Source organism: Patella vulgata, chromosome 9, assembly GCF_932274485.2.
Source record: "Patella vulgata chromosome 9, xgPatVulg1.2, whole genome shotgun sequence".
NCBI classification, from domain to species: domain Eukaryota; kingdom Metazoa; phylum Mollusca; class Gastropoda; family Patellidae; genus Patella; species Patella vulgata.
The window spans coordinates 112,675-184,763 of record NC_065887.2 but is presented as its reverse complement, the minus strand read 5'-3'; the positions used below and the strand labels follow the sequence as shown (position 1 = coordinate 184,763).

The 72,089-nt window shown below is 37.8% G+C and overlaps 3 protein-coding genes across 3 annotated transcripts; 1 reads left to right on the top strand and 2 right to left on the bottom strand.

The window, feature by feature from the left end:
• Positions 1-1,968: 1,968 nt before the first annotated feature.
• On the bottom strand, positions 1,969-4,296 carry LOC126832148 (adhesion G-protein coupled receptor G6-like). Its single transcript, XM_056103454.1, has 4 exons — positions 4,040-4,296; positions 3,634-3,703; positions 2,930-3,117; positions 1,969-2,210 (listed from the first exon to the last, which is right to left on the bottom strand). The coding sequence occupies exons 1-4, from the start codon at positions 4,269-4,271 to the stop codon at positions 1,993-1,995; spliced, it is 708 nt and encodes a 235-aa protein (XP_055959429.1). The 5' UTR covers positions 4,272-4,296; the 3' UTR covers positions 1,969-1,992.
• Positions 4,297-16,078: 11,782 nt separating this feature from the next.
• LOC126832446 (neurotrypsin) lies at positions 16,079-30,014 on the bottom strand. The gene is made up of 6 exons (XM_056103220.1): positions 30,006-30,014; positions 28,392-28,537; positions 26,462-26,628; positions 24,987-25,116; positions 23,607-23,635; positions 16,079-16,089 (listed from the first exon to the last, which is right to left on the bottom strand). Exons 1-6 carry the CDS (start codon positions 30,012-30,014, stop codon positions 16,079-16,081), a joined length of 492 nt encoding a protein of 163 aa, XP_055959195.1.
• Positions 30,015-40,765: 10,751 nt separating this feature from the next.
• Positions 40,766-71,848, top strand: LOC130014232 (uncharacterized; the record flags this gene model as incomplete). The annotated part of the gene is made up of 3 exons (XM_056103126.1): positions 40,766-40,938; positions 41,515-41,576; positions 71,844-71,848. Coding segments are annotated over 3 exons (240 nt in total), but the record flags the coding sequence as incomplete, so codon positions are not given.
• Between the last annotated feature and the right edge of the window lie 241 nt (positions 71,849-72,089).

The following is a 72,089-nucleotide window of genomic DNA, read 5'->3' as shown; positions in this document are numbered from 1 at the left end:
CTATATTCAGGTTATGGACCCCTCTCCAATCTGCTGAGTAAGCAACAATATATGACGTGCAGAATAATGTATTGATACCTGTTACAGACGAATTGGTAAAGCGATTTTGAGTGATAAAGTGTCCGTGATAATCTTCCGTCACGTATCCTCCCATTTTCTTTCATTCATTCAACTTCTTACACAAATAAAGAATCCAGTGTGTAAGTGAGTTATCGACCTTGACCTCGGGGTCAAGTTAGATGAACACCCGAGCTCGTGCAATTGAACACTTCGAACGCTGCGCGTTCTCAGTGTACAACTCTGCACGAGCTCGGGTGTTCATCTAACTTAAACCCCTCTGTCTCAGTCGATAACCCTTACTTGTATTGGTGTATCTACGATAGCCTACTGTTGGATTGTAATGATACATATATTGTATTCGTGTATCTAAGATAACCTACTGCTGGATAGCAGGGGCGAATTGGGCCATCGGCCCGAAGGACCGGTCGGACAAAAAATGAAAAAAATAATTTTGTCCAATTCGTCTAAAAAAACCTTTTTTTGCTGAACATTATATGGCGGGGGGGGGGATTGGACCGGCCATGGAACGATGGTGATCATGTCGTTTGTGGCCGGTGGCTTTAACGGGCCGCCACGCCATCACTGGAGTCTGGAATGGGCTGGTATAATAGACTTTCTGGGCCGGGTGTGCTGGGTGTAGGCCGGAATTCGGAATCCTGCAATGGGGATTCCGAATTTCATCCGAAAATATCATCGGATTCACCCGACACTGTCGCCCGCAAATTTACTAATTATTAAGTCACCTGCACCCAGTTTGTGGGGATACGCCAGAAACGTCTGCCGATGGTTCGTAACTCCCCACAAAAAATATTCAATTTTAAGGCCTCGGCAAAATGTGATGATAGCTGGTCTGCTGGCTGAATATGAGTTCGAGACGATTTCCTGAGGCTGGTGTTAAAACATTCCTTGACATCACAGGTTGATGGTTGTAAATTACTTGCTGGTCAGGGTTTAGGCCTAAATTAATCGATTTATGAGATATATTATTTGACAGAGATTATAATCAGATATGCCACCAAATCGCATATTTGGGGTTCATTTTTCAAAATTGTCCAGGGGGAGAGCCACCAGACACACCCCCACCCCGTCCAGGCTCCACGGTCTTTAAAAGGGGCCGCTCCGACACGGGACCCCTGGCCGGTTCCAGGCCCCAATCCGTCCCGGTTGGATAGTGATTATATTTACATTGTATTCGTGTATCTACTGTCGCCAATACTTAAGAATTGTGATGATACATAATATTGAATGCTTGGATCTACGATGAATGTGATATGAATTTATGGATTGTGATGATATATATCCATTTAATGAATTTATGGATTGTGATGATAAATTATATTGCATCCAAGGATCGAAAGAATTTATGGATTCATTAAAGGAGCTAAATAACTGATATTTGGGACCTAGAAATTGACACAAATCGGTCGCAACGCATATAATACTGTAGTATGAATGTATATAAACTGATTTACATTCAGACGTCTCTATCGAACGGAAATCTCTACACCGATAGTATCTATTACGTATGCTCTCCAGATAAGAATATGTCGTCACCGTTTGACATAACTTGTTGAATATATCTAGCCTCATTCTTCAAGTTCCTTGTTACAAATGGCGCTGAAACGCATTATGGTACACGATTCATGTTCCAATGGTAAATGGTTTATTTTGTTTTCAATTTTGGATATTAGAGGCCCATCTTTTCCCCATAAGATCGCAACATCAATGTTGATTTAAATAGACAAATAATACGTGTTTTCATTGTGAATGACTTTGGATGATATTGAATTAGAGGCTTAACTACTTTAATATTTCACATAACCTTTTGATTAATTTTATTGGATTTAATTTCTTTATATTTTTATCTGTTAAATATCGCTATTTTGGCAATTGACGACATTTGTCTGATATCAGTTAAATTGAAAATCACCCTTATAAAGAAGTGGTGGTGTTTGAAGGATTTGGTGCTCTTCTCCTGCAGGTTTTGTAGGAACAGCAACGTTGTTTCCAGTAATCTCTGACTTTCTTATCTCTGGCAGTGAATAGTATAAATATCAGAAAGCCTTGTAGAGAGTTGAGTACTGTGAAGATGTACTGAAACGCCAGACGAGCATCTGATATTGCCAAAAATCCAAAAACCCAGGTTAATCCTAAAATATAAAAGAAAGATATGAATATAGATCCTGATCTGAAATATCAACCTCGGTGATGTCCATCCTCGGTATCCCCAGCTGTCCCATTCCGTTCAAATTATCTGCCCGTGGTGATTGTGCTATTTTTATCGACCATTACGCTTGATAATGACTTGTCACTGACATCTTGTTCTAGGACACCATTTTGTGTGCACGTCACTTCTTTTATATAAATTTTCGTGATAACTTTATAATAATCGAGCGAACAAGCCGCCATATTGTTATAAACGTAAACAATGAGGCTAGGACTGGTTTATAATTGGTTCGTAGAATCAAGCTACGATCAAAAGCGGATAATTTGTATACGTGAATACTGTATTGGTGAATCCAGGGTATAGTGGAGTAGAACGAGGGTGGGTGAAGGTGGACATCAAACCCATCGAACGAACGGGAGAATTTGTAATAGTTGACAATGTTTGTCAATGGAAGTAGTTTGAATGCAACGCGCTTTAAAAAACACCCGATATGGTCAAATGTGTCTTCATGTAAGCATTCTACTTTTGTGAGATATTCTATTTACCCAAGGTACAATAAAATTCATTAATTCCCCCAAGGGCATCTGTTTTTGACATCATCCAAATAACATTAAAATGTGGATTTGTTTTTTGATAGTATCCAAATAACATTTGGCTTTGTTTTTGTTTCTGTCAAGTATAGATTTCAAAATTTCAACTCACCTAAATAAATGAAACAGCAGAACGAAGCTCTGGTGTTGGCAACTGAGTGTTGTAGGTCTGTGGTGTTGAGATTTTTTCTGCTACAGATACTGCGCGTGACCATGATATAGATGATAATATTAGCCAATATAATCAAACCAAGAGGTAGAGCAAAACCATAATACAATCCCTGTAGTCCCATCCAACAACTGGAATATAAGGGGAGGTAATTTACATATATATATTATTTCAAGACCCAAGTTGTTTCGGATGGCAGGAAAAACCGAGGTCCAGTGTAAACGTCACGTAAAATAACCCTCGGAAGTTGGAATTCGATATAAGAGTAGGCCGAAGCGCCGCTGTCCGGGTAAAATTATCATCATAGCACACTACACGACGCATGTCCCCTTCATTAGTCCAGTCGGGCCAGGACAGTGGAACGTTAAACCCCATTTCATTTAATTTCATTTACAAAACAAAATAGATTTAACGTATCATCAACACTATGTCCAAACAATGGAAATTCACTTTGTGTAAGAGCATCCCAAACTTAGGCTGCCTGTCTACAGCTAGCTCCGCCTGAGAACATTATCTCGAAGTATGACGTAGATGGATCCCTGCGTGTAGTTTAGTGTAAGAGTTGATACTGATCATTAAATATACATCTAGCTGGGAAAAACACCTGAATTATGTTATCATCGTTCTACATCATTATAAATACTTACTATGTTTCACCACCGTTATACAATTCTACATCAATAGATAACATGATCACAACTGGTAGAACTGGTAAACCTGTCATATATAAATATTGTTAGATTTCTACAAAAATTATTTATAATGTTAAAATACTAAAGGTATCTTTAGCTTGCTTCACAGATAATTTATAATGTTAGAATATTGAAGATATCTTGCTACACTAGTTTATCTTGTCGGTTTTGTTTTGTTTGTAGTGCGGTCCTCCTGCACTTACTATGTCGTTCCCTACACAAATTGTGTTGGATTACTGGTACATGTCAAGGTATGAAACTTCGATACTTTTTCTCCCATAATCCAAGTTTTTTAAATTCCATATTCAATTTGTGTCACCAAAGATAGATATAATGTAGTTGATTGGTTATATTTTCTTACCCCAGGCTAGAATTGTTGCCTTAAGCATAAACTTTCTTACATAAGTTCCTAGAACTTTTACAAACAGAAAATATTGTAATATGCCTTCCACTAACATCCACATGAAGGACGCCATTATGAAATAATGTAACAAGACCGCTACAACAATACAACCCACGTGATTACCAGTCTGCTTCATTCCCGTCAAAAATACGATCCACGAAAACAACAGGGCTAATGCTAAATTAAACATGACTTGATGTGGTTGACTTTCTCGTAGTGTTCTGGAAAATAAATTGAATAGCCACGATAGTATATTCCCAAACCTTGTATCAATATTGGGCCAGAAAATAACCCCTCCCCAAATTCAGCAACAATTATTCAAACAGGGTTTGATTAATAAAACCTCCCCGCGTCAAACTGGTTCACCTTGGGTTGTTTTATTATAAAGATACTGTAGTCTATTGGATTTCTTTTATAAACATGAACTATTTATAGATCTTGTGACCAATTATTATAGAACACCAATGTTGTTGATTGTGTCAGTGTCTAGAAATCAACATATCAATCAACATAGAATTTGTATATCACAAACAATCCTTTATGCCTTTAAAGTTTGTCTGGTTATGTTGTTATTTATTTTGGTCAAATAGAATTGATTTTTTGATGTCTAAGAGTAGAAAAGTCTAGAGAAAAGATGCTGCAAAGTGTAAAGATCATTTCGTCTGTTGCCGTATGGCAGCACAAATCACTAAAATAATGACTTGTTCTGCGATCTTAAGCTCTCGTTGGATTTGTATGGAGTGGGCAGATCTTGAATATATTATGGTGCTTCATTATTGAGTGCCCTTAAAGTCAGTATACATAATTTTAAATATGTTCTATGTTAGAAAAAATAAAATTTAATGTGACATATTTTACTGCAATTTGTTTTATGTATTTCTAATTCGATACACGAAAGATTAAAATAAACATACTTATAGACCAGAAAGGTTAAAACTGTTAATCCTAATCCAATGATAGAAAGGCTTAATCCAATACGGGTGATAATAGTTAGAGCATGCTGATGACTTGCTTGTACCAAATGATCTTGACCATAATAATCCTGAAAGAAAGTTAAATAAGATGTAACTCCTCGCCATCTTAGAATTGTAACGTCATATGAAAACAGAACGAATACCAAGTTACATGTCGTCCGCACTACAATTCGCTAAGCCTTTGACTTTTGTCGAACAGCGTCGACCCATTTCTTGATCAGATATATTTGTTATCATATCAGGCGAAGTACAATTTACAATTTTAACAATACCAATATCGTACACCATTATGTAGTAAGTAATAATTATACGAAAGCTAACGTGATACAACTGCATGTGGTTAAATATCAACGACCGTAACACTGGTTGACGATCTGTAAGACATTGGGTTAAATCAGATTATTAGAAAACCTAAAGTGAATCTTTGAATTATTATAATGTAGCGGCTATATTAATATTCAGGAACCAATAACTTATATAAATAAATCCTACCACTGACATGATTTATAATTATATTGTATAAACAACAGCAAATGGAAAATCATCCTCGTCTGCATAAACAGATGATTACAAATAACTAAGGTAAACACCCTCCGACCCCCCCCCCCACACACACACACAACCCCCCTCCCCACCACCCATCTTGGAATCTGCATCTTAGTAACGTGTTCACCTCTAAACTGGATATACACAGAGAATGTAAGTTCGCCATATTTATTACGAAAATGTTTTGATATAAATGTAGAACACAATGTATATTATCGGTATATTGTATATTTGAAAAGAAAAACATAATGAAACTAATAAAAATCCTTTTATAATTCTAATTATAAGCAATATTATATCAAAGTATCCTTGTATTAAATGTAATCACAGTTCAGGGTATCCATTTGCTGTACCGTCAAGTATTGCATCCAACGCATTCAAACACAAATGGCCTAGTTAGAATTGTTATCATTAAACGTTAGGAGATTGCGTGCTGGACAGATGTCTAGTAGTTCGGATGGTACCAAAAACCGAGGTACGGTGTATACATTGACGTGCACGTAAAAGATCCTTGCCAGTTGGAATTCGATATAAGCGTAAGCCATAGTGCCGCTGCCCGGGCAAAATTTCCCTCATAGCACACTGTATGGCGTATGCCTGTCTTCATTGGCCCAGTGGGAGCAGCACAGGAGGACGTCAAACCCCATTTCATTTCATCTGATAAAACGTCATATATTGCGTTTTCGAAGTAATAAATATCCTTCATATTTCTCAAAAGGGAGGTAATAAAACACACTGTTTAAAAGTTTCTTACCAAAAGAACAGCAAAGTTTGTTAAATGATCACAAACACAGACGTCTCGCTCTTTTGTTGTGTTCACATAATGACAACCGTCATTCGACCAACCACCACGCGAATTATTTAAACTAAAATCCCAAAATACACAACGACTGTATTTCTCTCGATATTTATCTGGTAAAACCTGGAATAAAAAACAAGAAACAGGATCGTGTATAGGCTACAATAGATTATGAGTTTCATCAAGATAATATAAATATCACAATCCATAAACATTAAACTAATTGGATCAAATTACCAGACACTGCTCTACATACAGTAGGACATTTAGCAATAGAGCCTGATTAACGTCCATCTAAATATCTCAGATTTATTTTAAAATCACATGAGTGCAACGGAGGGAGGTAATTCCTTAATGTCCGGCGAGTATTAACTACTTTTGACGACGTTGTATCGTCTAATTAATATTAGGTAGATAATCAAGCCATGTTGAACAAACCTAGTAGTCTGTATATACAGAATCCCGGTGTCTTGTGTCATGTAGGCATAATCTGTTTCGCAGAACTCACACACAAGTCAAATCACATAAAAGCAAACGTCATTTATTGACTGTTAATTTGAAACTGTTAATCCTCTAAGAAAACACTTAAGTGTCGTAACACAAACGTATAACATGATACCCCTTAAATTTCTTATTGCTAGCTTAGGAGATAGTTTTAACTTGGAGTTTAGGAAGTGTTATTACGTGTTCTAGAAAAAATTAAGCTACCCATTGTACTGTAATGATATTCTAAACCTGGGTTTTAAATACTAGTGGTAACCTCAGGACAACAACCAGAAATTACCCAATATATAATAAATTAAAACTTACTTTTTGTGGAAAGAAAACTGTGGTGACAAATGAACCATTTAAAGTTACAACACGTGTTTTATCTATAGTTAATGTAGCTGATATAACTTTACTATTAACTGTACCATTATTATCAGTGATAAAAAGATTACTGGAATTGAATACATGCATAGATAGTCGTATATCACTTCTATTCTTCTCTGGAATAAATAAAACAAGACTAAAAATAGCAATGTGAATAAACCCAATTAATCAATAAACAAATCTAGTACTAAATGATCAAGACTTAACACCAGATATCCAGTTTGATAAAACTCATCTATAAACTCTACCTTCTATTATACTTCTAACAAACTGTTTATTTAACATAATCCCAACAGTCCTTGTTTTGTAAATGGGTTGAATTTCTTTGTACAGTGACGATTGGGTACTGTTTTCAAATATATCTACTGGATCAGAATCCCCACCATTTACCGACAGACCAATTACAGGGTTTCTCTTTAGTTTGGTCAGATTCCAAACTTCTACTACTGTTTTATTGGTTACTAATCTAAAATGGCTATCATCCTCATCTATGGGAATTCTCAGTTCGAGTTCATCTAAGCTAGCAATCAGTCTGAAATATAGAGAAACAAAAGTAATAGTTTTTCTATACATACACTACTGTTTGATGTGTGACAATATTTGGCATCGATTGTTTATTATCGAAATTACAGTACTGGTTATTAGAGACTTAGCCTCGCTTCTCCGTTTGTAAATTAAATCATTAAAATGTCGAAGTTTTCTAATGTACTTAAAATCTGAGCCACCGAATGACCTAGAGAGTTGATTATTATAGGCTTGTCATGTTAATAACTGCTTCAGTAATAGTTTATATAACATTTGAAGCCAAAATATCGACCTGCAAAAGGTAGCCTTAGCTTTTATATAATACCTCTTTAATATATACTCATTTACTTGTTTGAAATGTTGACTTTCTCATTTGCTTCTGTGACAACTTGTTCTTTAGAATTTTGTATATTGTTGATAATGTTGATAAAATTAATGGCTCCCTGGAAGAAAATATACAGTAAAATCTGTTTTAACGTTACATCCAATAATGATATTTGGTCCACTCTAGATTTTACTTGCAGAACATATACAAGTATTTCTTATACCCAGTGCCCACAGATAAAATTAACAGTTTTAAAGCATAAGAAAAGGTTCTTCGACATCTGTGTTTCAAGAGAAGATTCGTATCAACAACTTGGCTAATATAACAATCGTCAAATTAATGAATGGAATATTATTTCAATGTATTAATCATTTTATTATGTTTAAATCATACCAGTCTACACTAATTCTAAATGCATCATAGTAGTACTATGTAACCACCTACTAATTTACACGCAGGATTCAGGTTTTAACACGCAGGATTCAGGTTTTAACACGCAGGATTCAGGTTTTAACACGCAGGATTCAGGTTTTAATACAATGCAAAAAGGAGAAAGCATTGATTCGTTTAATATCATTTGAATAAAAGTTAGAACTATGGCGTTGCAACATCAGTCAGTTATAAAACAACAAAATGGTTGTTTTTGCACAAAATAAGGACACACAATAGAAACATTGCAAGTAATTATTATAATAATAGAAAGATGTGAACTCACCTGTTGTGTAATATTATCTGATTTAGAAATACCATCTAATACAGTCGCAGTATAAATAACATCCAGTGGCGTCAATTCATCAGGCACAGAGGTTAAGTCTTGGACTTTTTCTAGATTTATCTCGACATTTTGTGTTAAGTTACTCTGAAATTTATAAAATATAAAAATAAACTCCTACAGACTAACATCATATTATCATTGTATCCTACATAAGTGAGAGGTGGCGTTATTAAAAGTGATATAAGATGAAATTGTTAAGTATCAATCTTATTGAGGGTGGACTCGACGTTAAGAAATACAATGTTATTGTGGGTGGACTCGACGTTAAGAAATACAATGTTATTGAGGGTGGACTCGACGTTAAGAAATACAATGATATTGTGGGTGGACTCGACGTTAAGAAATACAATGTTATTGAGGGTGGACTCGACGTTAAGAAATACAATGTTATTGAGGGTGGACTCGACGTTAAGAAATACAATGATATTGTGGGTGGACTCGACGTTAAGAAATACAATGTTATTGAGGGTGGACTCGACGTTAAGAAATACAATGTTATTGTGGGTGGACTCGACGTTAAGAAATACAATGATATTGTGGGTGGACTCGACGTTAAGAAATACAATGTTATTGTGGGTGGACTCGACGTTAAGAAATACAATGTTATTGTGGGTGGACTCGACGTTAAGAAATACAATGATATTGTTGGTGGACTCGACGTTAAGAAATGCAATTTTATTGTGGGTGCAACAACCTTATTGTGGGTGGGCTCGACGTTAAGAAATACAATGATATTGTGGGTGTACTTGACATTAAGAAATACATTTATTTTATATCAATTCGCATAATATTAAAGGTATTGCAGACAATGGCGATTTGGTTTAAAACATGACTCTGTGACTTTAATCTCTTACTTTATAATCGAGGGACAACGATCCAAAAAAACACATTCTACAGTAGATATCGCTTGTGGGATAGCCGTCATATTCTACTGAGCGTATCGCTTTACATAAATTTGATTTATATCCAAAGAATATATTTATTTATTTGTTCGTGTAAGAAAAGTTTGGGTGATAAATAAAATCTCCTAATCGTCTTTTTTCGATATCAAAAATATCAACACTCGCCGATAAAGTAAAATGCAACTCGGCAAAGCGGTTCATTTTTACATATCGACATATTCTGATAGTTTTTGATATAAAAAAAAGACTCGTAGGAGATTCGTTATATGTTATATTTTCTCAATCTAAGTACAAACAAAATATGATACTTTACCTGGGCTATTACGGACAGATTTGTAGTAACCCTTGACATGAACGATTCTTGTAAATTACAATTTTCATTAAAGGTCATCTTACTCCACGAGGCGTTAAAACATTTTATTACACCTATAGGAGAGTCATCTGAAAACAAAAACATACATTGCCTTAAACTCTAAGCTAGTGTTATCAATATATAATCGATCATATTTTGTGACAAAACATACACTAAACTTGTTTTTCTTATTGTCATGATGGCACAATGGCGCGATGATGGGCTTGGTTCCTGGTACATATTTAACTATCGTAGGTGGTTATACCTGTATTTGATTAGATGTGATTCACGTCCTTGATTTGACGCATCCACCTGATATTACATATAATAAATTATTAAGTGTTTTATGGTAAACAAGATGCCGAAGTCGGTCCATATTTCCATTAAGACCATATATCTGTACCCCAGTTAGCCTGTGAATGAACCACTAGTACAAAGAATAAACAAATCAAAGTTGGCCAAATATCTGACCCGAATAATCACGCTTTCCTTATTCACTGCCCAGAATGTATTAAACATAGAATGGGTCTGAAGTTATCTTTTGTTACTTAGCAACAACACAAAGTTCATCCGTTTCAAATGTCTGTCCATGAATTGTTTCTGGTATTCTATATTCCACGTTGACACCAGTATAATTACTGATGATAGTCTCCTCTGGACAATTAGCTAACAATAAACAGAGTATACTTATTTAAATACGTCTGACAACAATGCTAAATATAGCCAACTTCATTATTTAAGGATATTATCAACTAGTCAAGGACCAATGACAAAGGGAAACCGCGTGAGGAAATCCCAGGGGTACTTTCTCGGCCAACCCTGGAAGGAGGGCAAACATCCCTGTGGAGTGCAATCCAACAAACTAGTCAGCTCCCTACTCGCTTGAGAAGCTGCCGTCTCCGTGCTAGTCGGCCACCCGACGTTCACTTACCCCTAGGGTCGGAGGTAGCGAGGAAATGGTCAGATGGAAGGTAGGCCGGTCTGTTTATGTGGCGAATCCCGCATAACGTGCTGGCTCGTTATTCGTTATTAGTTATATGCGAATCCCAAATAACGAGTTGGCTCGTTATTCGATATTCGAATCCCGAATAACGCGCCCTCTTCACGTTGCCACCCATAATGGTAGATTTAGATTTACAAACACCACGTAAATTTACAGTGAGTGTAAAATAACTTTGAGGTAAATTTTACAGTGAGTGTAAGATAACTTTGAGGTAAGTTTACAACCACAGTGTAAATTTACTGTGAGCGTGAATTTAACTCACTTTCTATTTACAAGAACGAGTTATTTTACACTCACTGTAGTTTTACATGCTGTTTGTAAATCAAAAACTACCACTTAGGTGTAAATTTACAAGTCAGTGTTAAAATACAGTCGATTTACTGGCAACTTCCTGCCAGTCAATTTACGGTAAAAATACACAAATATTATTTACAGTGTATATAGAAAGCGACCACGAGTATGAAAAAACTGAAAACAAGAAAAGTACGTCATTCAGCAAAAGTGACGGATGCTGCCTGAAGACAGACGATAATTGAAATAAAATTTGATTGATTAAAGTTTCATGAGCTTAATATTATTTCGCTTATATGGCGACGTTGCCAAGATTATTAGGGTGGGGTGGGGTAACCGTGATCGATGCCCGGAAAAAAGCCCCCGACCTCACGTTAGTTTCTGGTGACCATCCCACCTAAGGCCGGTCGAGAAAATTTCGGTCGATTTTACGCCCTCATAAATTAAAGGAAGGATATATCTTGGATTGAAGCGGAGATCCCGAGGTGAAAAGGTTATACCCCCGTCAGACCCGGGTGGCGTCCTTACTGCGCTGCTACGGCGATGGAAATTGGTTTTAGAGCGCGTCAAGATCGCCATAAGCGTAGTAGAAACGCCAGCTATCGTTCTGTCGTCTCCATGGTCACCAATGATCGCAGTCACAACGTTTGTTTTGAGTATGGTTCTGCGATCTGAACTAGAAAGCTATGAGAATGCGACTTTTTTCAAGTTTGTAATTTTGGGTACATTTTCTTGTGTTGTGTTCAAGTTTGCCGGCGACCTTGTGCATTTTCTGATCGCCGTACGGTCGCAGCAGCGCGGTAAGGACGCCACCCGGGTCTGACGGGGGTATTATCACCTAGGTGACAACTAAAACCACAAACCTAAAACTACAAAATATCTATAAGTCGTATATAGGCCACCGTAATGGGCAGATTTTCCACAATACATGGTAGGATGTAAATTGTTTTGAATTACGTTTTCGAATAGAAAGGCTGGAAACAATAATACACCATAGTCATATATACTTAGTCCCGTGGAAAGTGAGAGAGAGAGAGAGAGAGAGAGAGAGACAGAGAGAGTGAGTGAGAGAGGGTTTAACGTCCACTCGACAGAAACTAGGTCATTTCGGGACTATCACATCGTTCAATTATATTTCAATACTTTGCTTGCGCGTAGGAGTCTTTATCAGTGGGAGGAAACCGGGGGACCCAGTGAAACCCCACGAGGTTGGACAGGCGACCCTAATCCTTGTCACGCAAAACCCGGGAATCGAAACCCCGCCAGCTGACTCAATGACAGACCTTATGATACAGCGCGCACATGCTAACCATTCGACGATCCAACCCCCCTCAACTGCAATCAACTCGGTCGCGGGGACGGTTAATCAGCCGAAAATAATAGTCCACCATTGTTAGCAACTCTTTTCCGGGAACGGTTAATCCGCCACAAATAATATTATATTCCTTGTTTTCATATGGAAATATTTTATACCAGTCGCGAGTTGATTTATTATTTTGCTTCAGTTTATCTGTGATTTGGTGATGTTTGGCCAAACCCCGTGGTTACCAATTGAGCTTCGTCATGTGAGTGACATTGACCCAGTAGCTGTGCACTTGCGGTTTTGGAGTCATACTACATCTAATTTAGGGTTAGGTTAGAGTTTGGGTTAGCGCGGCTAAAATTTGGGGACTGACATATTTTATTTTTAAAATGTGAACTTTCTGAAACCATCAAACTTACAGCCACATGATAACCCTATTCTACAGAATGAGACATTGTCCCTGTTAAACATAACATCATTGGATGTATCACCATATGTCGGACATGTAAATCTATAATCCCCTCCTTTAACACCATATGGTGCCGATCCTGATAAACAGCAGCTGGGTCACCCGTGTAGTCCTTGTAGAGGTGGTTGTTCTACAGTTAACAAGAAATTTTATGTCTTGAAATATTGTCGGAAATTCTTAAAATTCGATATGCAGCGACTTCTATATAATGTAATATGACGCAATAGGAGGAAACACCCACAACGCAAACAAGGGTAACACTAACGCTGCATGATCCGTTCACGTTCCTGCTTTTGTGATATGGTTATTACTAAGGGTTTTATAATGGCTGCCTTCTAGTAGAAAGTGGGCTTCATTTTCTACTTATACATCAAAATATCTAACTCTGTAACTAATTTTATCAGGGATCATCTTTAGTATCCAATAAACATTTCATGCTTCTGTCATATTTTCTTGGGAAAAAATAGTAGTGTACAATCAGAATGGGTAATATATTTTGGGCCCACCCTGTATATGAGATATATTTGGCAGATGTTCTAGACAATGTGAGAAGAAGAACCTGCTTCGTTGGTTAACTGAAACAATACTTTAGACATAAATCAAAATCAAATAACTACATTCATATCTCCACAATACTTTTAATATAATCTTACCTTGACATATTACAGATACGTCTTTATTATGATAACACGGGTAACCAAATCCATAATTATAATATCCACAGTCCCTAATATACTTTTCAGTTCCATTACATTTTACTTGGGCTACTATTTCTCCACGCTCCACTCCAAAGTAGGCTTGGTCTTTACTTACTGCTCCTGTCCTAAAAATATTATTATACACAGACATAACCGCTTATTACCCAGGTCAACGTTCAGTTAATATGGTGTATGTTATATTCAAACATAGATAAACAATTTGTACAAATAAAAACATTTATGACAATAACGTATCAGTTATTATATGTAAGACAACACAGTTAAAAATATTAAGGTAGTTTCCACCCGAATTGGTGTAAACTACCTTAATATTTTTAACTGGTACCTGACAAGAGGGTTGGTGTTTTAAGTTCATTTTTTTAATTTAGAGGGGCGTTATTGTCCAATAGACAGTGTCTAATCGACCAATTAAAACGCAAGATTCGCCCTTAAACATTCTCACTTCATTTTTTTAAAAGTATTTTTTTTTAAAATAAACTTTATGTATTTGTAATAGATTATTGTAGCTGGTACCTGACAAGAGGGTTGGTGTTTTAAGTTCATGTTCGGACATACCTCCAAATTGATTGTCTCCATTGTGGTTATCTCCATTAAAGTAGTACGCATAATATTAATACGCAGTGATTTTTTTTAATTTAGAGGGGCGTTATTGTCCAATAGACAGTGTCTAATCGACCAATTAAAACGCAAGATTCGCCCTTAAACATGTTACAATCCCCAATAATAGTTACACATTTTGATGTAAATGCAGTATAACACTGATAGTGGTGTGGCGTATCCAAAACATCCCACAATTGCACCTATTCAGGTGTTCAGTAGTCATGAATATCGGTTACACTTGTTAGGTGTAGTTCTTTTAGTTGCTTACCTTTGGAAAGGTATTACATTTAGAAAACGCTAGCTGTGGTGTAAAGTTCACACCCATTTTTTACAGTGTAGATAGATAAATTAATATTAATTAACTACTTCCAGTTAATATGTTATAGTCAAATACACATAAATAATTTATATATAAAAAACATTTATAGACTAGATAGATAGATGTATTCCATGTTGTATATTTACCCACTATATACTAGTTGTTTACAAACCACCGATGCCGGTCTGTAGTCCAACACAGAACAAACTGTTCTCCATTCTCTTTTATCAAATACCTCCAATCGTCCTTCATGTGGCCCAGATCCTCCAACTAGTCGCAGTGGAAAAACTGGAATAACCCATAGACCGACCATCAAACATATATCGCCACAATCTAACTCAAAATGTGGGCTGAACACTATAGAAAAACTTAATTGGAAATGAGAGATTTTAATATTAATTTTTACTTGAACATGATTTATTTCAAAACGTTTTACATACTGTTATAATACATTGTAGCAACAGACCAGTTAACTTTATTATTTCCTTTTGAAAATAAGTCTGAAAGTTAATATCTTTCAGCATTTACAAATCTGACTCAACCACTGTCTGGACATAAACTAGGAATCAAAACTGCACCACTTGACTCAATGACAGACCTTATCATTTAACTCGCACTCGTTATACCATTCGCGTCCTACACACATATATAACCGAGGTGTGTGACTACTGATTGAAAACTGCAATTTTTATCATGATTTCCTTGTGTTTTCATCTCATCCACACAGATTCATTAGCATTTAGCATTACTGGCTATTATTAAATTTTCTCGCCCGTTTATTTTTAGGAACAAGGTCATAGATGTCATGTTTATTTGGTGATCAACACCCGTTTTGGTAAGAATAATTTTCCCACAAGTTTTTTTTTATATTTTTAGATTACATTAAAGGACGGGCATACAGACAGATTGTGAAAACTATATAATAACTTAGATTTCCTGTTCTGTTGTTATAGACTTACATTTACAAACGACCGACGCATCAGATGTACCACTGCATTCTCCGGGTTTAAATTCTGGATCCTTGCAATCTGTTAGTAACGACTCAGTTCCGTTACAATTAATATTAGATACCAGAAAAGGACCTGAACCTTTACCAAAATCAACATTAACATCAGGATCACCGCCATCGCTATTAAATAGAAAGTGATGAAATGGATTAAAACATGTATACAAAAGACAACATAAAAGATGTAATTGAACAGTTAAGGATTAATATCCTTCATCAAGTAAAAACTGAAATTCAAAATGATATAAGAGCCTTGGTTGAAGAATTCAATGACCTAAAAGAAAAATATTCAAAACAAAAACTATAAATAATGAAATTATTGCTGAAAATAAAAGTTTATAACGAGAAATAGCTGGAATAAAACAAGATCAAAATGGTCTCAAACTGAAAAATAATGAAGCGATAAGTATGGCAAATTACAACGAACAATACTCCAGAAAACTGAATGTGAAGGTTTATGGGATAAGAGAATAAACCGATGAAAACATTAGACTAAAATTCGTCAAAGGATATTACAGGTGTTAGTTTATCGCCAGATAATTTATTGGCTATACACAGATTGCCTTTAAAATATAGTGACAAACTTAAACCAATTTTAGTCAAATTTGTAAATAGTGAATCAAAGTCTAGTGTGATGCTTAAACGAAAATAACTTTTAAAAATAGAGTATTAATAAATAGGCTGAAATCATGAGATGGAGTTTCGCCCTGCTATAATAAATGCAATTTTTACGCGAAGCTGGAAGGAAGAGGCCCCAAAAAGTCTGAATAAATTGAACAATGCTTCTCCGGAAATAGCGATATAAATAGACGAATTCATGACAGACATACGTGATGCGACCACTGTGTGAAAAAAAACGCAACTCTATAAAACTAACCAAGTAAATTAATTGTATATAATTGTTATTTTCGAGGATTCAAACTGTATAGTTATTTTTACACATTTAAAATGAACTCTGGTGAAGATCTACATAACTATAGTAAAATATCTGCGACTGAAAAAAAAATTACGGACACTCTGTAATAGTGAATAACAAATTGGTTTATTTAGACGCCACTGTGTTATTGCTACCTGAAAGACAAATAAGAGCAAAGTTAGCCAATGGATGTAATCAATGAATTTAATAGGTTGTATTTAATTGAAAGTGGTATAAATCATTTATATAGAATTGGAATACTTTACAGATTCATACCTGTTAAATCCTAGATGACGACAAACTACTTGAGCTTCATCCTGTCCAAAACCATCACTACAAACTCTTCTAAATGAGCCGTTGTGCCATACCATCACTCGTCCTTCCGTCGTACTCTTTCCGCCAACTAATTCGATAACTGCGGACAAAATAGAATTTAATGGCTAATGACTTGTGTCGATTTCCTACGGATTTCTCGTGCTTATAAATGAAATGGGGTTTAGCGTCCAACTTTTCTGCAACGACAGACATATGTCATATACAGTGTGCCATGAGGCAAATTGTGTCCGGGCTATTGTGCTACTGCCTACTGTTATTTAAATTTCCAATTGTCACAGGCTCTTTTACATACACGTCCCATCCGAACAACTAGATACTGCCCTTGACAGGTCCTTTGTCCTGCATCACTGACAAAGAGAAACCACGCCGGACAATCCCAAGAAACTTTCTCGACCAACACCGGTAGCCAACCCGATATCCCGGTTAGCGAGCCAGCTTCTTACTCACTCAGCCACCCACCCTGTGCTTAGAAATATTTAAGTCATATAAATGTATTAATTATACAGTATTATCTGTATTAACCCTTGTGTGTATACAAGGGATATTTCGGGACCCCACGACCATATCCTTAACGTTTGTGAGGAACTGGTTCATACTTATCTAGCAAGAATTTTATACATTGTCAGCTACGTAATGTTGAGTATAATGTTGCAAATAGAACGGACATTTGGCAGTGGCAAAATTTATCATTTGACAAGAAACTACAAGTATTACATTATCGGACACAAGGGTTCTTGTGGACCCCTCTCCACCATTTTCCTTTTAACATTTTGCTGGTTACAAGTGTCTTATCTGTTCTGCGCTGGGTGCTAGCTCTGTATTTGGAATCTTTCGTAATAATGATATTGTTTTGGTCATTCTAGTAATCTAGATCTGAAAACAAATCTAGGTACTCTACCAACCCCATCAAACGACGGATTCTACATGGAAATGTCAATTAAATTATTTGTAGATTTGTATGGTTACAAAAACCTATTTATGTCTGGGGTCTTAGATTACCCCTTGTTGCCGACAGCGTTTTTCGTCCGACGTGACCGCACAAGGGTTAAAGTGATAGTTGCATTTGCTTAAGTGTAAAATAAAACCTTAAAACACATAATCTATACACAGTTAAAGAATAATCTTATAATTCACTATTCCAGACAGATAATTATGCTATTATTTCGGGTGTTATGATTATTTTTAGTGCTAGAATGGTTCTTATGATTATATAATAGTGATATGACAACTTAAAATAAAATAGGTATGGTGTTAAATGATTGAAGTAGAGACAAAGCTAAGGAAGTGTATCGAGATTGTGGCAGTGATCTCACACTTGTTGCTAAGATTTCATCTTATTTCACAAATAACCAAAATTCTTGAGGAACAAAAAGTGACTACCGTTATATCTGATTTCCATTTCAAAATCGTAAAAGAATGTGAAATAAGTTTCATGTCAGTATCACTTTATTTATAAACATGTATCGTATTGGTTCAAAATTTTAAATTGAACCTACCTCTACAGACCACCGATGCGTCTCCGTCATGAGCACAAGAACTTATGTTTCCCCAATCACCATGAGAACATTCGGCTAGGAGGAAACACCCACAACGCAAACAAGGGTAACACTAACGCTGCATGACCCGTTCACGTTCCTGCTTTTGTGATATGGTTATTACTAAGGGTTTTATAATGGCTGCCTTCTAGTAGAAAGTGGGCTTCATTTTCTACTTATACATCAAAATATCTAACTCTGTAACTAATTATATCAGGGATCATCTTTAGTATCCAATAAACATTTCATGCTTCTGTCATATTTTCTTGGGAAAAAATAGTAGTGTACAATCAGAATGGGTAATATATTTTGAGCCCACCCTGTATATGAGATATATTTGGCAGATTTTCTAGACAATGTGAGAAGAAGAACCTGCTTCGTTGGTTAACTGAAACAAAACTTTAGACATAAATCAAAATCAAATAACTACATTCATATCTCCACAATACTTTTAATATAATCTTACCTTGACATATTACAGATACGTCTTTATTATGATTACACGGGTAACCAAATCCATAATTATAATATCCACAGTCCCTAATATACTTTTCAGTTCCATTACATTCTACTTGGGCTACTATTACTCCACGCCCCGCTCCAAAGTAGGCTCGGTCTTTACTTACTGCTCCTATCCTAAAAATATTATTATACACAGACATAACCGCTTATTACCCAGGTCAACGTTCAGTTAATATGGTGTATGTTATATTCAAACATAGATAAACAATTTGTACAAATAAAAACATTTATGACAATAACGTATCAGTTATTATATGTAAGACAACACAGTTAAAAATATTAAGGTAGTTTACACCAATTCGGGTGGAAACTAGTTGCCACCTAAATGTAATGTTACATCCGTGGGTTTAGATTGAGCATTAACCATCAAGAATGGTTTGTAAATTACACTTTCATTTTAATTATTACACCAACGCGGATGTAATTTGTTTTGTTGGATGTTTTTTTTTCAAGCCAACGACTTCTAAGTTCGGAAAACGTGAAATTGGCTATCGGTCTCTATAATAATTAGTATAGGGCGTTTAGCCCGACCCAGATTACATATAGACCGTCATGTACTACGCGTCATTTTACAACAACATTAAATTAACAAATACCCATCAGACTGATTCAATTTCAATTGCTGTTGGGCAATTAGACAATCTGTATCAATTTACAATGAATATAAACCACAAGGAAAAATTAGTACACATATCCTTATAACTTAGCTGAATAATGTGGTTTATTCATTTATGCACCTCACCTGAATCAAGAATTATTAATTAAGATCTAGTACCTGGTTATATTTTGGAACATTTACACGCTAAAACAATTTATACTTTACTCGTTATGAGTAAACACTCTAAACTGAGTTATAGTTGTATTACTAGTACAATCAAAGCCATATTTTATAAAAAAAAAAACAACAACCAAACACTCAAATTAGAGTATACAAATACTTTTGTAACGTAAGATACGGTGTAAAATTGACACCTTATTCGGAGGAATGTTTCCGAAAATAATTACACCTATTGGTGTAAATGCAATAAAACGCTTGTAGAGGGGTAGCTCACCCCAAACACACTTTAGAGGCTACAATTACACCTATCCTGGTGTTCAGTACTCATGAATATCGATTACACTTTTGCAACCCAATAAACGCTGTAAAATTAACGCTGTTCTATGATTTATTTAGGAGATAAACACCTCCTGTTTCGCATTTAGATGGGGTGTTATTGTCCAATAGACATGTCCTGAGATCATTAGGACCCAAGACGTGTTCTAATGTAAAATCTCAGGACATGTCTATTGGACAATAACACCCCTCTGAATGCGAAACAGGAGGTATTTATCGACATTGTAACATGCTATTTTTTAGAATTTCAAAAGAACTCATTTTATTGTGTAAACTTCAAAATTCGTCAAACTGCAAATCGGTTTTAATGACGTAAAAACCAAAGAAATCAATTTTGACGTAAAGAAAACGTCGTATCGTAACGGGATAACGGGCTACTCTCGTTAGATTTGGCTCGCTTATCGTTTGGTTGCTATAGTAGCAGTATGAGTATAGACACAAAAACCCCCCCAAAAATTCTCACTTCATTTTTTTAAAAGTATTTTTTTTAAAAATAAACTTTATGTATACTATTCAAAAAAAGTAGGGGATATTTGATTTTTAAGTGTTATTAAAGTCACCTAATGAAACTGACGAAGAAACAAATGACAAAATGAAATGAAGTTCACATTCATCGATTTATTCCAAATGATCGTTAGACTAAGTAAGGCACAGACTGGCCATTATAAGGGTAAAATGATACCCAGGGTCAAACAGCAAAGTTACCACAGCATCACAACCAAGTCAGTAACGGGTAAATCCTCCTCTGTTTGCCAAACAAGCATTGATCCGACGTGGCATACTCCTAATGAGACGTCTAAGGTCATTTTGGTCCAGATTGTCCCATTCCTGTTGCAACGCAGCAGCAAGTTCTTGGACATTGGCAGGACGTTGTTGACGTTGACGTAACCTCTGTGCAAGCATGTCCCAGACATGCTCGATGGGGGAGAGGTCGGGACTCAGTGCTGGCCAAGGTAATGTGGTGATGTTCTGTTGTTGGAGGTAACCTGTAACGATCCTGGCCCTGTGACATCTTGCGTTGTCATCCTGGAAGATGAAACGGCGGCCATGACGTCGTGCGAACGGCACAACATGGACTGCCAAGATGTTGTCCCGGTAGTACTGGCCTGTAACACGCCCTGCAACAACATGTAAAGCCGTTCTTCCAGCAACAGTGATGCCTCCCCACACCATAACAGAACCACCCCCAAATCGATCATGTCTGATGACGTTAACGTCTTGGAAGCGCTCGTTTCGACGACGCCACACCCTCCTACGTCTGTCCAAAAAATCAACAGTGAACCTTGACTCATCTGAAAACATCACATTGCTCCAGCGTCGATTATCCCAGTGTTGACGATCCCTACACCAACGACGTCTTGCCTGAATGTGATGATCTCTCAAACAAGGGATCACGCGAGGACGTCGGGCGCGAAGGTGACCCCTATGCAGTCGATTCCGAATCGTCGGGCCACTCACTCTCACACCAGTGTCTGTTTGAAGACGAGCGCTGATCTGATTTGCTGTGATGACACGATTTCTCAAGGCCAAGGTACGGATAAATCGATCCTGGGCTTGAGTTGTCGCCCTTGGTCGACCTGAGCGTGGTCTGTCCTGTACAGATTGTGTATCACGGTATCTGGACCATAGCCTGCTTATGACAGACTGAGAAACATTCATCGTCCGCGCCACAACCGCCTGTGTTGTGCCGATCTGTAGCATGCCAAGGGCACGTAACCTTTCATTTTGGGTAAGCCGACGCATATCAAAATTTGTTTTCTGGTCACTAAAACTATTAAACTGATGTTTCCACCCTGGAATTCAATGCCACAATGACTGTAACATTCAAAGTCAGAGTCGTGCAAATCTTGGGTTGGACCCCCATGATGATCCCAAGCATCACCTGCATTCCATGCGGTACCCATTGGTGCGTTTGGGCGTCACATGTAACTGGAAATGTTTCTTCTGTTAGGTTCTATAGTGACTTTTTTCGTAGTCATTTGCATATTTTAGTATTATGCCCCCAAAATCAAATATCCCCTACTTTTTTTGAATAGTATATTTGTAATAGATTATTGTAGCTGGTACCTGACAAGAGGGTTGGTGTTTTAAGTTCATGTTCGGACATACCTCCAAATATTTCATCTAATGTACCGAGGTCAAAATTGATTGTCTCCATTGTGGTTATCTCTATTAAAGTAGTACGCATAATATTAATACGCAGTGATTTTTTTAATTTAGAGGGGCGTTATTGTCCAATAGACAGTGTCTAATCGACCAATTAAAACGCAAGATTCGCCCTTAAACATGTTACAATCCCCAATAATAGTTACACCCTTTGATGTAAATGCAGTATAACACTGATAGTGGTGTGGCGTATCCAAAACATCCCACAATTGCACCTATTCAGGTGTTCAGTAGTCATGAATATCGGTTACACTTGTTAGGTGTAGTTCTTTTAGTTGCTTACCTTTGGAAAGGTATTACATTTAGAAAACGCTAGCTGTGGTGTAAAGTTCACACCCATTTTTTACAGTGTAGATAGATAAATTAATATTAATTAACTACTTCCAGTTAATATGTTATAGTCAAATACACATAAATAATTTATATATAAAAAACATTTATAGACTAGATAGATAGATGTATTCCATGTTGTATATTTACCCACTATATATTAGTTGTCTACAAACCACCGGTCTGTCGTCCAACACAACACAAACTGGTTTCCATTCTCTTTTATCAAATACCTCCAATCGTCCATCATGTGGCCCAGATCCTCCAACTAGTCGCAGTGGAACAGCTGGAATAACCCATAGACCGACCATCAAACATATATCGCCACAATCTAACTCAAAATGTGGGCTGAACACTATAGAAAAACTTAATTGGAAATGAGAGATTTTAATATTAATTTTTACTTGAACATGATTTATTTCAAAACGTTTTACATACTGTTATAATACATTGTAGCAACAGACCAGTTAACTTTATTATTTCCTTTTGAAAATAAGTCTGAAAGTTAATATCTTTCAGCATTTACAAATCTGACTCAACCACTGTCTGGACATAAACTAGGAATCAAAACTACACCACTTGACTCAATGACAGACCTTATCATTTAACTCGCACTCGTTATACCATTCGCGTCCTACACACATATATAACCGAGGTGTGTGACTACTGATTGAAAACTGCAATTTTTATCATGATTTCCTTGTATTTTCATCTCATCCACACAGATTCTTTAGCATTTAGCATTACTGGCTATTATTAAATTTTCTCGCCCGTTTATTTTTAGGAACAAGGTCATAGATGTCATGTTTATTTGGTGATCAACACCCGTTTTGGTAAGAATAATTTTCCCACAAGTTTTTTTTTATATTTTTAGATTACATTAAAGGACGGGCATACAGACAGATTGTGAAAACTATATAATAACTTAGATTTCCTGTTCTGTTGTTATAGACTTACATTTACAAACGACCGAAGCATCAGATGTACCACTGCATTCTCCGGGTTTAAATTCTGGATCCTTGCAATCTGTTAGTAACGACTCAGTTCCGTTACAATTAATATTAGATACCAGAAAAGGACCTGAACCTTTACCAAAATCAACATTAACATCAGGATCACCGCCATCGCTATTAAATAGAAAGTGATGAAATGGATTAAAACATGTAAACAAAAGACGACATAAAAGATGTAATTGAACAGTTAAGGATTAATATCCTTCATCAAGTAAAAACTGAAATTCAAAATGATATAAGAGCCTTGGTTGAAGAATTCAATGACCTAAAAGAAAAATATTCAAAACAAAAACTATAAATAATGAAATTATTGCTGAAAATAAAAGTTTATAACGAGAAATAGCTGGAATAAAACAAGATCAAAATGGTCTCAAACTGAAAAATAATGAAGCGATAAGTATGGCAAATTACAACGAACAATACTCCAGAAAACTGAATGTAAAGGTTTATGGGATAAGAGAATAAACCGATGAAAACATTAGACTAAAATTCGTCAAAGGATATTACAGGTGTTAGTTTATCGCCAGATAATTTATTGGCTATACACAGATTGCCTTCAAAATATATTGACAAACTTAAACCAATTTTAGTCAAATTTGTAAATAGTGAATCAAAGTCTAGTGTGATGCTTAAACGAAAATAACTTTTAAAAATAGAGTATTAATAAATAGGCTGAAATCATGAGATGGAGTTTCGCCCTGCTATAATAAATGCAATTTTTACGCGAAGCTGGAAGGAAGAGGCCCCAAAAAGTCTGAATAAATTGAACAATGCTTCTCCGGAAATAGCGATATAAATAGACGAATTCATGACAGACATACGTGATGCGACCACTGTGTGAAAAAAAACGCAACTCTATAAAACTAACCAAGTAAATTAATTGTATATAATTGTTATTTTCGAGGATTCAAACTGTATAGTTATTTTTACACATTTAAAATGAACTCTGGTGAAGATCTACATAACTATAGTAAAATATCTGCGACTGAAAAAAAAATTACGGACACTCTGTAATAGTGAATAACAAATTGGTTTATTTAGACGCCACTGTGTTATTGCTACCTGAAAGACAAATAAGAGCAAAGTTAGCCAATGGATGTAATCAATGAATTTAATAGGTTGTATTTAATTGAAAGTGGTATAAATCATTTATATAGAATTGGAATACTTTACAGATTCATACCTGTTAAATCCTAGATGACGACAAACTACTTGAGCTTCATCCTGTCCAAAACCATCACTACAAACTCTTCTAAATGAGCCGTTGTGCCATACCATCACTCGTCCTTCCGTCGTACTCTTTCCGCCAACTAATTCGATAACTGCGGACAAAATAGAATTTAATGGCTAATGACTTGTGTCGATTTCCTACGGATTTCTCGTGCTTATAAATGAAATGGGGTTTAGCGTCCAACTTTTCTGCAACGACAGACATATGTCATATACAGTGTGCCATGAGGCAAATTGTGTCCGGGCTATTGTGCTACTGCCTACTGTTATTTAAATTTCCAATTGTCACAGGCTCTTTTACATACACGTCCCATCCGAACAACTAGATACTGCCCTTGACAGGTCCTTTGTCCTGCATCACTGACAAAGAGAAACCACGCCGGACAATCCCAAGAAACTTTCTCGGCCAACACCGGTAGCCAACCCGATATCCCGGTTAGCGAGCCAGCTTCTTACTCACTCAGCCACCCACCCTGTGCTTAGAAATATTTAAGTCATATAAATGTATTAATTATACAGTATTATCTGTATTAACCCTTGTGTGTATACAAGGGATATTTCGGGACCCCACGACCATATCCTTAACGTTTGTGAGGAACTGGTTCATACTTATCTAGCAAGAATTTTATACATTGTCAGCTACGTAATGTTGAGTATAATGTTGCAAATAGAACGGACATTTGGCAGTGGCAAAATTCATCATTTGACAAGAAACTACAAGTATTACATTATCGGACACAAGGGTTCTTGTGGACCCCTCTCCACCATTTTCCTTTTAACATTTTGCTGGTTACAAGTGTCTAATCTGTTCTGCGCTGGGTGCTAGCTCTGTATTTGGAATCTTTCGTACTAATGATATTGTTTTGGTCATTCTAGTAATCTAGATCTGAAAACAAATCTAGGTACTCTACCAACCCCATCAAGCGACGGATTCTACATGGAAATGTCAATTAAATTATTTGTAGATTTGTATGGTTACAAAAACCTATTTATGTCTGGGGTCTTAGATTACCCCTTGTTGCCGACAGTGTTTTTCGTCCGACGTGACCGCACACGGGTTAAAGTGATAATTCACTATTCCAGACAGATAATTATGCTATTATTTCGGGTGTTATGATTATTTTTAGTGCTAGAATGGTTCTTATGATTATATAATAGTGATATGACAACTTAAAATAAAATAGGTATGGTGTTAAATGATTGAAGTAGCGACAAAGCTAAGGAAGTGTATAGAGATTGTGGCAGTGATCTCACACTTGTTGCTAAGTTTTCATCTTATTTCACAAATAACCAAAATTCTTGAGGAACAAAAAGTGACTACCGTTATATCTGATTTCCATTTCAAAATCGTAAAAGAATGTGAAATAAGTTTCATATCAGTATCACTTTATTTATAAACATGTATCGTATTGGTTCAAAATTTTAAATTGAACCTACCTCTACAGACCACCGATGCGTCTCCGTCATGAGTACAAGAACTTATGTTTCCCCATTCACCATGAGAACATTCGGCTAGTGTCCTGTCAGATGATTGACAATCAACCCCATTTAACCAAATTGGACCAACACCTTGTTCAAAATAGGCTTTGGAGAGCGCCATCGCCCTGGTTCTAAAAATAGTCCCATATTACATATTTTCAAAATTAATTAATACAAAAAATGCAAATATAAAAGCATATATAAGATACCCGACGGGTCATCATGATATACCCGTACATGTGTAGATGGTGCTGAATTAAAAACAATACATTTGTATACAAATTATCGCTTTTAAAAGCAAGAACTGTAAATTCATATACAAGTTGCTGATTCACCTATTGGTATGTGTGATAGTTTTGACACTATTTTAAGATTATCTTACACACACTGTAGTATTACATATCCAACAGCATCCTGGACGGGCTCAGTTGTGTCTAAAACACCTTCATTTCTTGGTGTGTTCACCGGTAAAAGACTAGGCACTGCATGTACATGTATGTCTTAAAGGACAATATTGGTATCAGTCATTATCACGTATGTGATAAAAGTGGTTAAACACGTTCCAAATATAATCTTAACACAGAGATCATTGCTACGATAGATGCATAATAAAGGTTTCATGAATCGGAAGTGAGGAACGCAAAAGGAGGCAGACCACCATTAAATTTCACCATCTCGGTACCCCCATTAAATTTCACCATCTCGGTACCCACAAATTGTAGTTCGTCTATTTATAGCAATTCTCTCTCTGTTTCTTTTCTCCCCTTTTGCATGCCCATTTTTGTCGATTTTTGGTCTAGAATGGATGACGAGGGTTTGAATTAACATTTTCTGCCAGGTTTTGGTAAATATTCATGATTTTGGGACGGTAGGATAACGGGGTTATCAGGTTGGCTACGGTGATATGTACGGCAACTAGTTACATGTTTTTAGTATGCTTCTTCAATTTTGTGTATCTCAAAATTTTGGTGGTCAACCTCATACAAATTTTAGTGCAAAGACATGACCATTTGTTCCTCTGTCTATAGTGAGAAGCATTCAGCCCAACGAAAATTTGGAGGCCAGAATTAACATTGATGTCAATGGGGAAATTAATGGTGGTCTGCCTCCAAAAGGAAAACACGAGTTATCCCTCTATATATAACTGATTGACGTGACGAGTGATAACAGATACACGGCCCAATTTCTGCTCCCTAATAGTCCCTTCGAAACCAAAAGTTGTTATATGGGACTGTAAGAGGATACCTGACAATTCAATAAAGTAATTGAATGTCATTAGACAAGAGAACACGAGAAAAATAGAAATAGTCCGTACATTCCCTTGTTTTTATTCATTCTATACCTTATAAAGACATGGTAATGCACGGACTTTTTCTGTTTTTCGTTCATGTTCTCTTTTGGTCTTCGAAGGAATTATTAGTGAGCAGAAATTCGACCATGTATCTGTTATCACTCGTCACTTCAGTCAGTTCCGATTTTTGAAACCTTTATTACTCGTCTATCGTAGCAATGATATTTGGAATGTGTTTAACCAGTTCTAACACATATGTGATAATGACTGACACCAATATTGTCCTTTAATGGAAAACGTGATAAAACATCATGTCCACAGATCAGCTTAATGTGGAATCACAATTATCATGTTTTACGAACAGAGGTAAGCATACTCTATTCAGCGTTTGTCATTAAGCCTTAATGATTAATTAAAGATAAATTATGTAAGATTTAGATAAAGAACTGGCCATTCTTTCTATACTAGCTCAAAAATAGATCATGTAAAATGACAGTATAGAAAATTGCACTCAAAAGACTTTATTCTGAGCCAAGTTATCACGTTTTGTAGTCACCACTAGTGATATTTATGTTTGGAAAAGTAGACAAATCTTACGGGCTATATCCAAGTTGTCGACATACAACTGATGCATCTGTATCGTCCCAAACATCATCACAGACAGTACCCCATTTATTATCATGAAACACTTCAACTCTTCCTTCATGTGGTCCAGATCCTCCAACTAGTCGTATTTGTTGGGACTCTATAAAGAAATAGTTAAATCCTTAATACAACCGGATACGGGAACCCCTACCTCTAATGCCTCATAAAACAAATTTCATCAATACGCTTTAATACTAGACTCACAAATTACAATTACAATGAGTACATCACTTACTAATTACAATTAGTACATCACATGCTGTAAATACTGACATTTGAGAAGAACAAACGAGCAATTTTTTCAAATATGAAAGCGTTCTATTACCTAAAGCCTTATTACGAAAACGTTCTTACACATTGGATTGTACTTTAAGGGATACTTAACATTTGAAATTTAGAGAAAATAATGCCAAAAATCGTCGCTGTACAGACAAACATCCCAACCCTCACAATATGGCAACAGGTGGGCAATATTTTGTAATGGCGCCCTAATGGGGTTTAGTAAATGCCACAGGGGGCGCAAAACAAAACGACCGTATTTCGCGTGTAAACAGGTTTGGATCTGTGAGCTAGTATCCCGTCCAGGAGGGATAGAGACGAAGCCCTTGGATATTTTTGCGATTTTGAACCCGTTTTGCTGTTACCATTTTATCCCTAGCTATCAGCAGAAACAATCTTTAGGGGCGGGGCCTATGAAGCGAAATGAAATGGAATGGGGTTTAACACCTAACTGTTACTGTTTTATCCCTAGCTATCAGCAGAAACAATCTTTAGGGGCGGGGCCTATGAAGCGAAATGAAATGGAATGGGGTTTAACACCTAACTGTTACTGTTTTATCCCTAGCTATCAGCAGAAACAATCTTTAGGGGCGGGGCCTATGAAGCGAAATGAAATGGAATGGGGTTTAACACCTAACTGTTACTGTTTTATCCCTAGCTATCAGCAGAAACAATCTTTAGGGGCGGGGCCTATGAAGCGAAATGAAATGGAATGGGGTTTAACGCCTAACTGTTACTGTTTTATCCCTAGCTATCAACAGAAACAATCTTTAGGGGCGGGGCCTATCAAGCGAAATGAAATGGAATGGGGTTTAACGCCTAACTGTTACTGTTTTATGCCTAACTATCAGTAGAAACAATCTTTAGGAGTCTGTGAAGCGAAATGAAATGAAATGAAATGGGGTTTAACGTCTAACTGTTCCTGCACCAACCGGACTAATAAAGAAGGGCGTACTCTAAACACAATATAATATTTACCCCTGGCCCACGGTAAACAAGCTACTGTGGCTAGGGTTAGCTTATGCAAAACATATGGTGATCTGAAGAATATCACATACACGCACCCACCCTTCCTCCTAAAAAAAAAACCAAAAAGAAAACAAAAAAACAACCGCAACAAAACAATTAGAATTTATAACAAACAATAGACCTGTTACGATACGCTTAGATGTACATTAATTTGATAAAATACTTGACTGACATATTTAACAGGTCATTAAGATATTGCAAGACAGCAAGTGGCCATATATTGCAATACTGTTTTCAACTGCAATACTCCCAGCCTACTGCAGCCATATACGTTTGAAGATGATAGTCTTAAAAGGACACAGCTCACCAAATATCTCGACGCCGTCACCGAAGGGCGAAAGTTATTTTTAGTCTTTCTCTCCCTGTCCCTTTTGCATGGCGATTTTTGTTGACTTTTTGGTGTAAAATCGACGAAAAGAGTTTGAAAATACACTTTCTGTCAGGTTTTGGTGAATATTCATAATTTTGAGGCGGTAGGACACAAGAGTTGAGAGGTTGTTTAGGTTAAATTGTTGGGCCGAAAATTGCATGTTTAGTTATCTCTACTTCCAGCTTGTGTATCTCAAGTTTTTCATGAGAACCTCATGCGTACTTTTGGGCAAGAAATTGCCACATGTTGCTCCATCTGTGGTAGAAAGCGGTCTATCGAATGAAAATTTGGGAAGAAGTTAGAGCCGGTCTAAGAGACGAGAATTAAGATTAAAGTCAATGAGGAAATCATTAGTGATCTGTGGCCAAAACTGGAGAACCAATTGAATCGTTGAAGTTATAAATAGATATGTCAGAGCACTTTTTACATATTGACCAGTCCTCCAAAATCAAAAAATTATCATACTCCAGGGGGAAATGGAGCCCCCCCCCCCCCACACACATTCTTTAAAACGGTTCATTTCTCAATAAAGGTCCATTAATTTTAAACCCTTAACAATGGCCCCCATAATCCATAAACACATAGTAGTTATTCATGATTTCCCATATAAAACCCGTAACAATGCTCCCCCAATGGGCGCCAAAGGCGCCGTTTCCATTGGAGACGCAATACGAAGCCAACGACTAACGTGTTCATATCAGTATGGGCGCTCTATAAAGCCGAGTTACTTTGGTTGGGCGCCCACTACGAGTACATCGGTGCCCTCAGAAGCCCCATCGGCGCCCCCAGCAGCCCTTACCCCCCCCCCCCCCCCAACATTTTTGGGCTAGGCACGGGCCTGTAACATTTAAATCATTATAGATATTAGTATAATTCACTGATCTATACATAAAGCATTTAAATTATTATAGATGTTTTCTTACCGATTTTTACAGTCAATACCAATAAATTAATGATAGTAATTGCAATAAACTCCTCCATGACGAAACTGTAAAATTGGTTAAACTGTCAAAATGCAAACCATATTTCCAAAATATAACCATTGCGATATGTTGGGCGGGTCAATGGTACAGAGATCCCGTTGGATGAATTCGTATTTTGACTTTGAACAATGGTTCATAGCGATTCCATTGGACAAATCTATAATCGTGAATTTCATGTCAATTGTCAATCATATTATAGCCACTTATACCTACTTCATACATATGTATATATATCCGGCGATTCAAGCTCATAATATATTAATCATTACAAATATTAAAGTAACACTTTATTAGACAATTAACATTTCGTAACTGTTTTCAGTTCATTACAGTTTGAGTCCAAACTTTGGTTTTATAAATTATGTCTTCACAAATTTACTTGCCAATTATGTAAACAATGACATTATACCTATTCATCATTTATACCTATTCATCATTATACCTATTCATCATTATACCTATTCATCATTATACCTATTCATCATTTATACCTATTCATCATTATACCTATTCATCATTATACCTATTCATCATTTATACCTATTCATCATTTATACCTATTCATCATTATACCTATTCATCATTATACCTATTCATCATTGATACCTATTCATCATTTATACCTATTCATCATTATACCTATTCATCATTTATACCTATTCATCATTTATACCTATTCATCATTATACCTATTCATCATTATACCTATTCATCATTTATACCTATTCATCATTTATACCTATTCATCATTATACCTATTCATCATTTATACCTATTCATCATTTATACCTATTCATCATTATACCATTTCATTATTCGGTGTACAGGAATTTTAGCTAAGAACCCAAATAGACTAGGGACGTGGGTTGATAATTTTGAAGAAACACATATTTTACTTAATCCGATTGTCTGGTGAGATATACATAAAAAGATAAATAAAGGTAAATATCAAGTTAAATTGTCTTTCATAATAACTTGTCACAACATGTACAAGTTACCAGAATGTTAAACACCCCAAGCTTGTACAATCCTCATCCTTTATCATATAATAAACATGGTTTTCTCTTCTTACATTCCTTATTCTGCCATTTTGGAGAAATTATAATTACCCCTACAAATATGTAAAAAAACAGTAAATTGCACTATTTAGTGGAATTTGTCACAGTTCTTTTTTCTCGGAGAAGTCACTAGAAAACTAATAATTTAGATTGTAAAGTAAGGATTTCACCAAATTTGACCCACCCCAGAAGGTAATCGTATTCAACCGAATACACAGGGTTTGTCATGCCATCCAAACGACTACACACCGTTCATTGTCAGTCCCTTATAACACACTGCATGGTGTAGTCAGTCCCTTATAACACACTGCATGGTGTAGTCAGTCCCTTATAACACACTGCATGGTGTAGTCAGTCCCTTATAGCACACTCCATGGTGTAGTCAGTCCCTTATAGCACACTGCATGGTGTAGTCAGTCCCTTATAACACACTGCATGGTGTAGTCAGTCCCTTATAACACACTGCATGGTGTAGTCAGTTTGGTGTAGAAAAGTAGGATGTTAAAGCTTACTCCTTTCCCTTGACAGACCGATCAGCCGTTCCCAACTACTAACAAAGGGAAAGCAGGCCGGGAGATCCCTTGACAGACCGATCGGCCGTTCACAACTACTAACAAAGGGAAAGCAGGCCGGGAGATCCCTTGACAGACCGATCGGCCGTTCACAACTACTAACAAAGGGAAAGCAGGCCGGGAGATCCCTTGACAGACCGATCGGCCGTTCACAACTACTAACAAAGGGAAAGCAGGCCGGGAGATCCCTTGACAGACAGATCGGCCGTTCACAACAACAGACCGATCAGCCGTTCACAACTACAAACAAGGGGAAAGCAGTTCGGGAGATCCCGAGGAATTAGTTCGTCAAGACGGGGATCAAACAGATGTGAAAGAGGCTTTATAACTTATCTACAACAACACAGATAGAAATCTAGGATTGAAAGCGATTGGATATTGGATTGATACGTATCCTGAGTTTACTATTCACCAAATCATTCATCCTGAAAGCTTTGGACTTAGTTGTGTCTAATAATATTTTTTATTTCGACAATAATTATCATTCACAGATTAAATAGTAAGTGCAGGGTGACTGCACCATACATAATTTACACAAAAACAAATATATGGACAAGACATCATACTCAGAAACTACAAGCAAACAAACAATTCAAAAAGCGTGAATGGATCCGGGGGCTATTGTTACTAAAGTTGGCCCCACCTATGCAACTTTAACTTTAGGATATTTAGAAGAGATTTGGTATGAGAGGGTTGCTATTGAGTTTGACAGAGAATTCAGTTACATGATAAAAACACTGTGGTTTCTCATCCTGGAAGACTGCGTTACAATACTTAAAGCAGATATGACAGTTATCTCCAAATTACATAAATTATTGAATGAGTTGGACACCAATATCACATTCACTATAGATTTTAACCCAACATCATTAAACTTTTTGGACGTAACAATTAATCTGTTACCAAAGGGGGTGATTGAAACAGATTTGTATTACAAACAAACAGATACCCACCAATATCTAAACTTTCACTCTTGTCATCCTTCTCATACCAAACGGAACATTCCATATAATTTAGCTAGAAGAGTATGTACCATTGTTTCGAACCCGGTTGTCAAAGTTAAGCGACTAGAGGAATTGAAAACCATTCTTATTGAAACAACAATATATTCTAGGTCTAATAGAAGATGCAACGATTCGGGCCTTAAGTTTAGACCAGAAAAAATTATGACTACCAAGAACACATCCAGCATGCGAAAATCTAAATGTTGCTTTAGTCACAACATTTAACCACTAACAAGAATATGGAAAGTCTTTGATGAATAATAATTTAAACATCCTTAAGAATAGTGAGGTTATGTCAAAAATTTGGTCTAAAACTAAGATTATTAACAGTCTTAAACAGCCACGAAATCTAGCTAAATTATTAACATCTTCAAAATTTGAATGTAGTCCAGATACACCGGTGGTAAGTGAATGTGGAAATAAATTGCAAGACCTGTAAAATAATAATTAAGGGCTCCTCAATTCAAATCACCGATAACAAACTCTTTCATATTAAGCAATCCGTGAACTTTAAAACCAGTTATGTCATAATTACATGTGATTGTTTGTTCAGGCTGTAATAGACGGTACATTGGAAAAACTATAAGTATGTTAAAGACAAGGACGAACCTCCATCGACATCATATACTCAATTCACATTATAGGATGATCCCCCTTAGTGGACCTAGAATGAGTTATCAAGGTAGAAACGCACTTGATTGTACAAGATGTTGTCTAGCAATGGCAGATATGGTTCACTAACAGTATGGAAAGGCCATGATATATCCGAAACGCCTGAAGTAGAATCCTTTTAGATTCAGTTGACGCCCATATTAATAGAACACTCCCAATGTACAGTAACACCCCCACATACCAAAGCGTTGTACAAATACGATATATTTTTATATAATAGCATGGTATTTTGTCCGGAATTAGATGTAATGGGCCAATGAGAAATCCGCACTTTTTATAAATGGATGATTGTAAATCCCGATTGAGAGAAAAATTCTGAATATATTATCCTTGAGTGACATTTAACGATTGAGCACATTAAAAAACACAATATAAGTTATAAATATTAAATAAGTCATTACATTACTACCTGTTATTATATTCACTATAAAATCCCAACGGACACGTTATTACAAAAACATAATATGGAACACAATTACTAAATGTCAATTGCTAAATGCCGCTCAAAGAAGGGACACGTTATTGTCGATGGTGCAGTTTGACAAATAATCTGAAACATTTTCCCCAAAACCGCAGACGAAAAATTTAATATAAATGACTATATACATTTAAATTCCATTAATATGTGCTTTTATCCCCATTCTCGTCTATTTCATATAAATGACTATATACATTTAAATAACATTAATGTGTGATTGTATATCCATTCTCGACTATTTTAAGATTCTAAAGAATAGAGTCATTCGACCCTTAACCATAGAAAGAGTTACCGCAAAAACTGGAGAATTGTATATTGATGACACTTTTAAACCCCATTATATTCCTGTGTCGTGTTTTATTATATTTAGCGATAGATGGGGGTGGTGTGTGTGTTGGGGGAGTGGGGGGGCATCAGATGTTTAGTTCCCATAAAATAAGGTATTAGTATTTTGTAACTTGTAAGGGTTGACGGGGGAGAATGGCAATCGACACGACAACCCTACGTCTTGGTAGTGCGGATTCTCATTGGTGGCCCGGGTCTCAATATTTTTCATAATGTCGGTCTTTCAATAGGGAAATCCATTCTGCACACAAAAACTATTTACTTCTAGAATAGATATATGCCTGAATTGCCGACATATTTAAAATTAGTATACCATTTTGTAATGTGGTCCTAATCTCTTTTGCATCATCCATGCAAGCAGAGACCAAATAAACATATGCGAGCAGAAGAATTACTTCAAAAATTCTCAAAGTGGTCTTATTGTGTTCGACTGAAGTACTTGATTAATATCGGTGAATTAGCTTCGTGACTCATCTTAAACGAAGCTAACTGTAGATAGCTGATCGAACTTTCGCATGAGGCAAGCAAGCCCCCTTAAATAGACTCTTTAGTAGCTTCTGAGTGGATGGGGTGGGGAAGGCAACATGACAACTGACAATAATCCGGTGGCTCAAGGGGGATTTCGCCATCAGTAAGCAGAATTCATGAGATTTAATTTTCCTAGAGCAGAATTTTGTGTAAATTTCGATAATAAAATGAAGAGTAGTAAAACATTAATTCCAATCATTGTATATCTCTAAACAAGTCTATAGAATTCAACACAACAGCTGATCATGTCTTTGCTTCTGATTGTGTGTTAGGTTGACCAATGAAATTTTGAGATACATAAACTTGAAGCATTATACTAACACATGCTACTATCCGCCGTATTTAACATCGGGGCCAAAATGCCAATAATTGTCTATTTCTTGGAAAGTCTGAGATGAAATGCCAGTATATAAGCAGAAAAACTTCAGAATGGTTGCATTTAAAGTAATTGTAAGGAACTAAATGAAACTTGAAAGCACATCACCCTTAATGCTACCCACAGACCGGTGAAATCCAACATGTTCCTGTATAACTAGCACTGTTAAGAATGCTAACATTCATGTTCTAAACTAAAAAGTAAAAAAAAACGTCAGTACGATTTCAAATCAGAGAGGCACTTTAATCAAATCATTCTAGAAAACGACTTACTAAATGGATCAAAGTAATTTTTTGTGAACAGTATGTTGACACATTAGTGATTAATTCCAAGACATTACGAGAAGGCTTAGAGTCTGTACACAGTCTATACATCAGTATCTGGTGTGTTTCGATGACATGCCAAATATGGTATGACGTGGGGATCTGAGAGATTGATCGATGTAGCGCACTGCTGTGATGCCGCCTCCTCTCCCTGGACCAAGATTTTGGAACACCACAGGACCCACTCTCTGATTCAGGCCGATACCACCCCCAAACCATTATGCTTGGACCTCCCCACGAGCCTCGTTCCATGACAAATTGGTCAGAATAGCGCTGGACACGTCGACGCCATATTCTGGTCCTGCCATTTGCAGTTGATACGCAATTAAATAGCCTACCGACTCTCATCTGTGAACAGTTCTAGTTCTGGTATTGTTGGGCAAATTGTGGACTTTCACATCGATGGCGAGGTGTGAGGATCGGTTCACGGTAAGGTCTATGGCACTGGGTGTTCTCCATGGTGAGACGTCGGCGCGCTGTATCGGTACTGATGAATCTTCCGTGTGTTCCCACTGTCTAACGTGCTTTCTCAGATGCCTGTGTGAAGAGAGTCTGCACGTGCTATCGCACAACATGGCGGTCTTGTCGCCCTGTGGTAACCCTTGGTCTACCAGTTTGGGGGTGATCATCCGTGGTGTTGGTGGCCCGAAAGCGTTGCTGAAGTCTGTAGATGGTCCGAACATTGACCTGTAAGTGATTGGCAACGGCTTGGGCAGTGTGGCCAGCATGAGTCTTCCAAGCGCCCGGTTCCTCTGAGCGGTCGTGAGTCGTGGCATGTTGCTGACGTTGTAGTTTGGATGATTCAAACAGGTATGGGGGTGCCTTTTATAGGGCTGGTCCTGGTGAACAGCACGTGCAGCTTGAGTTACACAAAATCATGGAGAGCATTGGTGGCTGACCTGAATTACAACAACCATTCAATCGTCTCGGGCCATGGGGCTTCGTCCTCCAGAAGAAAATTTTGAAAAATTAGCCTCCGGAAATGCGTTTTTCTGCTTCTCTAGCCCACCAGTTAAGCAACTCCAAAGTTGTCAAACGGTTTTGTAACCGAAATCCCACTAGATTCTGATCTGAATTCCAACCATCTAAACAGACTGCTTCAGCTGCATTCAAAATTAATAATCGATGAACGAAAAATGTTGCACAAAGTAAAGTGACTCCATGGTATCAGTAAAATTAGTGTTTTATTAGACTTCGGGCACTTTATTTTAACAACTAGATGAAATAATAATTTTGTTTTTCACTTTACCCGTCTGCCCGAAAAGACATATTGCCCGAAAGTTAGCTGTGGTGATGGGTTTGTTTTGACTAATAATAGAAGGAATAAATATGCAAAGTTCCAAGATTTCTCATTCAGAATTGCAGTCGATCATGACTCAGTAACTAAATTTTCTATTGTTAAGGGGACTCTATATGCAATAACAGAGGGTAATCTAGCAACAGAAATTTCATCATCGGGATTAGAAACACTATCACTCCTCCCAACCTTGGATATAGGGGCAATGTCAACATGACATTTGTCTACAGGTTCAGGTAGGGGTGCTTGTTCCAGGTTTGGGCCTTGTTCAACAGGGATCGAGGGAAGGGCTACTGCCTCGTCCCTTGATCGTTTAAATTATCACTGTCTTTAAAGCTTAAGTGTTTCATTGCTGAGGGAGGTAATCGCGAATCGGGAGGTCGCAACTGACATTCACTCTTATAATGTCCCACCTGTCCACATCCGAAACATGTCACACTTGTCCTATTAGATGAAGGGGAGGACCTTCTCCTATTTAAAGTCAAAATTAAAGTGGCTATCATATCTTTAAGTTGAGTTATTTCCGTCTTCATCTGACCTATTTCAGACTCCTCTTTAGGTTTTTCAGGGGTGGCCTTAACATTTAAACTGGAAGGTTTAACTTGATTGCGCACCGGCGAAGGACGAGTTCTACGTACATGGGGATATACCGGACTATATTCCACTGCTGTTTGCATATCTGCTTAAGGCAACTCCCTAAATCCTACTTGAGAGGGACTGGGTGATCGTGATTCAGGGTAGTAATAAGTACGACTAACCCGAGGGGATCTTGGGTCTCTATATAATCGTCGAGGGAAACAGGATCGAGATTGACGAGAGTTAAACTTAGCCGAATCATAGTCATCATGTCTATCTGTTCGAGGAAAATTTCCAATCTCAGGCACATTAAGGGATTCTACCTCTCTATCTCCCCCGGGATAACCACTACCCCTATTCCTATCTGAATTAGATTTTAACGGAATTACGCTGTTGACATGAGTGAACCACTGCAACCGTTCAAACGCTTCCTCAATATCAATTAATCTTAAGTTAGCGACAAATCTGCCCGCTTCTGGATTATTACATCCCGAAACCAATTTCAAAACAGATTGCCTAGCTATAAAATCATCCGACGACAAACCATAGTAAGCTCGTAATGCTAACTGCTGTACACGATCACTCCAATCACTTATCGACTCATTGACACCTTGAGTTGCGGTCTGAAACTCAACTTGAGCAGCCTCCGGAATAGTTTGACCTCCGAAGCCTTTTTGCATCATTTCTAAAGTTGATTTAAAATTCATGCGAGGAAATCTCCGAGTTATACTTGTAAAGTATTCCGCTGCGTTATCTGTTAAACAATAACATAGATAATCCTTACACCGAGAGCTATGAGACCCCCAGGGTTGGGACAGGGCAAAACGGATAAACTTATCACTAAAAGTATCCCAACATCCATCTGATTTCCCGTTATAAACTAAGGAGCGAGGAATAGTTGAGGGGTTAAAGGAATCTTCCCTTGGTTGATATCTATTATCAGGTCTTACAAACCTCCTCTCCCTTTCAAATGTATTGGGGTAAGGGTGGGATTACCTACTTCACACATCCTGACTCGGGTACAAAGGGGGTTGCATACATGACCGTGGATCCTCTAAAAATACCTCTGCCTCCTCAAGAAAAGCTACCCTATAATCAAAGGGTTCTGATTTAACAGGCCATTTAAAATCGGTACCAAACTCTAATTTTTCTGCCACAATATTATTATTGTTGATTTACGTAACCTAAGTTTATTTCCAACAAAAAATTAACAAATAACTCTCGGTTAACCTAAGATATAGGGGCTTAACTATAAAAGTAATCTAAGAAAATAATTCAACTTAATCAAGTCAAGAATTAAACTTTGTGTAAAAACTTCCCTAAAAGTTTGACTATTTTCTCAAAAGTCGGCCATTTTGTTTGTTTACTTCCGGCGAAATGCGTATCGGGAAATTCCTGAGTTAATTATATTTAATATCCCTGCAGATTATTAATAAAAGTGAGTGAAATATCTTAATCCAAAGTGAGGTAATCAAAATTATTTGTTGAGTTTCCTATATGGCTAATACTACTGTTGTGGTTTTTCCGGTTCCGGTTGACCGCCTGGATAACCGAGACTACCCGCTGGTTATAAGCACGGGTTCGCCGACCAGCGGGTACAGTTGAGCTACAGATGTTTAAAAGGAAAACTTTGATTATTGTTTATGCGGACGCCTTAGAACACCAAGTGGGACTTGGTACATATATTATATATATATATTCCCTCGGACACTACAAATGGTAGTACCGGATAAAAATTAATCTTTTTCGTTAGAAAACGGGAGAGGAAAGTAATATTAAAATTATTTTAATTTATAATTATAGGTTAAAATAAAAGATTGTTTATTTTATTATTGTTTTGTGAACCTAAGTGTGAAGGGTTGTGTTTGTGAGCGTGTCTCGCAGGTCCAAACACAACTCATTAACACCTTCTCGTAAATTTGTTTACATAACGCACGTGCGTAGTGACTGCACGTGCAGCTATAGCCGGTCTATCCCCGACTTATTACACGTGGTATATTGAGTGAAATTTCGTCAATTGATTATTCCCAGACAATAAGCAAGTAATTATTAGTTTTATTTAATAGTTTCTATTTAATTGATTTAGAGGTATTTAAAGGGACAATATGTCTTATAAAATTAATGTAAATAATTGTTCATTTGAACAATTGTGTGAAAGCGGAGTCAGTCCGATAGCTGAAAAAATATGTGCCACTCGAGAGGCTATGGGCAATATAGATAGGGAAGAATTGGAACAGATTCCTGAGGTACTAAGCTTATCTGCCTCTGTGTTCTTACCATTGTGCACGGAGGAGGCGGACGGTAAACAACCGAAGGGGGGGGGGTGAGTAGTAATAATACTACTTCGACCCGATTTCCTACGGAAACCGTTCTGAATTTAACCGGTCTGGCCGGAGTTATACAAATTCATCTTTAGATGACCGTCGTCGACGGGTTTCATTCCCACCCAAGTCATTATCCTATGATGGTATGACAAGTTGGCAGGCATTTTCTAACAAGTTTACGCGTTACGCTTTGCTACAGGAATGGGGCGATTCCGAAAGCAAGGATCAATTATGCTTTTGTCTTAAAGGAAAGGCCAGTGACTATTACTGTGTAATGGCAGAAAGGTATAATGAATTGTCATTTTTTGAACTTTTAAGCAAATTGGAAAAACGATTTGGCAATCAGGAATTAGCTGAATCTGCGATGGCTCAGTTTTATAATTTACGTCAGAATAATGGGGAAAATATAAATGATTGGGCAGACCGTGTTCTATCGGTTGCTTCGCGGGCCTTTAGAGAATGTTCCGACGAACATGTCACTAGTCAAGTTATCTTGAGATTTTGTCAAGGTTGTATTGATAAAGAAGCGGGACAGTACGCCTGTAATATGCGCCCAAGAACCTTGGATGCAGCAATCCAATCTATTAAGTGGTTCAATCATAATAATATTGCGATTTACGGACGAAATTCTCGTAGAGATACGCGCAGCCCAGTTAGGGGATATGAACCTCAGAGGGTAAGGTCTGTCAATGCCACTGCAAAAAAAATTAATTCAGCCAAGCCCGTGAATATAGATTCCCGGCTTCAGAGTTTGGAAGATAGGGTCGTCAAATCCGACCGTACAATGGAGACGGTTTTAAAAACAATGGCGGAACTTACAGATAATGTCTCTAAACTTAATTTGAGTGTGTCACGATTTAGACCGCGCTCAACCTCGTGTTTTCAGTGTGGTAAATTGGGTCATTTCAAGCGAGAGTGCCCAAGTTTGTTAACTCCAAGACAGAGTACGCCTCTAAATCCCACTACTGCAGAGCAGAAACATGTGAGTTTTGTCAGCGATGATAATCAGTGTTTAAACTACAAGGGATCGAGCGAGTAGGCGAGCGTTTGATCCGTTATGATTTACCATCGCCAATATTATTTTCTGAAAGCGAGACGTCGAGCGAAGCTACGGGCGTAAGCGAAAGTGGAACCGTTAATCGTTCGACCGGTTCTAAATCCACCGTTACCGTCGGTGATGAGCAATATATCACCACCCCGGGGGGGGGGGGGGTGATCAAAAGTTCCTGGATACCGTTGCAACCGGTGTCATTCCAAGAATCGACTCAATCGATTCCGCGCAAATTGAGGAAACGTGCGTATTGGCTTCGTCGTCTATCCGTAGGGTATCTTCCGATTCGATGTATAAGCTTAACGTGAAAGTTCAAAACATGACAACTTTGACCGTTTTAGATACCGGTAGTCAGGTCACCATACTTTGTGATCGTCGATACGATGAGTTATCAGAAAAGCCAATTAGACTTTCCAGGGTTTATTGTAGGACCGGCTAACTTAAAAATCGGTTCTTTCGAAATAAAACTTAGTCAGTTGTATGTCGCTCCAATAGAAGATGACATGTTATTAGGACTTGATTTTATGCGCGCATATCGATATGTTAAACGATAGAATGAAAATAGGCGACGATGTATTCAATTTATTTTATGGCGATATTGATGGGTACTCCGATAATGCCAATATTTCCGTAGATAAACGGATAGTTATTCCACCATTATCAGTAGCTAGGGTACGGTGTAATTTAAATAAAAATTTATCCCATTATCTGATAGAACCGTTAAAACACCCGAAGTTGTTGATTGCCCGATCAATACATGCACATATTGAGACAGAATTTCCTCGTATTTGTTTAATAAACCCGTCTGAAGAAAGGGTAATACTTGACACGAACGAACAAATAGCTAAGGCTATTGAGTTTAGGGAACAAGATATTATTAATCCGTTGCAAGACGATGGCTCTGAGACAGATTGTGCAAGTTTTGAGAATTTAGTTGATTTATTTGAGCGTTCTAAGAAATTATTAACGGAACCAGAGTAATTAAAACTTATGCGGTTATTAATCGATTATCAAGAAGTCAAGAAGGAATTTTACGGCTATGGAATATGTAATTGAAACAAATGACGCCCCACCAATTAAACAGAGCTTAAGACGTACCCCTATTTGTTTTGGACTTCACCACCGGTATTAATACGTAAAAAAGATGGTACGGTTCGATGGTGCATAGACTACCGGAAACTTAATGCGGTTACCACTAAAGATGTATTCCCCTTACCCTTGGTGGATGAATGTATGGACGCTCTATCTGGCAATAAATGGTTCTCAAAACCTGATGCAAATTCTGCCTATTGGCAAATCCCCCTTAGACAGGAGGATAGGAAAAAAACCGCCTTTATTACATTTGAATTCACTAAACTACCATTCGGCTTAACGGGAGCTGTCTCCGGGTATTCCAGGAGCATTGGATTAGTACTTAATGGGCTTAGCTGGGATATAGCATTAGCTTTTTTGGACGATACGATGGTCATGGGCAAAAATGTAGATGACCATTTGGGCAATCTAAAATTGGTATTAGCTAGAGTATGGTATGAAATTAAAACCTAAGAAATGTGTACTAAAGCACGAGGTTGAATTTTTAGGTAGAATGGTTAGTCAGAACGTGTCTCAAAGCGGGTAACAATCTAACTAAAACCGTAGAAAAATGGACGGTTCCGAATTGCACAGAGGACGTCAAATCTTTTCTAGGCTTTGCTAACTATCATAGGACGTTTATAAAACAATTTGCCGAAATAGCTTCACCAAGATATTCTATTACCGGTAAAAAACAATTTATGTGGGGTGAGAAACAACAATTTGCTTTTGATAAACTTAAACATTTGCTTGTGACAACTCCTGTACTGGCTTTGCCTATGGAACATGGTACATTTATTCTCGATTGTGATGCTAGCATGAACGCTGTTTCTGCGGAATTGTCACAAATACAAGACGGCAAAGAACGGGTCATTGCATATAGTAGTTTTTCTTTGACACCAGAACAACGTCACTATTGTACGACGCGACAAGAACTTTTAGCAATTATACGTTTCACGCGACAATTTAGACATTATTTGCTTGGAAAACCTTTTATAGCGAGAACTGATCACGCTAGTTTCACCTGGTTGTTAAGGTTTAAGCATCCGACGGACAATTAGCACGTTGGTTGGAGGAATTGGGGCAATATTATATGACAGTAGTTCATCGGAAAGCCCGTTTGCACGTAAATGCCGATGCCTTAAGTTGAATGAAATTGCCGGATAAACCGTGCGATGATTTTAATATCGATTTACAGTTGACTGATTTACCGTGCGGTGGCTGTCGATACTGTGAAAGAGCCCATAAAAATTGGATAGAGTTTGCTACAAATGTGGATGACGTCATACCATTACCGTTTAAATCCGGTATTAGGCGTAATTTATTGTTAGAAAAAGAGTCTGTTTTTGAACCCGTTAGCATGGCTGTTACAGGGTATCCAAATGAACCGCGGGTAAATGTTGTGACTGCTGACGAGATTGAAAATGATGACGTAGACGGTGATGGTATTTCATTAAGTAGTTATTCCCCCGAACTCATTAAAACTGCGCAGGCAAATGATGAGGATTTAGAGATAATTATGATTTGGTTAACCTCTGGGCTTGAACCAGAACAGGCTCAACTAATGTTACAGAGTCCCGCTGTAAAACATTACTGGATTAATCGAAATCTGCTTGTTCTAGATAAGGGAATTATACGAGTTAAAAGACCGAGTAATTTATCAGAGACACAGCTGTTGGTTCCGGAGGAATTAAAAGTTGATATTTGTCGATTATGTCATGACATACCGCTGTCGGGTCACCAGGGTATTTACCTCTTGTGCCATATGCAACATTAACAAGAATACCCAGGCGAAACGTCGTGCTAAATTAATCCGTCACCATGCCGGGTCACCCATGGAATGGGTACATGTGGATTCCTTAGGTCCGTTGCCCATTACGCCAGAGGGAAATGAATACATTTTAATGATGGTTGACCAATTTACTAAATGGGTTGAATGCATTCCTCTGCCGTCGCAAACCGCTGAAATCACCGCCCGATCTGCGGTTAACGAGTTTGTCTCGCGTTTTGGTTGTCCATTTCAGGTTTTTACCGATCAGGGGAGGAATTTTGAGAGCAAACTATACTATTAAAAAAAAGTAGGGGATATTTGATTTTGGGGGCATAATACTAAAATATGCAAATGATTACGAAAAAAGTCACTATAGAACCTAACAGAAGAAACATTTCCAGTTACATGTGACGCCCAAACGCACCAATAGCTACCGCATGGAATGCAGGTGATGCTTGGGATCATCATGGGGGTCCAACCCAAGATTTGCACGACTCTGACTTTGAATGTTACAGTCATTGTGGCATTGAATTCCAGGGTGGAAACATCAGTTTAATTGTTTTAGTGACCAGAAAACAAATTTTGATATGCGTCGGCTTACCCAAAATGAAAGGTTACGTGCCCTTGGCATGCTACAGATCGGCACAACACAGGCGGTTGTGGCGCGGACGATGAATGTTTCTCAGTCTGTCATAAGCAGGCTATGGTCCAGATACCGTGATACACAATCTGTACAGGACAGACCACGCTCAGGTCGACCAAGGGCGACAACTCAAGCCCAGGATCGATTTATCCATACCTTGGCCTTGAGAAATCGTGTCATCACAGCAAATCAGATCAGCACTCGTCTTCAAACAGACACTGGTGTGAGAGTGAGTGGCCAGACGATTCGGAATCGACTGCATAGGGGTCACCTTAGCGCCCGACGTCCTCGCGTGATCCCTTGTTTGAGAGATCATCACATTCAGGCAAGACGTCGTTGGTGTAGGGATCGTCAACACTGGGATAATCGACGCTGGAGCAATGTGATGTTTTCAGATGAGTCAAGGTTCACTGTTGATTTTTTGGACAGACGTAGGAGGGTGTGGCGTCGTCGAAACTAGCGCTTCCAAGACGTTAACGTCATCAGACATGATCGATTTGGGGGTGGTTCTGTTATGGTGTGGGGAGGCATCACTGTTGCTGGAAGAACGGCTTTACATGTTGTTGCAGGGCGTGTTACAGGCCAGTACTACCGGGACAACATCTTGGCAGTCCATGTTGTGCCGTTCGCACGACGTCATGGCCGCCGTTTCATCTTCCAGGATGACAACGCAAGATGTCACAGGGCCAGGATCGTTACAGGTTACCTCCAACAACAGAACATCACCACATTACCTTGGCCAGCACTGAGTCCCGACCTCTCCCCCATCGAGCATGTCTGGGACATGCTTGGACAGAGGTTACGTCAACGTCAACAACGTCCTGCCAATGTCCAAGAACTTGCTGCTGCGTTGCAACAGGAATGGGACAATCTGGACCAAAATGACCTTAGACGTCTCATTAGGAGTATGCCACGTCGGATCAATGCTTGTTTGGCAAACAGAGGAGGATTTACCCGTTACTGACTTGGTTGTGATGCTGTGGTAACTTTGCTGTTTGACCCCGGGTATCATTTTACCCTTATAATGGTCAGTCTGTGCCTTACTTAGTCTAACGATCATTTGGAATAAATCGATGAATGTGAACTTCATTTCATTTTGTCATTTGTTTCTTCGTCAGTTTCATTAGGTGACTTTAATAACACTTAAAAATCAAATATCCCCTACTTTTTTTGAATAGTATATTTACTGCTCTGTGTGAGGTGTTAGGAATATATAAGACTCGCACGACATCCTATCACCCGACATCTAACGGACAAGCTGAGCGTTATAATCGTACGTTAATTGAAGCAGTGAAATATTATATTGATGGTTGTCAGAGCGACTGGAACGTATATCTACCGCAACTCACAAGCGCCTTAAGGTCAAGTGTGAACCGACAAACTGGGTTCACGGCAAATAAACTAATGCTAGGTCGCGAAGTAAATCACCCTGCAGACTTAATGTTCCGTTCACCCGTTGAAAACGACGGTGATGTAGACTCCTTTGTCGAAAAATTAGAAAAAGCTATGGTTGAAACGCATAGATTAGGGCGAGAAAGATTAAAAACGAACCAAGAACGAATGAAGAGAGATAACGATCTTCGTTCAATTGTTAGAAAATATGAAGTAGCTGATGTCGTTTATATTCTAGATACCGCTACTAAAAGGGTAAAAGTAAGAAGCTGTCTCCATCTTGGAAAGGGCCCGGGATTATTACGCAAGTTATCACCCCATACCTTTTTAGAGTTAAAACCCGTAAAAATGAGTCGGTTTTAAATCATGACCGTATTAAGCTTTGTCAAACTGGATTATTAATTTCCGTCGCAGATCGGATTCCGACGCTTCACTCCCGACTGTTACGGGAAATGCAGAAGTTTATTGCATTTGTAGGGAACCGGATAATGGCACACCAATGATTTGCTGCGACCAATTTATCGACTGGTTTCATTATCATTGCGTTAATATAGCCTTAGATTCCGATTGGGAGGATAAAAAATATATATGTCCCAATTGTTCTGAATGATTATTTCGTTCCGGTTCTGATGCGGAGCACAGGGGGTGGGTTTAGGTAATGTTATATTTCGTTCCGGTTCTAATGCGGAGCAAAAGGGGGGGGGGGGGTGATTGGAGTAATATTAGTTACTGTCTTTACCGCTTTTTTACGGTGGAGGCACTGCGTTGTTTTTTTTATTTTTTAGAGTAAATGATGGAGATATTTTCGGTAACACACTGGACCATCCGTCCCACTCGGACTTCCAGAAATTATTTCCCCGGACTAACGGGCAGAGCAGGCCAGGGGACTCGGGGGCTTGTCCGACAGTTGTACCAGGTTCCATTGGGGGATTTGGGGGTTATTGAACCGCAGTCGCCGGTACCAGTGGCTTATATCATCAGACCGACAGGGCCTCAACAATCTTTGTCACAACCTACAATCCGTCAAACACAGGAATTGATGCCACAGGAAATGATGCCAATCCCGACGCCGAGGTCAACGACTTTAAATACAACTAACACAACACAATCCCGAAGTTGGTTGCCGCGGGCACGGTCATTTTTTCCTGAGACGCAGGCTATGCGCCAAACGACAAGGCTGCAAGGACGAAATCAGAATTGCCCAATTATAGTTTGCCCAATTAAGAATCGCAAAATAAAATTTCACGTTTTCGCCTACCATTTGCCACCATACTTTAGCCAGGAGTGGGATTGCACCCCTGATGTTGCGGGGAGGCGATTGAAGCCCTTAAAACCCTATGTCGTATGTTAGGGGAGACGCCCCATAGTATGATGGTCAAAATCAATAGAGAAGCGTGGCTTCCTGATGGCTGTCGTGTAAGAAGATGCCACCTCCCTGCCTTGGTGATAATATGCGAGCAATCGGGCTGGGTGGTACCGAGAAGACATAATTTTACCCTCTTACCTCTTAATTCGCCCGCAGCACTCACCTATTGGAGGTGTTTAGCCCTCATGCTAAATCATTTAACCCCTACGCAACAGGGTGCCTTTACAGCCTAACTGGTGGCGAGGGATATACCCCTTCCCGGGGAGGAAACTGGGGAAAATTGGGACCCAGCGAGCGACTGGGAGAGGGAGATAGAGGTCAGCTTGGCTTTAACGGTTTAAACCGCCATGTCTTTAGTATGGAAGGGTGTGCATGCTTACGGTGTAAAAAATATACCTCTATCTGTATGCACGTGTGAGTGAAAGGTTGTAATTTTGGCGTTTCTGTAAATATGTATATAATATCGCATATTTTTGTCAAAAATTATTGTGTAACATTGGCACAGGTAGTGCCCTTCATTTTTCACAGGGGGACGAGTGTTGTGGTTTTGCCGGTTCCGGTTGACCGCCTGGATAACCGAGACTACCCGCTGGTTATAAGCACGGGTTCGCCGACCAGCGGGTACAGTTGAGCTACAGATGTTTAAAAGGAAAACTTTGATTATTGTTTATGCGGACGCCTTAGAACTCCAAGTGGGACTTGGTACATATATTATATATATATATTCCCTCGGGCACTACACTACCGATGTAGCTAGAGCTAACCCCAAGCACTCAAAATGCATGCGTTACCAAGTTGACGGCTAGTACTTTCCCGCGCTTTCGAATCTACTATGTCAACGATTTAAATAATATATATGTGAGTTTGCCCCATTGCAATATGAACCACAATTATCGTAATAAATATATCAGATACAAAATTTCAATCCCTACTAATTGTAATAATTCAAAAATCAAGAGCACGTTAGGTGAATTCTCCACTCACTATCAGGGGACCGGGAATTTTTAAACTATTAACTCCCACTTACATCCTACCCACAAAAGTTCAAAAGTCGCAGCGCCATTTATTGTAAAATCGAGGTATATTTATTATTTCACAGGTCTGACCCCCCTTTCAGTCTACCCACTGAAACCTGAGATGGCCGGGTAAGGTTAATGGGTTGAGGGGTGCTTTCCGACAGACTGACGGGCAGGTTAATTTTATAATCTATATCAAGCAGCCACTACTCTATAAAGCTACATGCAGCATGCAACACATATATAAGCCTACATATATTTCAGCCGGGTATAAATAAATAAAGCTATCTACTCACTACAGGTAATCCAAGTCACTACTAAGTAATCCGAGTAATCCTCTCGGATATTCACGTTTAAAATCCAAGTAGAAGTAAAGGGGGTAGGGACCAAACGCAGGCCTTTATATAAAAAACTACCACGCACGTGCAGAAAATGAATAAACGTCACAGACGGGCTAGTCCATTCTGGCACAAGGGGAACTAGCTCACGTCTGCAAGATCATTGCTGTGACGTCATTTTATTTTGAACTGGGCTAGTTTCACCCTTCAACGGAAATTATGTCAACAACGAGAGCAGTGGAAATACTGTTTATACTGCAGCCTGATTTCTTAAATCATTCTAGTAAGAAACAAAAGAATATTTTTATAATCACTCTTTACAATACTGTCAACAACAATGACCGACCACATCCCTTACACAAATCCACCATCACCCCAAGCGGCTGTCCAGAAAGTCAGGAACAGGAGAATGAATAGTCAGTCTCCTTTACACCTCCAAAAGGAATATATGTCAACTGAAACAACTACAGGAGAATTACTTAAAAAGACAAAGCAAGTTGACCATTCCTCATTCTTCAGCAAACAATCATCAGCCAAACACAATAACGAAGAGTGTATAGATACCCTCCCCTGTACTCACCCGCCGCCAGAGCCCTTCAATACTGACATGACTCAATCAAAGAAATCAGCCTCAGAATTCGATGAACATATCATCAGCGATTGTCTTGAAAAATCAATATCTGGGCTGTCAGACAAAATTGTACAGGCTTTTACCCTTCCCCAAATTCAAAATATGTTGTCTGCTATTATACAGGACATTCTGTGCCAACAGCTAACAATAATTGTTGATCCCCTGAAAAATGAAATCAACAAACTAAAGGATGATCTTGCAGCCACAACACTTCAGCTTCACTATGAAATAAAAGAAAAATCCAAACCATAAGACAGAATTCCTAAAAAACGTTATAGGCAAAATAGTGTATTCAAGCAAAATAGTGTAATCAGCAAATGGATTGCTCCTCGTGTCCGGGAGAGTAAGCTTACCCTGCCTGGCGCCACACCCGCCATAGCTGCATCCAAAGTATTAGGTTAAATGTCGGTAAAATAGCGTGATTGGCCAATGAACTATCGGTATGCAAAATGCACGCGATGAACTGTGGAAGAAGAAATTGCATAAGGATTGGAGGGATAATAGAAAAACCTGGTGAAAATGTCATTCCAGATATAACATCTGTCAATATTGAAAACTGGAACAGAGTAGGTCCCATGTCATCAATTTTTTCCCGCCAGATTATAGTAAGGCTAAGCTCCTACAAAAACAAAAAAAGAATTATGATGAACAAAAAGGTGGTAAACAAGCTCCAGGAAACATTTACATAAATGAAGACCTAACAAAACACAGAGCATATATGTTTAAAAAAGCCAGGAAATCCTTCAACGATAAACATATTAAGGGATGCTGGACAATTGATGGTAAACATTTCATCTGCCTATTCCCAGCTAATGTAGAAGACCAAGACAAGATATTGCTCCTAAGAAGATTAATAGACTTACCTGGATATGTACCGACAGCATGTGAACTTCGAGAGTATGAACTTGGCATTACCAGCTAATTACTCACCAGTAACCATTGTATCCTTTAATAAAATACGTTATTAATACTATAAATCAAAATAAGACCAAGATGCTAATAACGGTAGCATATAAGCATATCTATATAATCATGAGTAGGTACTGTTAAGGTCTATTATCCAGTATCATAACCTTGTAGCACATAAACAATACCATGAACTCTGGCGCTACAAATCTTGCTGACCCTTCCACAGGTATACCTTTTTTATCTTTTCATAATTTACCGTGAAACAAAGTAGTGCAGCTTTGCGGTTGTGCTAATAATTTTGGATATATATATTTATATGAAGACCAATCTTCAGTTTGTTATTTATATATATATAAGGGATGCATATAAGGTTGGTGGAACGTGTTCGAGTTACTGGATCAACACGTGACCGTCAACGTCCTGGTCCACAACGCGTTACAACCCAGGCTCAAGACCGCTACATCCAGGTCACTCATCTGCGTGACAGATTCCGCCCAGCGACTCGAACAGGTGCAGCAGTCGTCGGAAGACAAGGACCATTAAGTGCCAACACCGTAAGACGTCGTCTAAGAGAAGTAGGACTCCGTGCACGACGACCTTATGTTGGAGCTATCCTCAGGGATCATCACCATCAGCAGCGTTTGATATGGGCTCAAGGACACCAGACATGGAGAAGAGTAGACTGGCAAAGTGTGCTCTTCAGTGATGAGAGTCGCTTTCATCTTTATCACGCTGATGGCCGTCAACGTGTGTGGAGACGTCTTGGGGAACGTCTTGCAGACTGCTCCGTCTTCGAAACGAATCGATGGGTGGGGGAAGTGTAATGGTGTGGGGAGGCTTCATATTTCATCACCGGACGGCCCTACACATTTGCAGGGGTCGCGTTAACGCTGTAGCCTACCGTGATGATGGCCCGTGGAGGACACACGCGCAACTGACCACTGTGTCGTACTTTTGGTTTTGACCCCTCTGATTTTGTACCCTTGATTACAGATTAAACATCCATAAGGGACCAGAACCTCCATACCACTTTTCTCCTTTGACAGTCATTTCTAAGTATTTTTGGCTGTTTATAGGTTTTCAGTGTTTTGTACAGACATGGCTCTGATAGAGTATGACAGTTAACAGTAGATCTTGTATGAGTTAGATATTTGATCAGTAACAGCCTTTCCAATCTATCAGGTTATAATTTTTTTACCAATTTGAAGACCATGCTTATGCAAGGTGTTATATGGTGGCAATTAATTTATGATACTGGTTAATTTCCCTTAAGGGGAGGAAAAACAACTCCCGGATTAATTCGTATAGATGGTATCAAACATACTCTCAGTGCAGGCTTTCAATTATCAAATTGTTTTAGTATCATGTCATTTGCTCATGCATATATATATATATATATATATATATACTGAACGCCATGGAAAACGCATCACTTAGTTTTTCGTATAACAAAATGAACCTGTAAACATATCTTATTTATTTTGCTTCTTATTGTGCAATATTCAAATGGGAACACATCAATAACAACACATTTGTACACTTATGGATGTTTAATCTGTAATCAAGGGTACAAAGTCAGAGGGGTCAAAACCAAAAGTACGACACATATGTCAGTAGCGCGTGTGTCCTCCACGGGCCATCATGACGGTAGGCTACAGCATTCACGCGACCCCTGCAAATGTGTAGGGCGGTCCGGTGATGAAATGTGAAGCCTCCGCACACCATTACACTTGCCCCACCCCATCGATTCGTTTCGAAGACGCAGCAGTCTGCAAGACGTTCCCCAAGACATCTCCACACACGTTGACGACCATCAGCGTGATAAAGATGAAAGCGACTCTCATCACTGAAGAGCACACTTTGCCAGTCTACTCTTCTCCATGTCTGGTGTCCTTGAGCCCATATCAAACGCCGCTGACGGTGATGATCCCTGAGGATAGCTCCAACTTAAGGTCGTCGTGCACGGAGTCCTACTTCTCTTAGACGACGTCTTACGGTGTTGGCACTTACTGGTCCTTGTCTTCCGACGACTGCTGCACCTGTTCGAGTCGCTGGGCGGAATCTGTCACGCAGATGAGTGACCCGGATGTAGCGCTCTTGAGCCTGGGTTGTAACGCATTGTGGACCAGGACGTTGACGGTCACGTTTTGATCCAGTAACTCGAACACGTTCCACCAACCTTACAATAGTGGACTGATGACAATTGAAGTGTCTGGCAATAGCACTTGTAGACATGCCAGCCCTGGACATTCCCATGGCTTCTTTTCGTTGATTTTCAGTAAGTCGCGGCATCTCTAGCTCGATTCCTTCACACGTCCAACAACAAATTACGACAGATTGACGTTTCACAGTTCATGTTCTGCACATTAAGTTGAAAACATGCTTTTAAAGGGCTCACACACAATGCTGCACGTGACTATTGGGTTTTTCATGTGCATCTCGTGCAATTTTTTTTTTTTTGCACACGGGCCGATATTTTTTGCGTTTGGGAGCATTGTGTGAAACAATAGTTCATAGTACTGCATAATATTATACATACAAAACCACCTAGTAATAAAATATTTGGGAAAAAAAAGTGATGCGTTTTCCATGGCGCTCAGTATATTATAGACCGTAATAATATTGCACTGTCCTTTACTTGTAAATATTTTTATTATCTTTTGATGTGCTATATAACATGTTCTGATTATTCTGTATCATATCATCCATTGTATCTGACATATAGACCGAACTTAAAAAACAATTGTAGCATCGACAAAAAACAAATTGTTAATCAACCAAATATTTCACAGTTGACATTAATTCTTTCTGTTGACATCGAAGTAAATCCCGGTCTATCTCTCCTGCCCCTGAATGTAAGAAGCCTTAGAAATAAAGTTGATATCATTACAGCAGAACTCTCAAATAATTTTGATATAATATCGCAAAGTGAGACATGACTTGACGAAACGATAAATACTAATATGCTAACTATCCCGTCATTTCACGACCCCATTAGACAAGACAGGACAGACAGGGGGGTGGGGTTTTAGTATATATTCGACGAAATTTATGTTTTAAACGAAGATTAGATCTAGAAATCGACAGTACAGAGTGCATATGGCTAGAAATCAATTCGAATAATACCAAATTACTTATAGGACATTTTTAAAGACCCCCTAACTCGACCTCTGATATTAATAATAAAATTACTGAATCAATTTCAAGATCAATATATGATCAGTCAAAGTGCAAATGGCACGCTCACGTAGACTCAACTATCAATAAAACAAGCAAATTAATTAACTCCTTAAGGTCACTCAAATATAGGCTTAATCGAAAATCCCTGCACACTCTATACTGCACTTCCTTTATTTTACCCCATTTCGATTACTGTGATGTAATCTGGGATGGGTGCACTGATGAGCATACTAACAAACTAGAAAACTTACAATTAGATGCACTTCGAACTATATCTGGGGGTGTAAGGGTACCAGCCATAAACTCTCATATAACGAAACCGGGTTTATTACGCTACAAGAAAGACGCAAACGACACAAACTGACACTTATTTATAAAATCATTAATGATCTGACACCTGCGTACCCTCATCAACAAAAGAATGGAACAAACTTGATATCAATATAAGAATTTCTCCGTCCCTCACTACTTTCAAACAAAATCTAAAACTAAGCGATCCTATTATTCCAAATTCATTTCTACAGGGCAAAAGAAAGAACCAGATTATACATAGTAGATTGCGGCTTTCTTGTAGCGACCTAAATGGGCATAAATTTTTACGACATATCTCCGAGGATCCATTATGCAGCTGCGGTCATCGCTTTGAAGATTCTGATGTCACCAGACGATTTAATATCTGATTTACTCAGAACAATTTTAATTCAAGTTTTAAAATAGCACTTTCTCTTTTTTCCACTTTTTATAAATAGTGTGTATATAACTTATCTAATTTATATGTTTTTCACCATTATTTAATAGTATGTACATAACAGATCTGTTTGATATATGTTTTATATTATGTGTACGAGGAGAGGGGTGATATAGGCTATACCTGTTCCCTGATCCCTTTTCATAAATTTGAAATAAAATATTGTTCACACAAAAAAAACCCAGCGTTAAGTTGTTCGCATGGGAAGGAAAACTGAGGTCCCGTGTACACATTGGCAGTTGGGTTGGAATATACGAGTACGCCATAGCGCCGTAGTAGTCCGGGAACATTGTATGACATATGCCTGTCTTCATTAGCCCAGTCGATCGAGAAAATTAGGAATTTAAACCCTATTTCATTACATTTTAATAAAACTAATTAATTTGATCAGTGTTTTTAAATTCAAACGCCATACAGTGTGTTATAAGGGAAATTTTGTCCGGACAGCGGCACTACGAAATACTCTTGAAATGAAATGAAATGAAATGGGGTTTAACGTCCTACTGTTCTGCTCCTAAACTGGGCTAATGAAGACGGGCATACGCCATACAGTGTGCTATGAGGGAAATTTTGCCCGGACAGCTGCACTACGAATTCCAACAGTCAAGGAATTTTGTACGCATGCCAATGTGTACACGGGACCTCGATCTTTCGTCCCATCCGAACGACTAGACAACTGCCCTTATCAGGCCCTCGCTCCTGCATCACTGACAAGGGGGAACCACGCAGGGATCGAACACCCGACCTCCCGGCTAGCGAGCCAGCGTCTTACCCACTTAGCCACCGTGCTACCGTAAAATGTCTGTTGCTAGGTTAATTTAACTACTGAGTCTTTGATAATTGACACCGGTTCGGATTGTACTATAATATCACCTGAGGTTTATGATAAAATAAAACATAAGCCACACAACATTAGGGATATTACAATACATACTGCAGCCGAAAATATAGCATTTCCTAGTTTCCTAATTGACTCTCTGAATAGGGTCGTTTACGTTCGCGGATAATGTATATGTAGCTTCCATAGCTGATACAGCTTTACTTGGTTTAAATTGTCTTAGAAAATGGACAGATATCATTAACTTATTATATAAGTGTTTAATATTAGGCGATGAGACTATTCCCATGGTAACTGGGGGTGCCTTCCTGGGTCAAACATTATTGGTAATTGATCATGGAAGGAGAAAGAGACTCGAGATATATATTGTGTTACCTTGGGGTCGAGGATTTGGTGTTCAGTGTATTGATCTGACTTCCCAGGAGGTGGAATTTATAGATGAAATATATATGTCCAGATTGTCATCCCTGTTTTGGTATTGGTATTTTGATCCGTGGGAATACTGAGCTTTAATTTAAAAGACATCTAGTTTTTATCTCAATTTTTTTTCTATATCCCCTCGTGTTGGCCGAAAAAAGTTAATCGTGATTTACCGGCATGGTTTCCCCTTGTCAGTGGTGCAGGATGGAGGGCCTGACAAGGACAGATGTTTAGGCGTTCGGATTTTATGAAAAAACAAGGTCCCCTTGACACATTGACGTGCACGTTAAAGATCCCTTGGCAGTTGGAATTCGATATAAGAGTAGGCAATAGCGCCGCTGACCGGGAAAAATTTCCATTATAGCACACTGTATGGTGTAAGCCCGTCTTCATTAGCCCAGCAGAACGTTAAACCCCATTTCATTTCACTTAATTTCATTATCCCCTGAGTGCATATAGGCCATGTGGGGGGAGAGGGTTATTTTTGGTTTACTTTTTTTCCCGAGGGAGGGTCCCTTTTATAAAATTGGACTGTGTGTTGTAAATGTGTCCCAGTCTCCCTCGTGCTGGGTCGGTTATGACCTTAGTTTGCACATGCACAAATCTTTCTCCCCCCCCCCTCTTGTTTCTTTCTGCCCCACCCCTCTTGTATCGTTCTGCACTCACCCCTCTTGTATCTTTCTGCACTCACCCCTCGTGTATCTTTCTGCCCTCATCACTCTTGTATCGTTCTGCTCTCACCTCTTGTATCGTTCTGCCCTCACCCTCTTGTATCTTTCTGCTCTCACCGCTCTTGTATCTTTCTGCCTTAGATAGTGTTTGGATAGCTTATAACCTGTGACTACATTGCTGTTTATGGTTGACTGACGTGTAGGCTTCGACATTGCAAACCCGACTTATTGATGTTGTTATCTTACCAGGAAAATATAGGCTTCTGGTATTCAATATTTAAGATACAATCAGAGAGAGAGAGAGAGAGATGGGGTTTAACGTCCACTCGACACAAACTAGGTCATTTCGGGACTAATATATGGTTTAATTTTATTTCAATAATTCGCTTGCGCGTAGGGGTCTTTAACAGTGGGAGGAACTCAGAGGACCCGGAGAAAACCCACGAGGTTGGACAGGCGAACCTACTCCTTGTCACGTACAACCGGGGATTCGAAAAAGATACAATGGAAATTACAAATCCCACAATGGAAGACTACCGGAGTAGACTGGAATAACCAGACGCCAAAGACTACCATTCAATTGTCACTCTTTGCGTATTTTGCCGAATAGTCCGGTGGCTGAAGAGGGGGAATCGCCACTCGAGCTGTGAATTTATGAGACCAAGTTTTTCTAGACCATTTTTTTGCGTAGATTCCGAATCTGGGTGGTGATCAGGCGTTTGAGGGGGCGTTTTCGAGATATAGGGGGTCAAATGTCTACAATGGGGTGGGGGTGGGGTGTTATGTCATTATGTTGACATAATATATTAATAAAACATAATAAATTTCTAGGACTGCCCATCTATAAATAAGTGTTTATGATGCCCCTGGACAACTGTTTTGATTTATGGGGAGGAGGGGTGGGGGTGGGGATAAAATTGGCGGGGAAATGAGTTCACGTTGATTTAAATGATGATTTTCTAAGAGCTTGATAAAACATCTCTAATATGTGGCAACATGTAGTTTTGTGGACAGAAATCATTTCGTTCATAATTGAGCTTAAAGTGGTATTTCGTTAGCGTTTTCATTCAAAATATTAAATTATAATGGTACTTTTCAAGAGATCTGGAAATTTAAATCAAAAACACATTAACTTAGAGATATGTTTAGTTATTAGTTTATTCTTTGTCTTCATCAGAAGATTCAAAATCAAAAGTTTATGTGAGCGAGATAAATATTTTCTTGGTTGCTGGCCAACAGCTCGCATTTCCTTTGGATATGCTTAAGAAACCAATTCACATTGTACATCTTCATTCCAGCCATGCAGCAAAAGACCACTACGTATACGGCAAGGTGGTAATAAAGAAAGGTCTGTTATTTGTTCACCCAGAAAATCTTTTTTCTAGCGTCATCTAGTGATGTAAGTCGTCTTTCGCGATATTTTCTACCTTTGCCCGTCTCATTATCGATCAAAATTTGTATATTTGGATCATCGTTTGCGAAGAGAATGATTGGGGTGTCTATTTCGCCCGAGCAAGAACGCAAAATACAAGTTGTTTCAGCACCTCCATTAATTTGCAATGCGAAGAGGAGTAGGTAAGATATTTTGGTGTCCTCGTGGTTGGTTGTCAGTTCTAGGATATCCTCGACACTTTCAATACTAATCTTGATATTTTTTGATCCAATCAAGATTAGTATTGAAAGTGTCGAGCATATCTCGGCCTACATGCTTTCAGTGGTAATGACTGTCTTTCTTTTTCAAGACAATCCCAACTTTCTAACAATTTTTAAAGAGCTGGGATAGACAAATGATGCTTCTGGTGACGTCATTGCTGGTTTAGAAAAATTGTTTGTACATGTACCTTGTACGGTGAAAACCGACTTATATCAGTAGATGACACTAGAAGAAGGATCTTCTGGAGAAATTTTAATTGTGATGAAAAATAACAAAACTTTCTTTCTTTCTTACCATTTTGCCCGAGTTTTTTTTGGCTGCACATTAAACGCAATAATTATGTTGCAGCAATATGGAGACAGGTTGCAAAATTGATGATCGAACAAGATCTGCGATACAAGGCTGGAATAAAGATTTACAATGTGAATGGGTATCTGAAGCATATCAAAAGGATATACGCATATCAAGAAGATATCTATCCCACTCATATTATTAGAATAAACTAATATCTAAACATGTGGTTTTTTTTATGTACATTTCCATATCTCTCGACAAGTACTATTATAATTTTATATTTTGAATGACGATATTGGAACTGAACGAAAACTCGAGAAAACACTCTTCAGGTTAATTTTGAACCAGGTGGTGTCTGTCCCCCAAAATACATTTACCCTCCCCCATACAATGGCAATCGTATACACATATTTAGAGATGTGCAGTGGAATTAAAAAGTAATGTTTTTACCAAGCTCTAAGAAAATCATCAACGTGAACTCACTTCCTGGCATTTCCCCCCCCCCCCCATCCATTCGTAACTATCAGACCGAAACTGCCCGACAAGATGACCTCTTGTTCTCTGTCCATCTCTTGCAAAATGTGGGGTATCTTGCATGACAACCGCTTGTTGAAATTGCTTTTTCATACCCCCTGCTCCATTTCGTAAACGTGAAGGATGACCATCTTCCTGACCCGTAGGGCAATTTTCAGATCATCCAGGGTACCAACGAAGGGGATATTCTTCAAGTATGGGTCATGTTCCACTAAGAAAACTCTTTAATTGGTTTAATATTGTTTTCAGAGACGAAGGCATGTAACGGAACTAATTCCATTGGATTGTCGAGCTCCTTTAGAATGTCTAATATTCGGCAACGAACAAATGCTTTAATAGTGGATGAAAACCCTTACCGATTTCTCAATTCGGGTAGGAAATTAACCGTAAAATATGTTAATTAGTCAGTAAAGGTACATTATTAGGGGCACATAGGTTGTAAATCTCTCTGAAATAAGTTAGTTTTATAGGTTTGCGAAAGTTGCTCACAATCCAGTTACCGGTAGATTTGGTTCAATTTCTTTAAAAACTGTGTGTGCAAATTATATGCACCAGGCAACTTCAGCTCTAGAATAATGCCTGTAGAATTAACAATAATAAACAATACATCTTTAGCCTTTTGTGGAGTAAAGTTGCAAGGAATAAAATGACATTGTTTAACCAAGTTACTGCAAGTTACTGGGACTCGTTCTAATATACATACCCGTATGAAATTTGTGCATTATTTAAATTAGTGATCGAAAACTCTATTGAATTTCAGCAATTTTCGTCAATTGCGTCTAGAGTTATGGCCCTTGTTTCACTTTGTTGAACTTGTGAATGCTCTAACGACAGAAGTTATCATCCGATTATACCAGGTATGCATCATCTGAGTTAGTGAAACAAAGAAGTCTATTGAAAATTAGCAATTTTTGTCATTTGCTTTTATAGTTATGGCCCTTGTTTCACTTTGTTGTACAATATGAATGCTCGAACAACAAGTCATCATCTGATCAGTACGATATTTATATGCATTATTTAAAGTAGTAAATATTCTAATCTGATCCGTACGAAATTGTATTGTAAATTCCCCTCATTACATACAAAATATTAAATATGCGACAACCATTGTTGACCGTGCCGGCGATTTAGCTGCTGTGGACGTATGTTTCATTTCCTGGCAACCTATCTTTTCGTCCTTGAAGTCAGTGTACACAGAATTACATCTGTGTCTTTGAGAAAATATACAGCCACTCTTACCCAGGTATGGTTGATGTTCAGCAGGAAACAAAATATTTTACTCTTCGTGTGTAAAATGAATTTACTTTTTTGTAAAGTCCATTTTATCCCTTTATAAAATGTTATTTATTTGGTTTAACATGGTCTTCATCGTCAGTAAAAAAAACATGCTTCCTGCCCTTTGATTGGTCCTGTAGGTAATGACAAATTGAGAATCCGATTGCACGCGCCAATAGCAACCAATCATAGCACAGCATGTGGTGCATGTCTTCATTAGCCTGGTAGGTTAATAAAAGTAGGACGTTAAACCCCATTTTACTAAAAATTCCGAAATTCACAAATAATTCTTAAAGATACATTATTTAAGAGTTAGATAAAGAGATAGGTATTCTTACTATATATACATGTAGTTCAAATATAGATAATGAAAAATGAATATATTGAAAATTTCAAATTATAATTTCAAATTATAATATCCATTCAATATCGGTGTCATCCAATAATCCAGAGAGTTGATTATGGGAGAGAAAGAGAAATGGGGTTTAACGTTCACTTGACTCAGACTAGGTCATTTCGGGACTAATATGTAGTTCAATTGTATTTCAATAATACGCTTGCGCGTAGGGGTCTTTAGCGGTGGGTACAACCGGGGATTCGAAACCACGTCAGTTGACTTAATGACAGGCCTTATGATACAGCGCGCGAACATGCTAACCATTCGGCCATCCCACCCCCACCCCCCACCCCAAGTTGATTTAATTATAGACTTGTCATGTGAATAAATGTCTAACTAAGACTGCACTAAGCGGATTTAACTCTTTAAATAGTTTAATACAGCATTGTGATTAACAAATGTTTTCAAGGATTCTTCTCACATAAATCTGTTTTTTTACAGATGTTAGGCTTTGATAAATACCAGATGGAATGGATATATAACCATCTGGGGCATACAAAGTCTGTCCATAAGGAACACTACGGACAGATGGGTGGTGTGATTGAACTAATCCAAATCAGCAAACTATTGAAGATATCGATATTGAAGGTAAATCTCTAGAATTAAGGGAGTTGTTACGAATAAAATTATTACAAACTCCGAAACTTTGTTGCGGATATGTATTAAAATATCAAAAACGGAAATATAGATAAATCTGTTCAATTCAATTCAATTATTTTATTTCTTTAAGTCTACTGACTCATCAGATAACATATATACACAATAATTATAGTTACATATATACATGACAGGTAAATACAAACAGACAAAGGTATAGGGGCAGGGTGTAGATAAATTGTGTTAAATTGCTAGCCTAAATAAGATACAAAAATTGTAACATGACGGACAGAATCAGTAATTATTATAAACTTCATAAAATCATCCGTTAATTTATTTTTTCTTTCCAATCTTCTGAAATAAGCTAGATTACTACTAGACATGACATGCACCAGTGGAATTGTGTCTGACATTGTCTGTGACAGGGAGCCACTGTGGCTCAGTAAGTAAGACACTGGCTTGTTAACCATTACCCCAGTTGTTAAATCCTTACCATTGTCAAAATATCCATCAAATACTATCTTATTTATGATGGGTTTGGTAGACCAAATAAGGTAATGTTCTAACATATCCACTTTAGATCAGCAGGTGAGCCACGGTGGCTAAGTGGGGAAGACGCTAGCTTGCTAGCCTGGAGGTCGCGTGTTTGATCCCTGCATTGGACGAGAACATTTATAGGGATTTTCCGACGTAGTTTACCCTTGTCAGTGTTGCTGGACGAAGGACTTGACAACGACAGCTGTCTAGTCGTCCGGATTAGACGAAAAACCAAGGTCTCGTGTATACATTGTCGTGCACGTAAAAGATCCCTTGGCAGTTGGAATTTGATATAAGAATAGGCCATAGTGCCGCTGCTCATGCAAAATTTCCCTCATAGCCCACTGTATGACATATGCCGGTCTTCATTTCATTGGCACTGAGTCAGTGGTGTAGTTTCGATCCCACACAAAGTAGGATCGTCTGTCCAACCTCCCACTGCAAAAGACCCATACATGTCGTGTAACCATATGTTAGTCCCAAAATGACATAATTTCTCTCTCATTTGCAATTGATGAGAAAACATACTTCTGTTCAACTTCAATTCTTTATGAATTATTAATCAACACACAATTTTAGTGCATTCAACAATATCTATTTTTTGGTGTAACTATATTATTATCTTTATGTTAGGTCTGTACTAGAAGAAATCCTTATTCCAGACGACAACCATGAACGCAAGGAAAAGAAGAGGACAAGGAGAAGGACAAGGATATTCAGTCATCACAAATTATTTAAAAACCAGAAGGTGTGACTATGGGGTGCTCGCTTCACTTTCTCAACAGTTAATGAGAAATCCAGATAGATATACCATATGTAGAAATTCCTATAAAACAATTATGGTAAACAGTTCGGAAAAGTTGAAAGTTGCTGTAAAGTCATTTTGTGATCAAAGGGGAAATAACCAGAACATGTGATAATATGTTGTTAAGTTAAATATACATTATACATGCGTTAAATCTGTCTATTGCAGGTCTTTCTTTAGGCCTGATTTAGGCCTGATATGTTATCTAACTTATTAATTAGACATTAATTAAATTATCCAGGCCATAATCAACTCTCGATGCCATCGCTAGCCTGCGATATTTACTGGATTAGGATCCAATTTGGTGCTCGACTTTCATTCATTTTGTTAAGATTTTGTCTGTAAATAATCTGCAGGTTACAATTATTAAACATATATTATGCAAGAGCTAAATCTGCCTATTTCAGGTCTTTCTTTAGGCCTGATATGTTATATAAATTATAAATTAGACATTTATTAACTTACCAAGACCATGTATTGATGCCATAAGATGGCTGCGATATAAGTAAATTTAAACACGTTTTGTGGTCAATGCGGTTATTGCAAAAATGGATAATCAAGACTTTACTTATTATCATATGAACGGTAGTAATGACAAACGAGGCTAGCCTATAATTGTGTAGTTGATATTGAGAGTCAGAGTAAAGTAATTTGACTGAAATTTTCAGCATATTCTCTTTTCATTTTCTATTTTTAAACTATTATAACAAACTGTCAGCTCCAATTGGCTCAATGACAGAACCTATTATCTAAAACACACGCATCAAAATATACAATCCCTTGGCCTCCCACTCACCCTGAATAGGTTAACATATCTAGACGTTTACCAATCATTTTACCAGACATAAAATGCTGAGAATAAACTTTTTGTCAGGAGAATTACTTGTTTGTTCAGCGTTCCCAGTCTGTTTGGTGTTACTAATCTGTCCAGTGTTACCAGTCTGTTCTGTTTAAAACTATTCCATTCTTCATGTCTGCGTTTTTCTACCAATGTGTGTCCAGAGTCCAGACGTTATATTGTAAACTGATAACGTCTTCTGATTGGCTGTTCTTCTATTCTTATATCCTTTCACACAACAGCTGATTTTCGTTGTTTTATTACCTGTTAGAGAGAGAAATGTGGTTTAACATCCATTTAACATAAACTAGGAGAATTTGGGATTAACATGCTTCAATTCTATTTCACAAGACCCGGAGAAAACCCACAATCTTAGATGCACGTTACTAGTACTTGACATATACAAGCTGGGAATTGAAAGCATGTTGGCCACTTGACTAAAAGATAGGTTGCCAGGCAACGAAACATACGCCCACAGCAGCTAAATCGTCCGGGCAGCCAACAAGAGTTGTCACATATTTTTACTTTTTCGGTAATGAAACATTTATAATACATTAAAATCTGATCATTAAGTAATTCTCAGAAAACCATTAGAATTTGTTTGGTTTTTATAAAGTTCTGCCCCATGCTAACGTTTAGTATATGAAACTTTTAACATCATGGATTTAGCTGTTCAAGTCATAAAATTAATTGAAAATCAATATACTTGTTCATCTCAAGACCTTAAACTGTGTATCAATCTAAAGTCAATCGGATATTAACTTTAGCCTCTAGAGCGTCGACTAAGTAAGCAAAAGAAAGTTTACCATGACGTCATGACGTTACTGTGACGTTACTGGTCCATTTATGCATGTTAACAGCCAATACGAATGCTGATACAGAGAAGAATGTATGCCCATTATGTTGGGTTGATCAAGAAGAACAATGTGCTCAAGAGTCTGTCGGTGCATCGGTTCAGTGAGCCGGATTATTAATGGGGATTTCCAATGGTTAGTGATACAGGACAGCATCTACCCGTTCGGAGGTTCCATGTACTCCTTTGAGTGCACGTAAAAGAAACCTTGACAGTCGACAAATAGTATGCCAATGCGCCGCTGTCTCGGTAAAATGTCCCTTATAGTACATCGAATGGTGTAGTATCAACATATAGTTTTCTCCCTTTTTACAATAAAAGGACAGAGAACACCATTCATTGTCGTCTTATTATCTAGTGCTAACAATTTCGTGGGGCTCTAAGCTTTCTACTCCAGATCACTGAGTAGAATTGAGACCGTGACGCAATTCAACACAACTGCCATGGTTGGTTGGTATATTTTTGTTTTGAAGCCGACGCATTTGTTGTAGCCCACAATCCCTTTGTTCACTCGATTGTCGCTGTTTGGGGGAATGAGAGAGACTTCAATTCCGGAACACTCAATCGAGTATCTCCTTTATGCGTGGCCATCTGTAAGGTGGCCATATTGAGGGAATTCAAATCCGGAATGTTTAATCGAGTATTTCGCTGATGTGGCTGAGCATCTCTTAGCTAGATCGTTGTATACATGTAGGGGGTTAGATGACCGAATAGTTGGCACGTGTGCGCTGTATCAAAAGGTCTGTCATTGAGTCATTAACTGGCGTGATTTTGATTCTCCGGTTGTACGTGACAAGGAGTGGGGTCGCCTGTCCAACCTCGTGATGTTTCTCCGGTTCCACTGCTAAAGACACCTATGCGCAAGCGAATTATTGAAATTAAATTAAACCATATGTTAGTCCCGAAATGACCAGTTTTTCTCTCTCTCTCTCTCTCTCTCTCTCTCTCTCTCTCTCTCTCTCTGTGTACACATGTAAATCTGTGATATAATAATATTGATGTACAGGTGTAAATATGTGATATAATAATATTGAAGGTTTACCTATTCATTGACTAGAGCATGATAACCCGACATCTCTTCTATAGCTTCATCACGATCGTTGTTATCCCTTTCTAAATAACTAAATAATATATTACAAAATAATGAAATGCAGGATTACAAGTTTTCTCCATTTTATATTCATTAACTATGTGTTGGAATTATCGCGTCAAATGGCTCGGTTATCCTCATACTGATAATTCATGGGTGCATTTAATGATTTAAATAAGGCGTGCCAAATTTTAGTAAAAGACACCCATTTGTCATGTTATTTGACATGGGGAATGTTAAACCTTCCATTATGTCTTTATATAGTGTAGTCTATGTATATATAAAATGTATATAAAATTACGTTGAAAAAAGAAATGGCTAACGTTTTCATTTCTCTTGAACCGCTTCAGATATCCTAATTTTATATAAATATTCAAATCAGTTGAATATAATATTAAGTATGTCTTCTAGATCTCAGATTATTCGCCTCATTAGACCATTTATAATATACACAAACATGCGTTCTTCTTTTAAAATACAGGAGTGAAGTTGTAAAACATTAACGTGGTAGAAAGGGCTAGCTAGATCTATTTGACAAAATCAAACTCATATTTTTCCAAGGTCAAAAGGTGTAATCAGGGTTAGGACACGTGATTGTTGCCAAGAAATGTGGGTTAGGGTTAGTGTAAGGCGTAGGGCTAGGTCTTTGGTTAGGGTTAGCGCTAGCCCTGTTTACATCTCGTGTCCTTGAGGTAGTGTGTGTATCCTTGCCAAATAGATCTAACGTGGTAGAACGTGGGAACTGTTTTAAAATCCAAATGGTATCAGTACAATATTTATTGATTTATTCCACTTTAAACAGTGAACTCATATTGAAATCTCTAATTTCTGGGCCACTTGATATATATTGAATTGAAATCTCTAATTTCTGGGTCACCCGGTAAATATTGAATTGAAATTTGTAATATCTGGGGTACCCGATATATATTGAATTGAATTATCTAATTGCTGTTAGAGAAAACGTTATAAGGGGTTATAATATTACACTTGTTATTTATACCGGCTATCTATCTTACTCTCTCTTCTCATCTTTCAGACTGTAAGCGAATTATTGAAATAAAATATTAGGAACTGGTCGAGCTTGAATCCCTTATCAGTAAACAGGAACCTAGTGACAACAAAATTATCGAAAAACTTTATGATCAATATACCGAGGTTAAACAATCATTAGACAACATTTACATTGAAGAGACACAAGGAGCAATCATTAGGTCCAAACAAAACTGGTATGAAAACGGTGAAAAAAACCACAAAATTATTTTTAAACTTAGAAAAAGAAAGAAAGTGTGCTACTACAATAAAAAAAGCTTAAAAATCAGACGATTTCATTATATTTGACCCCATTGAAATATCGGGTGAAATATTTTTATTTTATAAAAACTTATATGCGTTGAGAGATTGGTGTTTTACAAAGGAAAATACTTTTATAACAAATTTTAGACCTGTAGAAAGGCTGAATGAATATCAGAAGGATTTATTTGAATTCAAAATTCTTCGAATTTCAAAAGGCCTTAAACTCGTTTAAAGTAAATAAATCTCCAGGAAATGATGGTATCACAATTGAATTTTATCGACATTTTTGGCCTGATATTTATGTATTATTATTAGACTCATATAACTGTAGCTTTGAAGAAGAATCTTTATCCGTAACACAACGTTAATCAGTTATTAAACTCATTCCTAAAGGCAATAACGATAGAACATGCTTAATTAACTGGAGACCTATTACGCTTGTTAATGTCGATGTGAAGTTGATGAGCAAAGTTTTGTCTAACAGATTAAAACAATTTTTAAACCAATTAATACACCCTAACCAATCCGCGTTTATACCAGGTCGCCACATTCATGAAAATACCCGCATTATTTCCGACTGCTTTGATCTTGCAAAACAAAAAAGAATAATTGGCTCTCTTTTGGCTATAGATTTCCAAAAAGTCTTCGATAGCATAAACCATGATTTCTTAATACAAGCTTTATCGTCGTACGGTTTCGGACGTAACTTTATTAGATGGCCCTTTAGAAGAATATCACCTGTTGTGTAAAAAGGCGTGTTCGACAAGGCGATCCAATGTCATCCAATCTTTTTAATTTGATCATAGAACTGTTATTAGACGCTATTAGAGACGATGTAAATATAAATGGAATAAAATTTGGTTGTAAATCCATAAAAGTTGTAGCTTTTGCAGACGATATAATGACATTATTAAAAGATTTTAGCTCTGCACGACATTTGTTTGAGATATTGAGACTGTTAATCCAGTATCCGATTCTACAATTCAAAAACTTAATTCAATATTTTACAAATTTATATGGAACGGACCTGATAGAATAAAGCGAGATATTCTTATACAGAACAATAAAAATTGCGGATTAAAAGTGATTGACTTAAAAGAATTCCTGATGTAATAGCATTTTTTGGATTAAAAAAATATACCAGTCACCCGTCCAAACATGGCTCATACCATAAGAATTAATTATGGCTGAATATGGTGGAAATTTATTACTTGCTTGCAACTTTCCAGAAAAGCAAAATTTAAACATTTCTTTTTATAAAAACCTCTTGCAACTGGTATAAAATTTACACAACGCATATAAAGAACATTGCGCAAGCTGAAAATCAAATTATTTGGAATAATACAAATATAAAGATTAATAATAAAATTATAATATTATTTTTAAAAGTTCTTTTTAACAATAATATTCGGTACGTTAGTGAATATTTTGATAAAATAAATAATATCGATAATCAATATTTAGAAAAACATCGATTTATCTTAAATGGGTTAGAAAAATGTATCTTGAGGTATGTACAGGAACCGAACGAAGTTCAAAGTGCGATAAATACAAATTTAAATTTTAATATAATTCCTTTGGAAGATATAAATACTAATTTTTACATATAAAACCGAATTTCACAACGTAGATTCAAAAGATATTTATGATAGCCGGATAAAAGCAAAGTTCAGCAGGCCAAAAGCCATTGAAGAACACAATCTAGATACAGAGTTAAGCGATCTTGACGTAGAAAATATACTGAGCGCCATGGAAAACGCATCACTTTTTTTCCCAAATATTTTATTACTAGGTGGTTTTGTATGAATAATATTATGCAATACTATGAACTATTGTTTCACACAATGCTCCCAAACGCAAAAAATATCGGCCCGTGTGTGCAAAAAAAATTGCACGAGATGCACATGAAAAACCCAATATTCACGTGCAGCATTGTGTGTGAGCCCTTTAAAGGCATGTTTTCAACTTAATGTGCAGTACATGAACTGTGAAACGTCAATCTGTCGTAATTTGTTGTTGGACGTGTGAAGGAATCGAGCTAGAGATGCCGAGACTTACTGAAAATCAACGGAATGAATGCCAGACACTTCAATTGTCATCAGTCCACTATTGTAAGGTTGGTGGAACGTGTTCGAGTTACTGGATCAACACGTGACCGTCAGCGTCCTGATCCACAACGCGTTACAACCCAGGCTCAAGACCGCTACATCCGTGTCACTCATCTGCGTGATAGATTCCGCACAGCGACTAGAACAGGTGCAGCAGTCGTCGGAAGACTAGGACCAGTAAGTGCCAACACCGTAAGACGTCGTCTAAGAGAAGTAGGACTCCGTGCACGATGACCTTATGTTGGAGCTATCCTCAGGGATCATCACCGTCAGCGGCGTTTGATATGGGGTCAAGGACACCAGACATGGAGAAGAGTAGACTGGCAAAGTGTGCTCTTCAGTGATGAGAGTCGCTTTCATCTTTATCACGCTGATGGCCGTCAACGTGTGTGTAGACGTCTTGGGGAACGTCTTGCAGACTGCTAAGTCTCCGAAACGAATCGATGGGGTGGGGGAAGTGTAATGGTGTGGGGAGGCTTCACATTTCATTACCGGACCGCCCTACACATTTGCAGGGGTCGCGTTAATGCTGTAGCCTACCGTGATGATGTCTTGCAACCAATTGTTGTTCCGATGTTTCGAGCGCACCCATAACTTCAGCACTTCCAACAGGATAATGCACGTCCGTATACCGCCCGTTTTAGTATGGACTACCTGGCTGCTAACAACATCAATTTCTTGGACTGGCCAGTCATGTCTCCGGACATGGCACCGATAGAACATGTCTGGGATGAGATTGGACGCCGTCTGTATCGGAGACCACAGATGCACACCATTGCTGCTTTAGAAGCTGCTCTTGTCCAAGAATGGAACAATTTGCCCCAGGCCTTCTTTCAAACATTGGTTAATTCCATGCGACGTCGCTGCAAAGCGTGCGTAAGAGCCCGTGGAGGACACAGGCGCTACTGACATCTGTGTCGTACTTTTGGTTTTGACCCCTCTGACTTTGTACCGTTGATTACAGATTAAACATCCATAAGTGTACAAATGTGTTGTTATTGATGTGTTCCCATTTGAATATTGTTCACAATAAGAAGCAAAATAAATAAGATATGTTTACAGGATCATTTTGTTATACGAAAAACTAAGTGATGCGTTTTCCATGGCGCTCAGTATATAAACATTTATTACAATATGTACATATCTTGCAAACATGAAACAATATGACTGTTGGCATGTTTGCAAACATCAGGATATCGGAGCGGATTATGTTTCAGAATTATATATAGTAAGATATGTTTACAGGATCATTTTGTGATACAAAAAACTAAGTGATGCGTTTTCCATGGCGCTCAGTACATTTAAAAAAAATAAACACTGTATGTCTTAGTACAAAACTGAGGAGCTTTGAATACAAATATCTCCATAGGATTATATTCACAAATGATAAATTATGCAAAATTAGAAAAATAGATAACACACTCTGCACTTTCTGCGAATCTAATATTGAAAATGTAGAACATCTCTTTGTTTTATGCCCATTTTCACAAATAATATGGAATCATTTTCATACTATCTTAGATCGCAGCAATATAAAGATAAATATAAAAACATATCAAACACCCAGATTATATAAATAATACTGAATGGATCTTCATTAATCATGTAATTATTTTAACTAAGTTCTATATATAGGCTATATCGGGCTAAACTACGAAACGAAATACTTAATATTAATAGTATAAAAGCTTTTTAGTAGAACATGCTAAATTGGAAATTGAGATATCTCCGGAATTATACATAAATAAATGGAAATATCTGTTTAAGACATCCTCCATACCGATTCCCCATTCATAGATTTATGTACTTAGATCTGTGTATAGTATGATATAAATGTACGTAACATATGCTTGTAAATATTGACGTAAATAAATATGGTTCAATTTTATTTCAATAATTTGCCCGTGCGTAGGGGTCTTTAGCAGTAGGAGGAAACCGGAGGACTCGGAGAAAACCCACGAGGTTGGACAGGCGACCGGGGAATCGAACCACACCAGTTCAGTCATTGACAGACCTTATGATAAAACGCGGTCGCGCTAACCATTCGTCCATCCAACCCCCCAAGAATGAATGGAGTTTAACGTTCGACTTGTCGGCACCGACTTAAAGGGTTCGTGTTAATTTTGAATTTCCTGACTAATTGCTTCCCCAGATTTAACGATTTATGACTTTCAGCCACTCACCACCAAACCCCCGTTTTGAATCTTATGTTTTTCCTTTGATCTTGGATCGACGAAGAACGTTTGAATTGATAATTGCTGCCAGGATTTTGGTTAATATTCATGAATTTGAGTTGGACTGATCCGGAAGTAAACAAACGTGAATTAGGAATATTGCGTACTAAAATGACGTCACAGTCTATAGATTTCTTTGAACGGGGCTAGATCAGATCGAAAAGGTCAAACCCTTCAATGGTGAGAGAGTAAAATCGTCTCTCAATAACTCGCTTGCGAGTACCCGTGTGGGGGGGGGGGCAATTGGAGGACCCGGGATAACCCATGAGATTGGACAGGCGAACCTTCTAGGGTTAGGGTTAGGGTTGCCTAGCGAACCTTCTCTTTTTCACGTAGAAGCGGCGAATCGAAACCACGCCACTCAATGGCATCAATACGTTTCGAGTTGTCTCCCTTGACCAACACGGGTCCTCCGTTAAATATTACAACTTCGATGCCACCAGTACAAAATATGTACCAGGGGAGCACCAGGGTCTTGGTAGCACTTTTAACCAGTCTAACAGAAGTATGAATTGTATTAGATTGTGTGTTATTTTTTATTTTTAAAAAGGGTCTTGGGCGGACAATTTTAAGTTATATGCAAATATTTTGGATGATGGACAATCTTTTTCTTTTAATTTATTTTATTTATTACAGTGTAAATATAAAACAATATATTGAATGATAAATTCAACGATTAAAAGGTATAGAAATATTATAAATAATAAGTACTATAAAAGTATAATTATATTATCCTAGTAATTAAATTTCACAAGGATATTATCATCAACAATTTCTATATATGGATTTAATTGATATAAAAGTTGAAACTTGTGTAATAATCCATCATGTTTCATATAATTATAAACATTATTCATATGATCTGTTAAAACTGATTTAAAT

Coding starts and splice junctions, on each gene's coding strand:
- LOC126832148 (XM_056103454.1), bottom strand. CDS start 4,271: ATGTTTAATTTAGCATTAGCCCTGTTGTTTTCGTGGATCGTATTTTTG. Junction 3,704..4,039: donor GGCAACAATTCTAGCCTGGG/GTAAGAAAATAT, acceptor TATATATGACAG/GTTTACCAGTTCTACCAGTT. Junction 3,118..3,633: donor TATAACGGTGGTGAAACATA/GTAAGTATTTAT, acceptor CTTATATTCCAG/TTGTTGGATGGGACTACAGG.
- LOC126832446 (XM_056103220.1), bottom strand. Junction 26,629..28,391: donor CGACAACTTGGATATAGCCC/GTAAGATTTGTC, acceptor TTTTAGAACCAG/GGCGATGGCGCTCTCCAAAG. Junction 25,117..26,461: donor CGCATCGGTGGTCTGTAGAG/GTAGGTTCAATT, acceptor TTTTGTCCGCAG/TTATCGAATTAGTTGGCGGA.